At 35.2% G+C, this 72,089-nt stretch overlaps 2 protein-coding genes across 2 annotated transcripts; one reads left to right on the top strand and one right to left on the bottom strand.

Annotated features, from left to right (window-relative positions):
* Positions 1-38,270: 38,270 nt before the first annotated feature.
* LOC104896654 (putative lipid phosphate phosphatase 3, chloroplastic) lies at positions 38,271-62,553 on the bottom strand. Its single transcript, XM_010683426.4, has 8 exons — positions 61,912-62,553; positions 49,659-49,880; positions 41,536-41,623; positions 41,341-41,450; positions 41,112-41,202; positions 40,637-40,825; positions 39,237-39,296; positions 38,271-38,567 (listed from the first exon to the last, which is right to left on the bottom strand). Exons 2-8 carry the CDS (start codon positions 49,872-49,874, stop codon positions 38,437-38,439), a joined length of 885 nt encoding a protein of 294 aa, XP_010681728.2. The 5' UTR covers positions 49,875-49,880; positions 61,912-62,553; the 3' UTR covers positions 38,271-38,436.
* Positions 62,554-67,658: 5,105 nt separating this feature from the next.
* LOC125498682 (uncharacterized) lies at positions 67,659-69,206 on the top strand. The gene is made up of 2 exons (XM_048646937.1): positions 67,659-68,670; positions 68,773-69,206. Exons 1-2 carry the CDS (start codon positions 67,659-67,661, stop codon positions 69,204-69,206), a joined length of 1,446 nt encoding a protein of 481 aa, XP_048502894.1.
* The last annotated feature ends 2,883 nt before the right edge of the window (positions 69,207-72,089 follow it).

Below are 72,089 nucleotides of genomic sequence, written 5' to 3'. Positions count from 1 at the left end.
ATAATTGAGGTTTTTAAGCATACTGTGAGGAATAGTGATTCAATAAATTACAAATTATGGGAAAAGTTATATGCAGCCCTTAGGGTTGCATATAAGAAGTTAAAAATGAAAAAAATGCATTAATTGATCTTTTAAGCAGTTGATGCATAATTTTTTCATAAATTCACAACTTCGTTCTTTTTATTTTAGGTAGTGTATTTATTTCATATATGCAGCTCTAAGGGCTGCATATAGCATAATCCATGAATTATAAATTGATATTATCTGATGATTTTAGTTTATCTCCGTAATTATTTATCATCACAACTAATTGTGAGGGCCAAAAAAATGAAAAAAAATGAATATTCTCTAAATTTCTTAATTCTTTTATGGTTTGTTAATGCATGTTATTTGAAATTCTAAATTGATAGTGAGAAACTCTTTCAACCTTTGCTTTATAATTGTATGAAAATTACTTTAGTCATCAATTTATATTTTCAATTGTAAGTCTCCTATTTTTACCTAATTTTATGTATTTTTTTTTATTAATATAGAACTTTACTTATTACCCACTTGCTAGTTTCATATGCACGCGATGAGTGCGAAGACATATTAACATTAATATCGACAGTAAAAGGCTAAATGCACTTATACTATTTTATTGTAGTTTAATTTGATCATTCACAACTTTTTTTCAATGTGATAAATGAATGTGTACCATAATGTACTATAAGTTGATATTATTGGATGATATATGCTAATATCTTTGATATATGTGTAATTCAATGCGTAACATTACATTGAGAAATTGGATGGTATAAGCCTATTTCTTTGATATATTTGAGTTATTAACATATAAATAATATTGAGATGGATTATCCCAACTAATAGAAACGACCGCTATGAGCCTTTAGTTAAAAAAATGATAAATTATCCTGATCGACACATAAGACAATTATAAAAGGCAAAAAATAAAAAGATGAGACTCTCTCCTTTTTTTTGGTATGTTTATGTTAATGTATTATGTTCTTTGAAATTGTGATAGCAATTGAAATATTAGTTAGAAAGAAACTTTGTAAGTTATTACTTTTAAATTGTTTGGACTTACTTTAGTTAGATTAGTTTAATTTTCAATCAAAAATATCTCTTTTTAAGCATATTTTTTTGGGAAATATTTTATGTGTATATAACATCTTATTCTAAGTTAGGCAATCTTAAGTTTCCTTATTAGTTATTACACATAAATATAGATCAAGAAGGAATTGAATAATTAGCATTTTTTGATAAATGAAGGGTTGAAAAATAATCTTACAGGAGGACACCGTAACTCGCCCCTTGGCTTATTGATGTATTTAATCTTCTAAAAGACTAAATTACAAGTGCGGAAGCTAACAGAAATAAAGGATTGTGCTTAGTTGATTTTCGATAAAGAATTTAATCACCACGAATATCAAACTAAGGGTTGGATAGGCTTTTATGTCAATTCCATAAAGAATTTAATCACCAAGAATAACATAAAAGGTTCGAATTGTTTGATTAGCATAAAGGCAAAGCCACCAACTAAACAAAACAAAACTGGATAGTACTTAGTTTATTCAATGATAAAGGCTAAGCCACCACAAGGAATAAATCTAAGGGTTTTGAATGCGTAAAGGCTAAGCCACCAGCACTCAAGAGGATTTGGGTAAACACTCAAACTCACAAAATTATTATATTCACCATCTAAATATGAACTACATAGACTCTATTTATACTAGTTTAATTATGCTAATCCTAGTAGGAAAGAAATAACCTAATGCTACTAGGAAAACATAATAAACTATAACCCTAATAGGCTTAGGACAAGTCCCTAAGTCCTAGACTCTCTAGACTCTTTGAATCATGTAAAATCCATCGTTTTAAGAACGTAGGCAAAACCATGATTCCTAATACAAGTAGAACTAGGAAAGCAATAAAGATATGAGTTCTAACATAACTAGAACTCTACACACTTCTATTTGAAATCATGCCTCAAGAGTATCCAAGAACAAGTATCCACATCATCTCATGCATCATACTCCCCTTCTTGAAAAAATTCGTCCACGGATTTTGCCATTCCCGGAGATTTGATCCATTAATTTGCCTGTAAACTGCCCAGAACTTTGATGCAAGTAAAAGTGAAGAATACCAGGCAAAACAACTCGAAATCACGTAAAATTCTTCCAGGACCTAGATCTATGTGTCTGCAACACTCGACCAAAATTTCATTGAAAAATTCAAAGCCAATTGTTTGCAGTTTTAAATCTCGCAACACTGTGCCAGATTAACCCGGTTTTTGACCAATTCGAAAGATCAGTCTCGAACATATACCAAATCAACTTCAAACCTTACGAAATTTTAGGATAGCAAAGTAGACAAATAGTAGTCCAATTTAGGATCAAGAATCACCCAAAAATTCGTTTGGAGGTGGGAGAACGAAGCTCTCAAATTTACCCCAAAAAACTGGCTGTTACGGAAGGTTTTTTTCTTGGATGTTTTTGTGGATCTTGGATGATTTTCTTTCACCACTTGACAATGAATAATGATGTCCTTCGATGAAACTTTGTGAAAAATCAAAAATCTTGGAAAAAAGATTTGATCTTTAAGACTTTCTTGAAGATCTAATACTCCCCCTTAAAGGAAAAAATTTCGAGCAATAGTATGAACTGGATGAAAGCTCGAAAGGCCTTCTTCAATGGATGTCACCAAAGCTCTTGATACCATATGATGTATTTAATCTACTAAAATAGATCAAATACAAGTGCGGAAGCTAACAGAAATAAAGGATTGTACTTAGTTGATTTTCGATAAAGAATTTAATCACCACGAATATCAAACTAAGGGTTGGATAGGCTTTTATGTCAATTCCATAAAGAATTTAATCACCAAGAATAACATAAAAGGTTCGAATTGTTTGATTAGCATAAAGGCAAAGCCACCAACTAAACAAAACAAAACTGGATAGTACTTAGTTTATTCAATGATAAAGGCTAAGCCACCACAAGGAATAAATCTAAGGGTTTTGAATGCGTAAAGGCTAAGCCACCAGCACTCAAGAGGATTTGGGTAAACACTCAAACTCACAAAATTATTATATTCACCATCTAAATATGAACTACATAGACTCTATTTATACTAGTTTAATTATGCTAATCCTAGTAGGAAAAAATAACCTAATGCTACTAGGAAAACATAATAAACTATAACCCTAATAGGCTTAGGACAAGTCCCTAAGTCCTAGACTCTCTAGACTCTTTGAATCATGTAAAATCCATCGTTTTAAGAACGTAGGCAAAACCATGATTCCTAATACAAGTAGAACTAGGAAAGCAATAAAGATATGAGTTCTAACATAACTAGAACTCTACACACTTCTATTTGAAATCATGCCTCAAGAGTATCCAAGAACAAGTATCCACATCATCTCATGCATCATACTCCCCTTCTTGAAAAAATTCGTCCACGGATTTTGCCATTCCCGGAGATTTGATCCATTAATTTGCCTGTAAACTGCCCAGAACTTTGATGCAAGTAAAAGTGAAGAATACCAGGCAAAACAACTCGAAATCACGTAAAATTCTTCCAGGACCTAGATCTATGTGTCTGCAACACTCGACCAAAATTTCATTGAAAAATTCAAAGCCAATTGTTTGCAGTTTTAAATCTCGCAACACTGTGCCAGATTAACCCGGTTTTTGACCAATTCGAAAGATCAGTCTCGAACATATACCAAATCAACTTCAAACCTTACGAAATTTTAGGATAGCAAAGTAGACAAATAGTAGTCCAATTTAGGATCAAGAATCACCCAAAAATTCGTTTGGAGGGGGAGAACGAAGCTCTCAAATTTACCCCAAAAAACTGGCTGTTACGGAAGGTTTTTTTCTTGGATGTTTTTGTGGATCTTGGATGATTTTCTTTCACCACTTGACAATGAATAATGATGTCCTTCGATGAAACTTTGTGAAAAATCAAAAATCTTGGAAAAAAGATTTGATCTTTAAGACTTTCTTGAAGATCTAATACTCCCCCTTAAAGGAAAAAATTTCGAGCAATAGTATGAACTGGATGAAAGCTCGAAAGGCCTTCTTCAATGGATGTCACCAAAGCTCTTGATACCATATGATGTATTTAATCTACTAAAATAGATCAAATACAAGTGCGGAAGCTAACAGAAATAAAGGATTGTACTTAGTTGATTTTCGATAAAGAATTTAATCACCACGAATATCAAACTAAGGGTTGGATAGGCTTTTATGTCAATTCCATAAAGAATTTAATCACCAAGAATAACATAAAAGGTTCGAATTGTTTGATTAGCATAAAGGCAAAGCCACCAACTAAACAAAACAAAACTGGATAGTACTTAGTTTATTCAATGATAAAGGCTAAGCCACCACAAGGAATAAATCTAAGGGTTTTGAATGCGTAAAGGCTAAGCCACCAGCACTCAAGAGGATTTGGGTAAACACTCAAACTCACAAAATTATTATTATTCACCATCTAAATATGAACTACATAGACTCTATTTATACTAGTTTAATTATGCTAATCCTAGTAGGAAAGAAATAACCTAATGCTACTAGGAAAACATAATAAACTATAACCCTAATAGGCTTAGGACAAGTCCCTAAGTCCTAGACTCTCTAGACTCTTTGAATCATGTAAAATCCATCGTTTTAAGAACGTAGGCAAAACCATGATTCCTAATACAAGTAGAACTAGGAAAGCAATAAAGATATGAGTTCTAACATAACTAGAACTCTACACACTTCTATTTGAAATCATGCCTCAAGAGTATCCAAGAACAAGTATCCACATCATCTCATGCATCATACTCCCCTTCTTGAAAAAATTCGTCCACGGATTTTGCCATTCCCGGAGATTTGATCCATTAATTTGCCTGTAAACTGCCCAGAACTTTGATGCAAGTAAAAGTGAAGAATACCAGGCAAAACAACTCGAAATCACGTAAAATTCTTCCAGGACCTAGATCTATGTGTCTGCAACACTCGACCAAAATTTCATTGAAAAATTCAAAGCCAATTGTTTGCAGTTTTAAATCTCGCAACACTGTGCCAGATTAACCCGGTTTTTGACCAATTCGAAAGATCAGTCTCGAACATATACCAAATCAACTTCAAACCTTACGAAATTTTAGGATAGCAAAGTAGACAAATAGTAGTCCAATTTAGGATCAAGAATCACCCAAAAATTCGTTTGGAGGTGGGAGAACGAAGCTCTCAAATTTACCCCAAAAAACTGGCTGTTACGGAAGGTTTTTTTCTTGGATGTTTTTGTGGATCTTGGATGATTTTCTTCACCACTTGACAATGAATAATGATGTCCTTCGATGAAACTTTGTGAAAAATCAAAAATCTTGGAAAAAAGATTTGATCTTTAAGACTTTCTTGAAGATCTAATACTCCCCCTTAAAGGAAAAAATTTCGAGCAATAGTATGAACTGGATGAAAGCTCGAAAGGCCTTCTTCAATGGATGTCACCAAAGCTCTTGATACCATATGATGTATTTAATCTACTAAAATAGATCAAATACAAGTGCGGAAGCTAACAGAAATAAAGGATTGTACTTAGTTGATTTTCGATAAAGAATTTAATCACCACGAATATCAAACTAAGGGTTGGATAGGCTTTTATGTCAATTCCATAAAGAATTTAATCACCAAGAATAACATAAAAGGTTCGAATTGTTTGATTAGCATAAAGGCAAAGCCACCAACTAAACAAAACAAAACTGGATAGTACTTAGTTTATTCAATGATAAAGGCTAAGCCACCACAAGGAATAAATCTAAGGGTTTTGAATGCGTAAAGGCTAAGCCACCAGCACTCAAGAGGATTTGGGTAAACACTCAAACTCACAAAATTATTATTATTCACCATCTAAATATGAACTACATAGACTCTATTTATACTAGTTTAATTATGCTAATCCTAGTAGGAAAGAAATAACCTAATGCTACTAGGAAAACATAATAAACTATAACCCTAATAGGCTTAGGACAAGTCCCTAAGTCCTAGACTCTCTAGACTCTTTGAATCATGTAAAATCCATCGTTTTAAGAACGTAGGCAAAACCATGATTCCTAATACAAGTAGAACTAGGAAAGCAATAAAGATATGAGTTCTAACATAACTAGAACTCTACACACTTCTATTTGAAATCATGCCTCAAGAGTATCCAAGAACAAGTATCCACATCATCTCATGCATCATACTCCCCTTCTTGAAAAAATTCGTCCACGGATTTTGCCATTCCCGGAGATTTGATCCATTAATTTGCCTGTAAACTGCCCAGAACTTTGATGCAAGTAAAAGTGAAGAATACCAGGCAAAACAACTCGAAATCACGTAAAATTCTTCCAGGACCTAGATCTATGTGTCTGCAACACTCGACCAAAATTTCATTGAAAAATTCAAAGCCAATTGTTTGCAGTTTTAAATCTCGCAACACTGTGCCAGATTAACCCGGTTTTTGACCAATTCGAAAGATCAGTCTCGAACATATACCAAATCAACTTCAAACCTTACGAAATTTTAGGATAGCAAAGTAGACAAATAGTAGTCCAATTTAGGATCAAGAATCACCCAAAAATTCGTTTGGAGGTGGGAGAACGAAGCTCTCAAATTTACCCCAAAAAACTGGCTGTTACGGAAGGTTTTTTTCTTGGATGTTTTTGTGGATCTTGGATGATTTTCTTTCACCACTTGACAATGAATAATGATGTCCTTCGATGAAACTTTGTGAAAAATCAAAAATCTTGGAAAAAAGATTTGATCTTTAAGACTTTCTTGAAGATCTAATACTCCCCCTTAAAGGAAAAAATTTCGAGCAATAGTATGAACTGGATGAAAGCTCGAAAGGCCTTCTTCAATGGATGTCACCAAAGCTCTTGATACCATATGATGTATTTAATCTACTAAAATAGATCAAATACAAGTGCGGAAGCTAACAGAAATAAAGGATTGTACTTAGTTGATTTTCGATAAAGAATTTAATCACCACGAATATCAAACTAAGGGTTGGATAGGCTTTTATGTCAATTCCATAAAGAATTTAATCACCAAGAATAACATAAAAGGTTCGAATTGTTTGATTAGCATAAAGGCAAAGCCACCAACTAAACAAAACAAAACTGGATAGTACTTAGTTTATTCAATGATAAAGGCTAAGCACACAAGGAATAAATCTAAGGGTTTTGAATGCGTAAAGGCTAAGCCAACCAAGCACTCAAGAGGATTTGGGTAAACACTCAAACTCACAAAATTATTATTATTCACCATCTAAATATGAACTACATAGACTCTATTTATACTAGTTTAATTATGCTAATCCTAGTAGGAAAGAAATAACCTAATGCTACTAGGAAAACATAATAAACTATAACCCTAATAGGCTTAGGACAAGTCCCTAAGTCCTAGACTCTCTAGACTCTTTGAATCATGTAAAATCCATCGTTTTAAGAACGTAGGCAAAACCATGATTCCTAATACAAGTAGAACTAGGAAAGCAATAAAGATATGAGTTCTAACATAACTAGAACTCTACACACTTCTATTTGAAATCATGCCTCAAGAGTATCCAAGAACAAGTATCCACATCATCTCATGCATCATACTCCCCTTCTTGAAAAAATTCGTCCACGGATTTTGCCATTCCCGGAGATTTGATCCATTAATTTGCCTGTAAACTGCCCAGAACTTTGATGCAAGTAAAAGTGAAGAATACCAGGCAAAACAACTCGAAATCACGTAAAATTCTTCCAGGACCTAGATCTATGTGTCTGCAACACTCGACCAAAATTTCATTGAAAAATTCAAAGCCAATTGTTTGCAGTTTTAAATCTCGCAACACTGTGCCAGATTAACCCGGTTTTTGACCAATTCGAAAGATCAGTCTCGAACATATACCAAATCAACTTCAAACCTTACGAAATTTTAGGATAGCAAAGTAGACAAATAGTAGTCCAATTTAGGATCAAGAATCACCCAAAAATTCGTTTGGAGGTGGGAGAACGAAGCTCTCAAATTTACCCCAAAAAACTGGCTGTTACGGAAGGTTTTTTTCTTGGATGTTTTTGTGGATCTTGGATGATTTTCTTTCACCACTTGACAATGAATAATGATGTCCTTCGATGAAACTTTGTGAAAAATCAAAAATCTTGGAAAAAAGATTTGATCTTTAAGACTTTCTTGAAGATCTAATACTCCCCTTAAAGGAAAAAATTTCGAGCAATAGTATGAACTGGATGAAAGCTCGAAAGGCCTTCTTCAATGGATGTCACCAAAGCTCTTGATACCATATGATGTATTTAATCTACTAAAATAGATCAAATACAAGTGCGGAAGCTAACAGAAATAAAGGATTGTACTTAGTTGATTTTCGATAAAGAATTTAATCACCACGAATATCAAACTAAGGGTTGGATAGGCTTTTATGTCAATTCCATAAAGAATTTAATCACCAAGAATAACATAAAAGGTTCGAATTGTTTGATTAGCATAAAGGCAAAGCCACCAACTAAACAAAACAAAACTGGATAGTACTTAGTTTATTCAATGATAAAGGCTAAGCCACCACAAGGAATAAATCTAAGGGTTTTGAATGCGTAAAGGCTAAGCCACCAGCACTCAAGAGGATTTGGGTAAACACTCAAACTCACAAAATTATTATTATTCACCATCTAAATATGAACTACATAGACTCTATTTATACTAGTTTAATTATGCTAATCCTAGTAGGAAAGAAATAACCTAATGCTACTAGGAAAACATAATAAACTATAACCCTAATAGGCTTAGGACAAGTCCCTAAGTCCTAGACTCTCTAGACTCTTTGAATCATGTAAAATCCATCGTTTTAAGAACGTAGGCAAAACCATGATTCCTAATACAAGTAGAACTAGGAAAGCAATAAAGATATGAGTTCTAACATAACTAGAACTCTACACACTTCTATTTGAAATCATGCCTCAAGAGTATCCAAGAACAAGTATCCACATCATCTCATGCATCATACTCCCCTTCTTGAAAAAATTCGTCCACGGATTTTGCCATTCCCGGAGATTTGATCCATTAATTTGCCTGTAAACTGCCCAGAACTTTGATGCAAGTAAAAGTGAAGAATACCAGGCAAAACAACTCGAAATCACGTAAAATTCTTCCAGGACCTAGATCTATGTGTCTGCAACACTCGACCAAAATTTCATTGAAAAATTCAAAGCCAATTGTTTGCAGTTTTAAATCTCGCAACACTGTGCCAGATTAACCCGGTTTTTGACCAATTCGAAAGATCAGTCTCGAACATATACCAAATCAACTTCAAACCTTACGAAATTTTAGGATAGCAAAGTAGACAAATAGTAGTCCAATTTAGGATCAAGAATCACCCAAAAATTCGTTTGGAGGTGGGAGAACGAAGCTCTCAAATTTACCCCAAAAAACTGGCTGTTACGGAAGGTTTTTTTCTTGGATGTTTTTGTGGATCTTGGATGATTTTTTTCACCACTTGACAATGAATAATGATGTCCTTCGATGAAACTTTGTGAAAAATCAAAAATCTTGGAAAAAAGATTTGATCTTTAAGACTTTCTTGAAGATCTAATACTCCCCCTTAAAGGAAAAAATTTCGAGCAATAGTATGAACTGGATGAAAGCTCGAAAGGCCTTCTTCAATGGATGTCACCAAAGCTCTTGATACCATATGATGTATTTAATCTACTAAAATAGATCAAATACAAGTGCGGAAGCTAACAGAAATAAAGGATTGTACTTAGTTGATTTTCGATAAAGAATTTAATCACCACGAATATCAAACTAAGGGTTGGATAGGCTTTTATGTCAATTCCATAAAGAATTTAATCACCAAGAATAACATAAAAGGTTCGAATTGTTTGATTAGCATAAAGGCAAAGCCACCAACTAAACAAAACAAAACTGGATAGTACTTAGTTTATTCAATGATAAAGGCTAAGCCACCACAAGGAATAAATCTAAGGGTTTTGAATGCGTAAAGGCTAAGCCACCAGCACTCAAGAGGATTTGGGTAAACACTCAAACTCACAAAATTATTATTATTCACCATCTAAATATGAACTACATAGACTCTATTTATACTAGTTTAATTATGCTAATCCTAGTAGGAAAGAAATAACCTAATGCTACTAGGAAAACATAATAAACTATAACCCTAATAGGCTTAGGACAAGTCCCTAAGTCCTAGACTCTCTAGACTCTTTGAATCATGTAAAATCCATCGTTTTAAGAACGTAGGCAAAACCATGATTCCTAATACAAGTAGAACTAGGAAAGCAATAAAGATATGAGTTCTAACATAACTAGAACTCTACACACTTCTATTTGAAATCATGCCTCAAGAGTATCCAAGAACAAGTATCCACATCATCTCATGCATCATACTCCCCTTCTTGAAAAAATTCGTCCACGGATTTTGCCATTCCCGGAGATTTGATCCATTAATTTGCCTGTAAACTGCCCAGAACTTTGATGCAAGTAAAAGTGAAGAATACCAGGCAAAACAACTCGAAATCACGTAAAATTCTTCCAGGACCTAGATCTATGTGTCTGCAACACTCGACCAAAATTTCATTGAAAAATTCAAAGCCAATTGTTTGCAGTTTTAAATCTCGCAACACTGTGCCAGATTAACCCGGTTTTTGACCAATTCGAAAGATCAGTCTCGAACATATACCAAATCAACTTCAAACCTTACGAAATTTTAGGATAGCAAAGTAGACAAATAGTAGTCCAATTTAGGATCAAGAATCACCCAAAAATTCGTTTGGAGGTGGGAGAACGAAGCTCTCAAATTTACCCCAAAAAACTGGCTGTTACGGAAGGTTTTTTTTTGGATGTTTTTGTGGATCTTGGATGATTTTCTTTCACCACTTGACAATGAATAATGATGTCCTTCGATGAAACTTTGTGAAAAATCAAAAATCTTGGAAAAAAGATTTGATCTTTAAGACTTTCTTGAAGATCTAATACTCCCCCTTAAAGGAAAAAATTTCGAGCAATAGTATGAACTGGATGAAAGCTCGAAAGGCCTTCTTCAATGGATGTCACCAAAGCTCTTGATACCATATGATGTATTTAATCTACTAAAATAGATCAAATACAAGTGCGGAAGCTAACAGAAATAAAGGATTGTACTTAGTTGATTTTCGATAAAGAATTTAATCACCACGAATATCAAACTAAGGGTTGGATAGGCTTTTATGTCAATTCCATAAAGAATTTAATCACCAAGAATAACATAAAAGGTTCGAATTGTTTGATTAGCATAAAGGCAAAGCCACCAACTAAACAAACAAAACTGGATAGTACTTAGTTTATTCAATGATAAAGGCTAAGCCACCACAAGGAATAAATCTAAGGGTTTTGAATGCGTAAAGGCTAAGCCACCAGCACTCAAGAGGATTTGGGTAAACACTCAAACTCACAAAATTATTATTATTCACCATCTAAATATGAACTACATAGACTCTATTTATACTAGTTTAATTATGCTAATCCTAGTAGGAAAGAAATAACCTAATGCTACTAGGAAAACATAATAAACTATAACCCTAATAGGCTTAGGACAAGTCCCTAAGTCCTAGACTCTCTAGACTCTTTGAATCATGTAAAATCCATCGTTTTAAGAACGTAGGCAAAACCATGATTCCTAATACAAGTAGAACTAGGAAAGCAATAAAGATATGAGTTCTAACATAACTAGAACTCTACACACTTCTATTTGAAATCATGCCTCAAGAGTATCCAAGAACAAGTATCCACATCATCTCATGCATCATACTCCCCTTCTTGAAAAAATTCGTCCACGTATTTTTGCCATTCCCGGAGATTTGATCCATTAATTTGCCTGTAAACTGCCCAGAACTTTGATGCAAGTAAAAGTGAAGAATACCAGGCAAAACAACTCGAAATCACGTAAAATTCTTCCAGGACCTAGATCTATGTGTCTGCAACACTCGACCAAAATTTCATTGAAAAATTCAAAGCCAATTGTTTGCAGTTTTAAATCTCGCAACACTGTGCCAGATTAACCCGGTTTTTGACCAATTCGAAAGATCAGTCTCGAACATATACCAAATCAACTTCAAACCTTACGAAATTTTAGGATAGCAAAGTAGACAAATAGTAGTCCAATTTAGGATCAAGAATCACCCAAAAATTCGTTTGGAGGTGGGAGAACGAAGCTCTCAAATTTACCCCAAAAAACTGGCTGTTACGGAAGGTTTTTTTCTTGGATGTTTTTGTGGATCTTGGATGATTTTTTTCACCACTTGACAATGAATAATGATGTCCTTCGATGAAACTTTGTGAAAAATCAAAAATCTTGGAAAAAAGATTTGATCTTTAAGACTTTCTTGAAGATCTAATACTCCCCCTTAAAGGAAAAAATTTCGAGCAATAGTATGAACTGGATGAAAGCTCGAAAGGCCTTCTTCAATGGATGTCACCAAAGCTCTTGATACCATATGATGTATTTAATCTACTAAAATAGATCAAATACAAGTGCGGAAGCTAACAGAAATAAAGGATTGTACTTAGTTGATTTTCGATAAAGAATTTAATCACCACGAATATCAAACTAAGGGTTGGATAGGCTTTTAGTCAATTCTATAAAGAATTTAATCACCAAGAATAACATAAAAGGTTCGAATTGTTTGATTAGCATAAAGGCAAAGCCACCAACTAAACAAAAAAAACTGGATAGTACTTAGTTTATTCAATGATAAAGGCTAAGCCACCACAAGGAATAAATCTAAGGGTTTTGAATGCGTAAAGGCTAAGCCACCAGCACTCAAGAGGATTTGGGTAAACACTCAAACTCACAAAATTATTATTATTCACCATCTAAATATGAACTACATAGACTCTATTTATACTAGTTTAATTATGCTAATCCTAGTAGGAAAGAAATAACCTAATGCTACTAGGAAAACATAATAAACTATAACCCTAATAGGCTTAGGACAAGTCCCTAAGTCCTAGACTCTCTAGACTCTTTGAATCATGTAAAATCCATCGTTTTAAGAACGTAGGCAAAACCATGATTCCTAATACAAGTAGAACTAGGAAAGCAATAAAGATATGAGTTCTAACATAACTAGAACTCTACACACTTCTATTTGAAATCATGCCTCAAGAGTATCCAAGAACAAGTATCCACATCATCTCATGCATCATATCCCCTTCTTGAAAAAATTCGTCCACGGATTTTGCCATTCCCGGAGATTTGATCCATTAATTTGCCTGTAAACTGCCCAGAACTTTGATGCAAGTAAAAGTGAAGAATACCAGGCAAAACAACTCGAAATCACGTAAAATTCTTCCAGGACCTAGATCTATGTGTCTGCAACACTCGACCAAAATTTCATTGAAAAATTCAAAGCCAATTGTTTGCAGTTTTAAATCTCGCAACACTGTGCCAGATTAACCCGGTTTTTGACCAATTCGAAAGATCAGTCTCGAACATATACCAAATCAACTTCAAACCTTACGAAATTTTAGGATAGCAAAGTAGACAAATAGTAGTCCAATTTAGGATCAAGAATCACCCAAAAATTCGTTTGGAGGTGGGAGAACGAAGCTCTCAAATTTACCCCAAAAAACTGGCTGTTACGGAAGGTTTTTTTCTTGGATGTTTTTGTGGATCTTGGATGATTTTTTTCACCACTTGACAATGAATAATGATGTCCTTCGATGAAACTTTGTGAAAAATCAAAAATCTTGGAAAAAAGATTTGATCTTTAAGACTTTCTTGAAGATCTAATACTCCCCCTTAAAGGAAAAAATTTCGAGCAATAGTATGAACTGGATGAAAGCTCGAAAGGCCTTCTTCAATGGATGTCACCAAAGCTCTTGATACCATATGATGTATTTAATCTACTAAAATAGATCAAATACAAGTGCGGAAGCTAACAGAAATAAAGGATTGTACTTAGTTGATTTTCGATAAAGAATTTAATCACCACGAATATCAAACTAAGGGTTGGATAGGCTTTTATGTCAATTCCATAAAGAATTTAATCACCAAGAATAACATAAAAGGTTCGAATTGTTTGATTAGCATAAAGGCAAAGCACCAACTAAACAAAAACAAAACTGGATAGTACTTAGTTTATTCAATGATAAAGGCTAAGCCACCACAAGGAATAAATCTAAGGGTTTTGAATGCGTAAAGGCTAAGCCACCAGCACTCAAGAGGATTTGGGTAAACACTCAAACTCACAAAATTATTATTATTCACCATCTAAATATGAACTACATAGACTCTATTTATACTAGTTTAATTATGCTAATCCTAGTAGGAAAGAAATAACCTAATGCTACTAGGAAAACATAAACTATAACCCTAATAGGCTTAGGACAAGTCCCTAAGTCCTAGACTCTCTAGACTCTTTGAATCATGTAAAATCCATCGTTTTAAGAACGTAGGCAAAACCATGATTCCTAATACAAGTAGAACTAGGAAAGCAATAAAGATATGAGTTCTAACATAACTAGAACTCTACACACTTCTATTTGAAATCATGCCTCAAGAGTATCCAAGAACAAGTATCCACATCATCTCATGCATCATACTCCCCTTCTTGAAAAAATTCGTCCACGGATTTTGCCATTCCCGGAGATTTGATCCATTAATTTGCCTGTAAACTGCCCAGAACTTTGATGCAAGTAAAAGTGAAGAATACCAGGCAAAACAACTCGAAATCACGTAAAATTCTTCCAGGACCTAGATCTATGTGTCTGCAACACACTCGACAAAATTTCATTGAAAAATTCAAAGCCAATTGTTTGCAGTTTTAAATCTCGCAACACTGTGCCAGATTAACCCGGTTTTTGACCAATTCGAAAGATCAGTCTCGAACATATACCAAATCAACTTCAAACCTTACGAAATTTTAGGATAGCAAAGTAGACAAATAGTAGTCCAATTTAGGATCAAGAATCACCCAAAAATTCGTTTGGAGGTGGGAGAACGAAGCTCTCAAATTTACCCCAAAAAACTGGCTGTTACGGAAGGTTTTTTTCTTGGATGTTTTTGTGGATCTTGGATGAATTTTCTTTCACCACTTGACAATGAATAATGATGTCCTTCGATGAAACTTGTGAAAATACAAAAATCTTGGAAAAAAGATTTGATCTTTAAGACTTTCTTGAAGATCTAATACTCCCCCTTAAAGGAAAAAATTCGAGCAATAGTATGAACTGGATGAAAGCTCGAAAGGCCTTCTTCAATGGATGTCACCAAAGCTCTTGATACCATATGATGTATTTAATCTACTAAAATAGATCAAATACAAGTGCGGAAGCTAACAGAAATAAAGGATTGTACTTAGTTGATTTTCGATAAAGAATTTAATCACCACGAATATCAAACTAAGGGTTGGATAGGCTTTTATGTCAATTCCATAAAGAATTTAATCACCAAGAATAACATAAAAGGTTCGAATTGTTTGATTAGCATAAAGGCAAAGCCACCAACTAAACAAAACAAAACTGGATAGTACTTAGTTTATTCAATGATAAAGGCTAAGCCACCACAAGGAATAAATCTAAGGGTTTTGAATGCGTAAAGGCTAAGCCACCAGCACTCAAGAGGATTTGGGTAAACACTCAAACTCACAAAATTATTATTATTCACCATCTAAATATGAACTACATAGACTCTATTTATACTAGTTTAATTATGCTAATCCTAGTAGGAAAGAAATAACCTAATGCTACTAGGAAAACATAATAAACTATAACCCTAATAGGCTTAGGACAAGTCCCTAAGTCCTAGACTCTCTAGACTCTTTGAATCATGTAAAATCCATCGTTTTAAGAACGTAGGCAAAACCATGATTCCTAATACAAGTAGAACTAGGAAAGCAATAAAGATATGAGTTCTAACATAACTAGAACTCTACACACTTCTATTTGAATCATGCCTCAAGAGTATCCAAGAACAAGTATCCACATCATCTCATGCATCATACTCCCCTTCTTGAAAAAATTCGTCCACGGATTTTGCCATTTTCGGAGATTTGATCCATTAATTTGCCTGTAAACTGCCCAGAACTTTGATGCAAGTAAAAGTGAAGAATACCAGGCAAAACAACTCGAAATCACGTAAAATTCTTCCAGGACCTAGATCTATGTGTCTGCAACACTCGACCAAAATTTCATTGAAAAATTCAAAGCCAATTGTTTGCAGTTTTAAATCTCGCAACACTGTGCCAGATTAACCCGGTTTTTGACCAATTCGAAAGATCAGTCTCGAACATATACCAAATCAACTTCAAACCTTACGAAATTTTAGGATAGCAAAGTAGACAAATAGTAGTCCAATTTAGGATCAAGAATCACCCAAAAATTCGTTTGGAGGTGGGAGAACGAAGCTCTCAAATTTACCCCAAAAAACTGGCTGTTACGGAAGGTTTTTTTCTTGGATGTTTTTGTGGATCTTGGATGATTTTTTTCACCACTTGACAATGAATAATGATGTCCTTCGATGAAACTTTGTGAAAAATCAAAAATCTTGGAAAAAAGATTTGATCTTTAAGACTTTCTTGAAGATCTAATACTCCCCCTTAAAGGAAAAAATTTCGAGCAATAGTATGAACTGGATGAAAGCTCGAAAGGCCTTCTTCAATGGATGTCACCAAAGCTCTTGATACCATATGATGTATTTAATCTACTAAAATAGATCAAATACAAGTGCGGAAGCTAACAGAAATAAAGGATTGTACTTAGTTGATTTTCGATAAAGAATTTAATCACCACGAATATCAAACTAAGGGTTGGATAGGCTTTTATGTCAATTCCATAAAGAATTTAATCACCAAGAATAACATAAAAGGTTCGAATTGTTTGATTAGCATAAAGGCAAAGCCACCAACTAAACAAAACAAAACTGGATAGTACTTAGTTTATTCAATGATAAAGGCTAAGCCACCACAAGGAATAAATCTAAGGGTTTTGAATGCGTAAAGGCTAAGCCACCAGCACTCAAGAGGATTTGGGTAAACACTCAAACTCACAAAATTATTATTATTCACCATCTAAATATGAACTACATAGACTCTATTTATACTAGTTTAATTATGCTAATCCTAGTAGGAAAGAAATAACCTAATGCTACTAGGAAAACATAATAAACTATAACCCTAATAGGCTTAGGACAAGTCCCTAAGTCCTAGACTCTCTAGACTCTTTGAATCATGTAAAATCCATCGTTTTAAGAACGTAGGCAAAACCATGATTCCTAATACAAGTAGAACTAGGAAAGCAATAAAGATATGAGTTCTAACATAACTAGAACTCTACACACTTCTATTTGAAATCATGCCTCAAGAGTATCCAGAAAAGATCACATCATCTCATGCATCATACTCCCCTTCTTGAAAAAATTCGTCCACGGATTTTGCCATTCCCGGAGATTTGATCCATTAATTTGCCTGTAAATGCCCAGAACTTTGATGCAAGTAAAAGTGAAGAATACCAGGCAAAACAACTCGAAATCACGTAAAATTCTTCCAGGACCTAGATCTATGTGTCTGCAACACTCGACCAAAATTTCATTGAAAAATTCAAAGCCAATTGTTTGCAGTTTTAAATCTCGCAACACTGTGCCAGATTAACCCGGTTTTTGACCAATTCGAAAGATCAGTCTCGAACATATACCAAATCAACTTCAAACCTTACGAAATTTTAGGATAGCAAAGTAGACAAATAGTAGTCCAATTTAGGATCAAGAATCACCCAAAAATTCGTTTGGAGGTGGGAGAACGAAGCTCTCAAATTTACCCCAAAAAACTGGCTGTTACGGGAGGTTTTTTTTCTTGGATGTTTTTGTGGATCTTGGATGATTTTCTTTCACCACTTGACAATGAATATGATGTCCTTCGATGAAACTTTGTGAAAAATCAAAAATCTTGGAAAAAAGATTTGATCTTTAAGACTTTCTTGAAGATCTAATACTCCCCCTTAAAGGAAAAAATTTCAGCAATAGTATGAACTGGATGAAAGCTCGAAAGGCCTTCTTCAATGGATGTCACCAAAGCTCTTGATACCATATGATGTATTTAATCTACTAAAATAGATCAAATACAAGTGCGGAAGCTAACAGAAATAAAGGATTGTACTTAGTTGATTTTCGATAAAGAATTTAATCACCACGAATATCAAACTAAGGGTTGGATAGGCTTTTATGTCAATTCCATAAAGAATTTAATCACCAAGAATAACATAAAAGGTTCGAATTGTTTGATTAGCATAAAGGCAAAGCCACCAACTAAACAAAACAAAACTGGATAGTACTTAGTTTATTCAATGATAAAGGCTAAGCCACCACAAGGAATAAATCTAAGGGTTTTGAATGCGTAAAGGCTAAGCCACCAGCACTCAAGAGGATTTGGGTAAACACTCAAACTCACAAAATTATTATTATTCACCATCTAAATATGAACTACATAGACTCTATTTATACTAGTTTAATTATGCTAATCCTAGTAGGAAAGAAATAACCTAATGCTACTAGGAAACATAATAAACTATAACCCTAATAGGCTTAGGACAAGTCCCTAAGTCCTAGACTCTCTAGACTCTTTGAATCATGTAAAATCCATCGTTTTAAGAACGTAGGCAAAACCATGATTCCTAATACAAGTAGAACTAGGAAAGCAATAAAGATATGAGTTCTAACATAACTAGAACTCTACACACTTCTATTTGAAATCATGCCTCAAGAGTATCCAAGAACAAGTATCCACATCATCTCATGCATCATACTCCCCTTCTTGAAAAAATTCGTCCACGGATTTTGCCATTCCCGGAGATTTGATCCATTAATTTGCCTGTAAACTGCCCAGAACTTTGATCAAGTAAAAGTGAAGAATACCAGGCAAAACAACTCGAAATCACGTAAAATTCTTCCAGGACCTAGATCTATTGTGTCTGCAACACTCGACCAAATTTCATTGAAAAATTCAAAGCCAATTGTTTGCAGTTTTAAATCTCGCAACACTGTGCCAGATTAACCCGTTTTTGACCAATTCGAAAGATCAGTCTCGAACATATACCAAATCAACTTCAAACCTTACGAAACTTTAGGATAGCAAAGTAGACAAATAGTAGTCCAATTTAGGATCAAGAATCACCCAAAATTCGTTTGGAGGTGGGAGAACGAAGCTCTCAAATTTACCCCAAAAAACTGGCTGTTACGGAAGGTTTTTTTTTGGATGTTTTTGTGGATCTTGGATGATTTTTGTTCCACCACTTGACAATGAATAATGATGTCCTTCGATGAAACTTTGTGAAAAATCAAAAATCTTGGAAAAAAGATTTGATCTTTAAGACTTTCTTGAAGATCTAATACTCCCCCTTAAAGGAAAAAATTTCGAGCAATAGTATGAACTGGATGAAAGCTCGAAAGGCCTTCTTCAATGGATGTCACCAAAGCTCTTGATACCATATGATGTATTTAATCTACTAAAATAGATCAAATACAAGTGCGGAAGCTAACAGAAATAAAGGATTGTACTTAGTTGATTTTCGATAAAGAATTTAATCACACACGAATATCAAACTAAGGGTTGGATAGGCTTTTATGTCAATTCCATAAAGAATTTAATCACCAAGAATAACATAAAAGGTTCGAATTGTTTGATTAGCATAAAGGCAAAGCCACCAACTAAACAAAACAAAACTGGATAGTACTTAGTTTATTCAATGATAAAGGCTAAGCCACCACAAGGAATAAATCTAAGGGTTTTGAATGCGTAAAGGCTAAGCCACCAGCACTCAAGAGGATTTGGGTAAACACTCAAACTCACAAAATTATTATTATTCACCATCTAAATATGAACTACATAGACTCTATTTATACTAGTTTAATTATGCTAATCCTAGTAGGAAAGAAATAACCTAATGCTACTAGGAAACCTAAATTAAACATAAAACTCCTAATAGGCTTAGGACAAGTCCCTAAGTCCTAGACTCTCTAGACTCTTTGAATCATGTAAAATCCATCGTTTTAAGAACGTAGGCAAAACCATGATTCCTAATACAAGTAGAACTAGGAAAGCAATAAAGATATGAGTTCTAACATAACTAGAACTCTACACACTTCTATTTGAAATCATGCCTCAAGAGTATCCAAGAACAAGTATCCACATCATCTCATGCATCATACTCCCTTCTTGAAAAAATTCGTCCACGGATTTTGCCATTCCCGGAGATTTGATCCATTAATTTGCCTGTAAACTGCCCAGAACTTTGATGCAAGTAAAAGTGAAGAATACCAGGCAAAACAACTCGAAATCACGTAAAATTCTTCCAGGACCTAGATCTATGTGTCTGCAACACTCGACCAAAATTTCATTGAAAAATTAAAGCCAATTGTTTGCAGTTTTAAATCTCGCAACACTGTGCCAGATTAACCCGGTTTTTGACCAATTCGAAAGATCAGTCTCGAACATATACCAAATCAACTTCAAACCTTACGAAATTTTAGGATAGCAAAGTAGACAAATAGTAGTCCAATTTAGGATCAAGAATCACCCAAAAATTCGTTTGGAGGTGGGGAGAACGAAGCTCTCAAATTTACCCAAAAAACTGGCTGTTACGGAAGGTTTTTTTCTTGGATGTTTTTGTGGATCTTGGATGATTTGTTTCACCACTTGACAATGAATAATGATGTCCTTCGATGAAACTTTGTGAAAAATCAAAAATCTTGGAAAAAAGATTTGATCTTTAAGACTTTCTTGAAGATCTAATACTCCCCCTTAAAGGAAAAAATTTCGAGCAATAGTATGAACTGGATGAAAGCTCGAAGGCCTTCTTCAATGGATGTCACCAAAGCTCTTGATACCATATGATGTATTTAATCTACTAAAATAGATCAAATACAAGTGCGGAAGCTAACAGAAATAAAGGATTGTACTTAGTTGATTTTCGATAAAGAATTTAATCACCACGAATATCAAACTAAGGGTTGGATAGGCTTTTATGTCAATTCCATAAAGAATTTAATCACCAAGAATAACATAAAAGGTTCGAATTGTTTGATTAGCATAAAGGCTAAGCCCCAACTAAACAAAACAAAACTGGATAGTACTTAGTTTATTCAATGATAAAGGCTAAGCCACCACAAGGAATAAATCTAAGGGTTTTGAATGCGTAAAGGCTAAGCCACCAGCACTCAAGAGGATTTGGGTAAACACTCAAACTCACAAAATTATTATTATTCACCATCTAAATATGAACTACATAGACTCTATTTATACTAGTTTAATTATGCTAATCCTAGTAGGAAAGAAATAACCTAATGCTACTAGGAAAACATAATAAACTATAACCCTAATAGGCTTAGGACAAGTCCCTAAGTCCTAGACTCTCTAGACTCTTTGAATCATGTAAAATCCATCGTTTAAGAACGTAGGCAAAACCATGATTCCTAATACAAGTAGAACTAGGAAAGCAATAAAGATATGAGTTCTAACATAACTAGAACTCTACACACTTCTATTTGAAATCATGCCTCAAGAGTATCCAAGAACAAGTATCCACATCATCTCATGCATCATACTCCCCTTCTTGAAAAAATTCGTCCACGGATTTTGCCATTCCCGGAGATTTGATCCATTAATTTGCCTGTAAACTGCCCAGAACTTTGATGCAAGTAAAAGTGAAGAATACCAGGCAAAACAACTCGAAATCACGTAAAATTCTTCCAGGACCTAGATCTATGTGTCTGCAACACTCGACCAAAATTTCATTGAAAAATTCAAAGCCAATTGTTTGCAGTTTTTAAATCTCGCAACACTGTGCCAGATTAACCCGGTTTTTGACCAATTCGAAAGATCAGTCTCGAACATATACCAAATCAACTTCAAACCTTACGAAATTTTAGGATAGCAAAGTAGACAAATAGTAGTCCAATTTAGGATCAAGAATCACCCAAAAATTCGTTTGGAGGTGGGAGAACGAAGCTCTCAAATTTACCCCAAAAAACTGGCTGTTACGGAAGGTTTTTTTCTTGGATGTTTTTGTGGATCTTGGATGATTTTCTTTCACCACTTGACAATGAATAATGATGTCCTTCGATGAAACTTTGTGAAAAATCAAAAATCTTGGAAAAAAGATTTGATCTTTAAGACTTTCTTGAAGATCTAATACTCCCCCTTAAAGGAAAAAATTTCGAGCAATAGTATGAACTGGATGAAAGCTCGAAAGGCCTTCTTCAATGGATGTCACCAAAGCTCTTGATAACCATATGATGTATTTAATCTACTAAAATAGATCAAATACAAGTGCGGAAGCTAACAGAAATAAAGGATTGTACTTAGTTGATTTTCGATAAAGAATTTAATCACCACGAATATCAAACTAAGGGTTGGATAGGCTTTTATGTCAATTCCATAAAGAATTTAATCACCAAGAATAACATAAAAGGTTCGAATTGTTTGATTAGCATAAAGGCAAAGCCACCAACTAAACAAAACAAAACTGGATAGTACTTAGTTTATTCAATGATAAAGGCTAAGCCACCACAAGGAATAAATCTAAGGGTTTTGAATGCGTAAAGGCTAAGCCACCAGCACTCAAGAGGATTTGGGTAAACACTCAAACTCACAAAATTATTATTATTCACCATCTAAATATGAACTACATAGACTCTATTTATACTAGTTTAATTATGCTAATCCTAGTAGGAAAGAAATAACCTAATGCTACTAGGAAAACATAATAAACTATAACCCTAATAGGCTTAGGACAAGTCCCTAAGTCCTAGACTCTCTAGACTCTTTGAATCATGTAAAATCCATCGTTTTAAGAACGTAGGCAAAACCATGATTCCTAATACAAGTAGAACTAGGAAAGCAATAAAGATATGAGTTCTAACATAACTAGAACTCTACACACTTCTATTTGAAATCATGCCTCAAGAGTATCCAAGAACAAGTATCCACATCATCTCATGCATCATACTCCCCTTCTTGAAAAAATTCGTCCACGGATTTTGCCCATTCCCGAGATTTGATCCATTAATTTGCCTGTAAACTGCCCAGAACTTTGATGCAAGTAAAAGTGAAGAATACCAGGCAAAACAATCGAAATCACGTAAAATTCTTCCAGGACCTAGATCTATGTGTCTGCAACACTCGACCAAAATTTCATTGAAAAATTCAAAGCCAATTGTTTGCAGTTTTAAATCTCGCAACACTGTGCCAGATTAACCCGGTTTTTGACCAATTCGAAAGATCAGTCTCGAACATATACCAAATCAACTTCAAACCTTACGAAATTTTAGGATAGCAAAGTAGACAAATAGTAGTCCAATTTAGGATCAAGAATCACCCAAAAATTCGTTTGGAGGTGGGAGAACGAAGCTCTCAAATTTACCCCAAAAAACTGGCTGTTACGGAAGGTTTTTTTCTTGGATGTTTTTGTGGATCTTGGATGATTTTCTTTCACCACTTGACAATGAATAATGATGTCCTTCGATGAAACTTTGTGAAAAATCAAAAATCTTGGAAAAAAGATTTGATCTTTAAGACTTTCTTGAAGATCTAATACTCCCCCTTAAAGGAAAAAATTTCGAGCAATAGTATGAACTGGATGAAAGCTCGAAAGGCCTTCTTCAATGGATGTCACCAAAGCTCTTGATACCATATGATGTATTTAATCTACTAAAATAGATCAAATACAAGTGCGGAAGCTAACAGAAATAAAGGATTGTACTTAGTTGATTTTCGATAAAGAATTTAATCACCACGAATATCAAACTAAGGGTTGGATAGGCTTTTATGTCAATTCCATAAAGAATTTAATCACCAAGAATAACATAAAAAGGTTCGAATTGTTTGATTAGCATAAAGGCAAAGCCACCAACTAAACAAAACAAAACTGGATAGTACTTAGTTTATTCAATGATAAAGGCTAAGCCACCACAAGGAATAAATCTAAGGGTTTTGAATGCGTAAAGGCTAAGCCACCAGCACTCAAGAGGATTTGGGTAAACACTCAAACTCACAAATTATTTTATTCACCATCTAAATATGAACTACATAGACTCTATTTATACTAGTTTAATTATGCTAATCCTAGTAGGAAAGAAATAACCTAATGCTACTAGGAAAACATAATAAACTATAACCCTAATAGGCTTAGGACAAGTCCCTAAGTCCTAGACTCTCTAGACTCTTTGAATCATGTAAAATCCATCGTTTTAAGAACGTAGGCAAAACCATGATTCCTAATACAAGTAGAACTAGGAAAGCAATAAAGATATGAGTTCTAACATAACTAGAACTCTACACACTTCTATTTGAAATCATGCCTCAAGAGTATCCAAGAACAAGTATCCACATCATCTCATGCATCATACTCCCTTCTTAAAAAATTCGTCCACGGATTTTGCCATTCCCGGAGATTTGATCCATTAATTTGCCTGTAAACTGCCCAGAACTTTGATGCAAGTAAAAGTGAAGAATACCAGGCAAAACAACTCGAAATCACGTAAAATTCTTCCAGGACCTAGATCTATGTGTCTGCAACACTCGACCAAAATTTCATTGAAAAATTCAAAGCCAATTGTTTGCAGTTTTAAATCTCGCAACACTGTGCCAGATTAACCCGGTTTTTGACCAATTCGAAAGATCAGTCTCGAACATATACCAAATCAACTTCAAACCTTACGAAATTTTAGGATAGCAAAGTAGACAAATAGTAGTCCAATTTAGGATCAAGAATCACCCAAAAATTCGTTTGGAGGTGGGAGAACGAAGCTCTCAAATTTACCCCAAAAAACTGGCTGTTACGGAAGGTTTTTTTCTTGGATGTTTTTGTGGATCTTGGATGATTTTCTTTCACCACTTGACAATGAATAATGATGTCCTTCGATGAAACTTTGTGAAAAATCAAAAATCTTGGAAAAAAGATTTGATCTTTAAGACTTTCTTGAAGATCTAATACTCCCCCTTAAAGGAAAAAATTTCGAGCAATAGTATGAACTGGATGAAAGCTCGAAAGGCCTTCTTCAATGGATGTCACCAAAGCTCTTGATACCATATGATGTATTTAATCTACTAAAATAGATCAAATACAAGTGCGGAAGCTAACAGAAATAAAGGATTGTACTTAGTTGATTTTCGATAAAGAATTTAATCACCACGAATATCAAACTAAGGGTTGGATAGGCTTTTATGTCAATTCCATAAAGAATTTAATCACCAAGAATAACATAAAAGGTTCGAATTGTTTGATTAGCATAAAGGCAAAGCCACCAACTAAACAAAACAAAACTGGATAGTACTTAGTTTATTCAATGATAAAGGCTAAGCCACCACAAGGAATAAATCTAAGGGTTTTGAATGCGTAAAGGCTAAGCCACCAGCACTCAAGAGGATTTGGGTAAACACTCAAACTCACAAAATTATTATTATTCACCATCTAAATATGAACTACATAGACTCTATTTATACTAGTTTAATTATGCTAATCCTAGTAGGAAAGAAATAACCTAATGCTACTAGGAAAACATAATAAACTATAACCCTAATAGGCTTAGGACAAGTCCCTAAGTCCTAGACTCTCTAGACTCTTTGAATCATGTAAAATCCATCGTTTTAAGAACGTAGGCAAAACCATGATTCCTAATACAAGTAGAACTAGGAAAGCAATAAAGATATGAGTTCTAACATAACTAGAACTCTACACACTTCTATTTGAAATCATGCCTCAAGAGTATCCAAGAACAAGTATCCACATCATCTCATGCATCATACTCCCCTTCTTGAAAAAATTCGTCCACGGATTTTGCCATTCCCGGAGATTTGATCCATTAATTTGCCTGTAAACTGCCCAGAACTTTGATGCAAGTAAAAGTGAAGAATACCAGGCAAAACAACTCGAAATCACGTAAAATTCTTCCAGGACCTAGATCTATGTGTCTGCAACACTCGACCAAAATTTCATTGAAAAATTCAAAGCCAATTGTTTGCAGTTTTAAATCTCGCAACACTGTGCCAGATTAACCCGGTTTTTGACCAATTCGAAAGATCAGTCTCGAACATATACCAAATCAACTTCAAACCTTACGAAATTTTAGGATAGCAAAGTAGACAAATAGTAGTCCAATTTAGGATCAAGAATCACCCAAAAATTCGTTTGGAGGTGGGAGAACGAAGCTCTCAAATTTACCCCAAAAAACTGGCTGTTACGGAAGGTTTTTTTCTTGGATGTTTTTGTGGATCTTGGATGATTTTGTTTCACCACTTGACAATGAATAATGATGTCCTTCGATGAAACTTTGTGAAAAATCAAAAATCTTGGAAAAAAGATTTGATCTTTAAGACTTTCTTGAAGATCTAATACTCCCCCTTAAAGGAAAAAATTTCGAGCAATAGTATGAACTGGATGAAAGCTCGAAAGGCCTTCTTCAATGGATGTCACCAAAGCTCTTGATACCATATGTATTTAATCTACTAAAATAGATCAAATACAAGTGCGGAAGCTAACAGAAATAAAGGATTGTACTTAGTTGATTTTCGATAAAGAATTTAATCACCACGAATATCAAACTAAGGGTTGGATAGGCTTTTATGTCAATTCCATAAAGAATTTAATCACCAAGAATAACATAAAAGGTTCGAATTGTTTGATTAGCATAAAGGCAAAGCCACCAACTAAACAAAACAAAACTGGATAGTACTTAGTTTATTCAATGATAAAGGCTAAGCCACCACAAGGAATAAATCTAAGGGTTTTGAATGCGTAAAGGCTAAGCCACCAGCACTCAAGAGGATTTGGGTAAACACTCAAACTCACAAAATTATTATTATTCACCATCTAAATATGAACTACATAGACTCTATTTATACTAGTTTAATTATGCTAATCCTAGTAGGAAAGAAATAACCTAATGCTACTAGGAAAACTAATAAACTATAACCCTAATAGGCTTAGGACAAGTCCCTAAGTCCTAGACTCTCTAGACTCTTTGAATCATGTAAAATCCATCGTTTTAAGAACGTAGGCAAAACCATGATTCCTAATACAAGTAGAACTAGGAAAGCAATAAAGATATGAGTTCTAACATAACTAGAACTCTACACACTTCTATTTGAAATCATGCCTCAAGAGTATCCAAGAACAAGTATCCACATCATCTCATGCATCATACTCCCCTTCTTGAAAAAATTCGTCCACGGATTTTGCCATTCCCGGAGATTTGATCCATTAATTTGCCTGTAAACTGCCCAGAACTTTGATGCAAGTAAAAGTGAAGAATACCAGGCAAAACAACTCGAAATCACGTAAAATTCTTCCAGGACCTAGATCTATGTGTCTGCAACACTCGACCAAAATTTCATTGAAAAATTCAAAGCCAATTGTTTGCAGTTTTAAATCTCGCAACACTGTGCCAGATTAACCCGGTTTTTGACCAATTCGAAAGATCAGTCTCGAACATATACCAAATCAACTTCAAACCTTACGAAATTTTAGGATAGCAAAGTAGACAAATAGTAGTCCAATTTAGGATCAAGAATCACCCAAAAATTCGTTTGGAGGTGGGAGAACGAAGCTCTCAAATTTACCCCAAAAAACTGGCTGTTACGGAAGGTTTTTTTCTTGGATGTTTTTGTGGATCTTGGATGATTTTCTTTCACCACTTGACAATGAATAATGATGTCCTTCGATGAAACTTTGTGAAAAATCAAAAATCTTGGAAAAAAGATTTGATCTTTAAGACTTTCTTGAAGATCTAATACTCCCCTTAAAGGAAAAAATTTCGAGCAATAGTATGAACTGGATGAAAGCTCGAAAGGCCTTCTTCAATGGATGTCACCAAAGCTCTTGATACCATATGATGTATTTAATCTACTAAAATAGATCAAATACAAGTGCGGAAGCTAACAGAAATAAAGGATTGTACTTAGTTGATTTTCGATAAAGAATTTAATCCCACGAATATCAAACTAAGGGTTGGATAGGTTTTATGTCAATTCCATAAAGAATTTAATCACCAAGAATAACATAAAAGGTTCGAATTGTTTGATTAGCATAAAGGCAAAGCCACCAACTAAACAAAACAAAACTGGATAGTACTTAGTTTATTCAATGATAAAGGCTAAGCCACCACAAGGAATAAATCTAAGGGTTTTGAATGCGTAAAGGCTAAGCCACCAGCACTCAAGAGGATTTGGGTAAACACTCAAACTCACAAAATTATTATTATTCACCATCTAAATATGAACTACATAGACTCTATTTATACTAGTTTAATTATGCTAATCCTAGTAGGAAAGAAATAACCTAATGCTACTAGGAAAACATAATAAACTATAACCCTAATAGGCTTAGGACAAGTCCCTAAGTCCTAGACTCTCTAGACTCTTTGAATCATGTAAAATCCATCGTTTTAAGAACGTAGGCAAAACCATGATTCCTAATACAAGTAGAACTAGGAAAGCAATAAAGATATGAGTTCTAACATAACTAGAACTCTACACACTTCTATTTGAAATCATGCCTCAAGAGTATCCAAGAACAAGTATCCACATCATCTCATGCATCATACTCCCCTTCTTGAAAAAATTCGTCCACGGATTTTGCCATTCCCGGAGATTTGATCCATTAATTTGCCTGTAAACTGCCCAGAACTTTGATGCAAGTAAAAGTGAAGAATACCAGGCAAAACAACTCGAAATCACGTAAAATTCTTCCAGGACCTAGATCTATGTGTCTGCAACACTCGACCAAAATTTCATTGAAAAATTCAAAGCCAATTGTTTGCAGTTTTAAATCTCGCAACACTGTGCCAGATTAACCCGGTTTTTGACCAATTCGAAAGATCAGTCTCGAACATATACCAAATCAACTTCAAACCTTACGAAATTTTAGGATAGCAAAGTAGACAAATAGTAGTCCAATTTAGGATCAAGAATCACCCAAAAATTCGTTTGGAGGTGGGAGAACGAAGCTCTCAAATTTACCCCAAAAAACTGGCTGTTACGGAAGGTTTTTTTCTTGGATGTTTTTGTGGATCTTGGATGATTTTTTTCACCACTTGACAATGAATAATGATGTCCTTCGATGAAACTTTGTGAAAAATCAAAAATCTTGGAAAAAAGATTTGATCTTTAAGACTTTCTTGAAGATCTAATACTCCCCCTTAAAGGAAAAAATTTCGAGCAATAGTATGAACTGGATGAAAGCTCGAAAGGCCTTCTTCAATGGATGTCACCAAAGCTCTTGATACCATATGATGTATTTAATCTACTAAAATAGATCAAATACAAGTGCGGAAGCTAACAGAAATAAAGGATTGTACTTAGTTGATTTTCGATAAAGAATTTAATCACCACGAATATCAAACTAAGGGTTGGATAGGCTTTTATGTCAATTCCATAAAGAATTTAATCACCAAGAATAACATAAAAGGTTCGAATTGTTTGATTAGCATAAAGGCAAAGCCACCAACTAAACAAAACAAAACTGGATAGTACTTAGTTTATTCAATGATAAAGGCTAAGCCACCACAAGGAATAAATCTAAGGGTTTTGAATGCGTAAAGGCTAAGCCACCAGCACTCAAGAGGATTTGGGTAAACACTCAAACTCACAAAATTATTATTATTCACCATCTAAATATGAACTACATAGACTCTATTTATACTAGTTTAATTATGCTAATCCTAGTAGGAAAGAAATAACCTAATGCTACTAGGAAAACATAATAAACTATAACCCTAATAGGCTTAGGACAAGTCCCTAAGTCCTAGACTCTCTAGACTCTTTGAATCATGTAAAATCCATCGTTTTAAGAACGTAGGCAAAACCATGATTCCTAATACAAGTAGAACTAGGAAAGCAATAAAGATATGAGTTCTAACATAACTAGAACTCTACACACTTCTATTTGAAATCATGCCTCAAGAGTATCCAAGAACAAGTATCCACATCATCTCATGCATCATACTCCCCTTCTTAAAAAATTCGTCCACGGATTTTGCCATTCCCGGAGATTTGATCCATTAATTTGCCTGTAAACTGCCCAGAACTTTGATGCAAGTAAAAGTGAAGAATACCAGGCAAAACAACTCGAAATCACGTAAAATTCTTCCAGGACCTAGATCTATGTGTCTGCAACACTCGACCAAAATTTCATTGAAAAATTCAAAGCCAATTGTTTGCAGTTTTAAATCTCGCAACACTGTGCCAGATTAACCCGGTTTTTGACCAATTCGAAAGATCAGTCTCGAACATATACCAAATCAACTTCAAACCTTACGAAATTTTAGGATAGCAAAGTAGACAAATAGTAGTCCAATTTAGGATCAAGAATCACCCAAAAATTCGTTTGGAGGTGGGAGAACGAAGCTCTCAAATTTACCCCAAAAAACTGGCTGTTACGGAAGGTTTTTTTCTTGGATGTTTTTGTGGATCTTGGATGATTTTTTTCACCACTTGACAATGAATAATGATGTCCTTCGATGAAACTTTGTGAAAAATCAAAAATCTTGGAAAAAAGATTTGATCTTTAAGACTTTCTTGAAGATCTAATACTCCCCCTTAAAGGAAAAAATTTCGAGCAATAGTATGAACTGGATGAAAGCTCGAAAGGCCTTCTTCAATGGATGTCACCAAAGCTCTTGATACCATATGATGTATTTAATCTACTAAAATAGATCAAATACAAGTGCGGAAGCTAACAGAAATAAAGGATTGTACTTAGTTGATTTTCGATAAAGAATTTAATCACCACGAATATCAAACTAAGGGTTGGATAGGCTTTTATGTCAATTCCATAAAGAATTTAATCACCAAGAATAACATAAAAGGTTCGAATTGTTTGATTAGCATAAAGGCAAAGCCACCAACTAAACAAAACAAAACTGGATAGTACTTAGTTTATTCAATGATAAAGGCTAAGCCACCACAAGGAATAAATCTAAGGGTTTTGAATGCGTAAAGGCTAAGCCACCAGCACTCAAGAGGATTTGGGTAAACACTCAAACTCACAAAATTATTATTATTCACCATCTAAATATGAACTACATAGACTCTATTTATACTAGTTTAATTATGCTAATCCTAGTAGGAAAGAAATAACCTAATGCTACTAGGAAAACATAATAAACTATAACCCTAATAGGCTTAGGACAAGTCCCTAAGTCCTAGACTCTCTAGACTCTTTGAATCATGTAAAATCCATCGTTTTAAGAACGTAGGCAAAACCATGATTCCTAATACAAGTAGAACTAGGAAAGCAATAAAGATATGAGTTCTAACATAACTAGAACTCTACACACTTCTATTTGAAATCATGCCTCAAGAGTATCCAAGAACAAGTATCCACATCATCTCATGCATCATACTCCCCTTCTTGAAAAAATTCGTCCACGGATTTTGCCATTCCCGGAGATTTGATCCATTAATTTGCCTGTAAACTGCCCAGAACTTTGATGCAAGTAAAAGTGAAGAATACCAGGCAAAACAACTCGAAATCACGTAAAATTCTTCCAGGACCTAGATCTATGTGTCTGCAACACTCGACCAAAATTTCATTGAAAAATTCAAAGCCAATTGTTTGCAGTTTTAAATCTCGCAACACTGTGCCAGATTAACCCGGTTTTTGACCAATTCGAAAGATCAGTCTCGAACATATACCAAATCAACTTCAAACCTTACGAAATTTTAGGATAGCAAAGTAGACAAATAGTAGTCCAATTTAGGATCAAGAATCACCCAAAAATTCGTTTGGAGGTGGGAGAACGAAGCTCTCAAATTTACCCCAAAAAACTGGCTGTTACGGAAGGTTTTTTTCTTGGATGTTTTTGTGGATCTTGGATGATTTTGTTTCACCACTTGACAATGAATAATGATGTCCTTCGATGAAACTTTGTGAAAAATCAAAAATCTTGGAAAAAAGATTTGATCTTTAAGACTTTCTTGAAGATCTAATACTCCCCCTTAAAGGAAAAAATTTCGAGCAATAGTATGAACTGGATGAAAGCTCGAAAGGCCTTCTTCAATGGATGTCACCAAAGCTCTTGATACCATATGATGTATTTAATCTACTAAAATAGATCAAATACAAGTGCGGAAGCTAACAGAAATAAAGGATTGTACTTAGTTGATTTTCGATAAAGAATTTAATCACCACGAATATCAAACTAAGGGTTGGATAGGCTTTTATGTCAATTCCATAAAGAATTTAATCACCAAGAATAACATAAAAGGTTCGAATTGTTTGATTAGCATAAAGGCAAAGCCACCACTAAACAAAACAAAACTGGATAGTACTTAGTTTATTCAATGATAAAGGCTAAGCCACCACAAGGAATAAATCTAAGGGTTTTGAATGCGTAAAGGCTAAGCCACCAGCACTCAAGAGGATTTGGGTAAACACTCAAACTCACAAAATTATTATTATTCACCATTAAATATGAACTACATAGACTCTATTTATACTAGTTTAATTATGCTAATCCTAGTAGGAAAGAAATAACCTAATGCTACTAGGAAAACATAATAAACTATAACCCTAATAGGCTTAGGACAAGTCCCTAAGTCCTAGACTCTCTAGACTCTTTGAATCATGTAAAATCCATCGTTTTAAGAACGTAGGCAAAACCATGATTCCTAATACAAGTAGAACTAGGAAAGCAATAAAGATATGAGTTCTAACATAACTAGAACTCTACACACTTCTATTTGAAATCATGCCTCAAGAGTATCCAAGAACAAGTATCCACATCATCTCATGCATCATACTCCCCTTCTTGAAAAAATTCGTCCACGGATTTTGCCATTCCCGGAGATTTGATCCATTAATTTGCCTGTAAACTGCCCAGAACTTTGATGCAAGTAAAAGTGAAGAATACCAGGCAAAACAACTCGAAATCACGTAAAATTCTTCCAGGACCTAGATCTATGTGTCTGCAACACTCGACCAAAATTTCATTGAAAAATTCAAAGCCAATTGTTTGCAGTTTTAAATCTCGCAACACTGTGCCAGATTAACCCGGTTTTTGACCAATTCGAAAGATCAGTCTCGAACATATACCAAATCAACTTCAAACCTTACGAAATTTTAGGATAGCAAAGTAGACAAATAGTAGTCCAATTTAGGATCAAGAATCACCCAAAAATTCGTTTGGAGGTGGGAGAACGAAGCTCTCAAATTTACCCCAAAAAACTGGCTGTTACGGAAGGTTTTTTTCTTGGATGTTTTTGTGGATCTTGGATGATTTTCTTTCACCACTTGACAATGAATAATGATGTCCTTCGATGAAACTTTGTGAAAAATCAAAAATCTTGGAAAAAAGATTTGATCTTTAAGACTTTCTTGAAGATCTAATACTCCCCCTTAAAGGAAAAAATTTCGAGCAATAGTATGAACTGGATGAAAGCTCGAAAGGCCTTCTTCAATGGATGTCACCAAAGCTCTTGATACCATATGATGTATTTAATCTACTAAAATAGATCAAATACAAGTGCGGAAGCTAACAGAAATAAAGGATTGTACTTAGTTGATTTTCGATAAAGAATTTAATCACCACGAATATCAAACTAAGGGTTGGATAGGCTTTTATGTCAATTCCATAAAGAATTTAATCACCAAGAATAACATAAAAGGTTCGAATTGTTTGATTAGCATAAAGGCAAAGCCACCAACTAAACAAAACAAAACTGGATAGTACTTAGTTTATTCAATGATAAAGGCTAAGCCACCACAAGGAATAAATCTAAGGGTTTTGAATGCGTAAAGGCTAAGCCACCAGCACTCAAGAGGATTTGGGTAAACACTCAAACTCACAAAATTATTATTATTCACCATCTAAATATGAACTACATAGACTCTATTTATACTAGTTTAATTATGCTAATCCTAGTAGGAAAGAAATAACCTAATGCTACTAGGAAAACATAATAAACTATAACCCTAATAGGCTTAGGACAAGTCCCTAAGTCCTAGACTCTCTAGACTCTTTGAATCATGTAAAATCCATCGTTTTAAGAACGTAGGCAAAACCATGATTCCTAATACAAGTAGAACTAGGAAAGCAATAAAGATATGAGTTCTAACATAACTAGAACTCTACACACTTCTATTTGAAATCATGCCTCAAGAGTATCCAAGAACAAGTATCCACATCATCTCATGCATCATACTCCCCTTCTTGAAAAAATTCGTCCACGGATTTTGCCATTCCCCGGAGATTTGATCCATTAAATTTTGCCTGTAAACTGCCCAGAACTTTGATGCAAGTAAAAGTGAAGAATACCAGGCAAAACAACTCGAAATCACGTAAAATTCTTCCAGGACCTAGATCTATGTGTCTGCAACACTCGACCAAAATTTCATTGAAAAATTCAAAGCCAATTGTTTGCAGTTTTAAATCTCGCAACACTGTGCCAGATTAACCCGGTTTTTGACCAATTCGAAAGATCAGTCTCGAACATATACAAATCAACTTCAAACCTTACGAAATTTTAGGATAGCAAAGTAGACAAATAGTAGTCCAATTTAGGATCAAGAATCACCCAAAAATTCGTTTGGAGGTGGGAGAACGAAGCTCTCAAATTTACCCCAAAAAACTGGCTGTTACGGAAGGTTTTTTTCTTGGATGTTTTTGTGGATCTTGGATGATTTTCTTTCACCACTTGACAATGAATAATGATGTCCTTCGATGAAACTTTGTGAAAAATCAAAAATCTTGGAAAAAAGATTTGATCTTTAAGACTTTCTTGAAGATCTAATACTCCCCCTTAAAGGAAAAAATTTCGAGCAATAGTATGAACTGGATGAAAGCTCGAAAGGCCTTCTTCAATGGATGTCACCAAAGCTCTTGATACCATATGATGTATTTAATCTCTAAATAGATCAAATACAAGTGCGGAAGCTAACAGAATAAAGGATGTACTTAGTTGATTTTCGATAAAGAATTTAATCACCACGAATATCAAACTAAGGGTTGGATAGGCTTTTATGTCAATTCCATAAAGAATTTAATCACCAAGAATAACATAAAAGGTTCGAATTGTTTGATTAGCATAAAGGCAAAGCCACCAACTAAACAAAACAAAACTGGATAGTACTTAGTTTATTCAATGATAAAGGCTAAGCCACCACAAGGAATAAATCTAAGGGTTTTGAATGCGTAAAGGCTAAGCCACCAGCACTCAAGAGGATTTGGGTAAACACTCAAACTCACAAAATTATTATTATTCACCATCTAAATATGAACTACATAGACTCTATTTATACTAGTTTAATTATGCTAATCCTAGTAGGAAAGAAATAACCTAATGCTACTAGGAAAACATAATAAACTATAACCCTAATAGGCTTAGGACAAGTCCCTAAGTCCTAGACTCTCTAGACTCTTTGAATCATGTAAAATCCATCGTTTTAAGAACGTAGGCAAAACCATGATTCCTAATACAAGTAGAACTAGGAAAGCAATAAAGATATGAGTTCTAACATAACTAGAACTCTACACACTTCTATTTGAATCATGCCTCAAGAGTATCCAAGAACAAGTATCCACATCATCTCATGCATCATACTCCCCTTCTTGAAAAAATTCGTCCACGGATTTTGCCATTCCCGGAGATTTGATCCATTAATTTGCCTGTAAACTGCCCAGAACTTTGATGCAAGTAAAAGTGAAGAATACCAGGCAAAACAACTCGAAATCACGTAAAATTCTTCCAGGACCTAGATCTATGTGTCTGCAACACTCGACCAAAATTTCATTGAAAAATTCAAAGCCAATTGTTTGCAGTTTTAAATCTCGCAACACTGTGCCAGATTAACCCGGTTTTTGACCAATTCGAAAGATCAGTCTCGAACATATACCAAATCAACTTCAAACCTTACGAAATTTTAGGATAGCAAAGTAGACAAATAGTAGTCCAATTTAGGATCAAGAATCACCCAAAATTCGTTTGGAGTGGGAGAACGAAGCTCTCAAATTTACCCCAAAAAACTGGCTGTTACGGAAGGTTTTTTTCTTGGATGTTTTTGTGGATCTTGGATGATTTTCTTTCACCACTTGACAATGAATAATGATGTCCTTCGATGAAACTTTGTGAAAAATCAAAAATCTTGGAAAAAAGATTTGATCTTTAAGACTTTCTTGAAGATCTAATACTCCCCTTAAAGGAAAAAATTTCGAGCAATAGTATGAACTGGATGAAAGCTCGAAAGGCCTTCTTCAATGGATGTCACCAAAGCTCTTGATACCATATGATGTATTTAATCTACTAAAATAGATCAAATACAAGTGCGGAAGCTAACAGAAATAAAGGATTGTACTTAGTTGATTTTCGATAAAGAATTTAATCACCACGAATATCAAACTAAGGGTTGGATAGGCTTTTATGTCAATTCCATAAAGAATTTAATCACCAAGAATAACATAAAAGGTTCGAATTGTTTGATTAGCATAAAGGCAAAGCCACCAACTAAACAAAACAAAACTGGATAGTACTTAGTTTATTCAATGATAAAGGCTAAGCCACCACAAGGAATAAATCTAAGGGTTTTGAATGCGTAAAGGCTAAGCCACCAGCACTCAAGAGGATTTGGGTAAACACTCAAACTCACAAAATTATTATTATTCACCATCTAAATATGAACTACATAGACTCTATTTATACTAGTTTAATTATGCTAATCCTAGTAGGAAAGAAATAACCTAATGCTACTAGGAAACATAATAAACTATAACCCTAATAGGCTTAGGACAAGTCCCTAAGTCCTAGACTCTCTAGACTCTTTGAATCATGTAAAATCCATCGTTTTAAGAACGTAGGCAAAACCATGATTCCTAATACAAGTAGAACTAGGAAAGCAATAAAGATATGAGTTCTAACATAACTAGAACTCTACACACTTTTATTTGACATCATGCCTCAAGAGTATCCAAGAACAAGTATCCACATCATCTCATGCATCACTTATATAAAAGAGATATTTGTAAATGAGCAAAGAATTAGAAAAAATTATCTGTATTATTTTTTGTAAGATTAAAGATATATAAGTCTTTTTAAGGGGGGACACCATAGCTTCCTCCTTAGCTTATATAATAGAAATATATAGAATATAGATATAAATAGATCTAAACTACTAATTTAGACCGAATAATTATCTCAAATAGCAAATTGAATAGTTACCTTCTATAGCAACTAAAGCAATTGTGTGTGCCTCATATCCATTACTCCCTCCTTTTTCTTTGCTGAATTTCCCTTAAATGACTCTTTCTTTTTAATTTCTAAATTGATTAAACTGTCCTTATTTGGAGTACTTGACTTACAAAAGAGTAATAATATTCTTATGGGTTGACTTTTTCCACCAAAAAAAATACTTCTTTTCTCTTTTCCTCCCTTATTTTATATTAGATGGGGAAAATGTATCGTTCAAAAAGTTTAAAAGTGACATTGCCTAAAACTTTGTACAAAACAAAATGCTGTAACTAAAAAATCGGAGAATTACCTATTTACAGCCTATGCCCTATAGGACTTAGCTTGGAGGTGTCAAGGAGTTTAACCGAGACCAAGCCTAAGCAAGCTCGGCTAGGGTAGGAAAAGGGCAAAGCTCAGCTCGAAGCTCGTCGGGCTTGAAAATCTTGGCTCGCACTCAAAAAATTTGAATATGAGCTCGGTTCGACTCAAGTTCGAGCTAGTCCATATACCTTGACTTAGTATTTGGAGTAGTATTTTTTTAGAACAAAAACTTTGTGTCATTCTCCCACCAATGTGCGACTTTATGAATTATCCTTTTACATTATATAAACAAAGGTTAACATGTTGTTCCTTTTGTAAAGGACATAGGTTTAATCTTTTTTTTCTCAACCAATGTGGGACAAGATCAAACCATATGTATAACTAGGTTACTAGCATATTATGGATAAAAAAAAAGCTATTTTACATAAATCAATGTGGGACACTTAATATTTTACATAAAAATCGTTATTTTAAGAGCTTTTTAGCCGAATGAAGGCTTGCTCGGGCTTGATTCATTAGCAGACCGAGCTGAACTCGATCTTGACTCGAGCCCCCCTCGATCCGAGCTTCGACGGAGCCGAGCTCGATAGGTTACGAGCATGTTTGACTTATTAATACCCCTAATAGGACGAACTTCACCTCGAATAACATGGGCACTTGTAATTAAGTTGTAAGTCAATCAGTAGTCTATACCATAACGTGCGGAATCTGAATATGTATGTTAACAATTATACACATTTTAGCATTCCATAAAGAAGCTAAAAGAAGTATCTGCAAAGTCAAGAACATCAATGCAGTACAAGAGAGAATAAAACCACAGGAGGATTAAAAGAGAGAATTTACAAATAACTGTCAAAATAGTCTGCTACCCAAAAAGAATGTCATTCAATTGTGACTACGTGATCCTGCAATTGACGTGAAACTAAAGCCAAATTCATTCCATTTGTAGCATAGCCTGTTTGTGTTCGGCTATCTTCTTCTACTGCTCTAAAGTATGAATGAGGTCCCCAACCTAATTGGTCAACAATTCCATAGAGATGCCGTAAATAAAATTGAGATAACATAAAGCAAAATTGTATGTTTATGAACATAATTAAAGAGATTGGTAACATTTTTCAGTAAGTCTTGATCAAAGTTAGACATGTGCCCGTAGTGACTATTTTTTTCTTTTTCCTATCTTCTAATCCCCTTTTCTACCCTATAGATACTCTTATATACTATTTTCTAGCATAATAACACTTATTATTATACCGTCACAATTTATTACATTAATTTATCATAATAAAATATCTCATATATTACCTCGAAAAAAAAAAATTAAAACCTCATATATAACATTTAACCTTTTTTCATATACTATCTTGTACGATCTTTATTTGCTTTTCTTTTATATCTATCTGTTTTTAAATATAGTTATTTTTTTGTAAATCACATGTGCTAATTGGTATCATAAATCTACGCATATATGTTTTTTTCTTAATATTTTTATCATAGCCATACATCATATCTAATCCAGTTCAAAGTGCTTTGAGTAATTATTTCACTTTAAATAAGGTAACTAGTAACTTGTTTCATGTCGAAGTTATAGCAATCATGCAACTATATTAGAGTATATAATATGTTAAAACTTTTTCAATAAGATGTATTACTAAGTCAACCAGAGAAAAATGAAAAGGCTTACACTGAGTGCGGTGTGGTGCGGGAAAGAACTGGAGATAGCAAAAGAAAGAGATAACAAGGCCTACAAATTAAAAAAGGGAAGAGATTTAAGAGTTTACTGAAATTATGTGATTATTATGGCAGAAATGAGAAATGAATTAATCTAGTGCACTCCAACATAAGAACGACTCATCATATATAGGTTTTTTTGTGTGTTTAGCGACCCTTAAGGATAGATAGTGACGTAAACAAGATTCGATCCTAGGCCGTAGTTCATAAGTATCACTCTCGTATGCGCTTCCAAAACTAAACTAGTTCACATTAGAGGTGATAATGAGCCTGACAAGCTCGCGAGCAGCTCAAGCTCGGCTCGGTCAAAGCTCGATTCGTTGAAGCTCGGCTCGAGCTCGGGCTCGGCTCGAGACTTAAACGAGCCGAGCCGAGCTGGGCAAAGCTCGGCTCGTAAAGCTCGTGAGCAGCTCGTTTATTATTTTATATTAAAAAAAATATTTATATTAAAAAAATATTTTATATTAAAAAATTTAATACTAATTTATATTTTAATTTAGATTACAAATTATATATTTTAATTTGTGATCCAACTTCACCTCTACTCCACTAGGCACTAAAGTCCCACATTGGTTAAGAAAACAAGGATCAACCTTATTTTCTTTATAAATAGCTACTACTCCTTACTTCAACTTAAAGTTTAATTTTGTATCTCCTTGGTTGGAAAACAAAAACTATACTTTATTTTCTTCATAGAGGAAATGAAGTATTATTTAAATAGTTGATTTTTTAATACTTAAAATATTTGATAATTTTTTCTTTAGCAAAACATGGAGTCCCACATTGAAATTTTAACAATGCTAGGAGGATTCCAAGTTATAAAAGCATATGTAAACAAAACAAGGGTATAATGAGTTTTTTTTCTTAACAAAACATGGAGTCCCACATTGAAATTTTAGCAATGCTAAGAGGGATTCAAGTTATATAAGCATATGTAGAATGAGTTTGTTATCTTAAACAAAACATGGAGTTCCACATTGAAATGGGGATAGTGAGTTTGTATTTCTTAACAAACCATGGAGTCCCACATTGAAATCTTAGAAATGCTAAGAGGGCAATCAAGTTATAAAAGCATATGATGGGTGAGTGAACAAGCTCACCTACTTCGAGCCAAGCCGAGCTCGCGAGCCGAGCCTAAACGAGCTCGCGAGCCGAGCTCGAACCCCAAATTTCCATCACGAGCCGAGCTCGAGCTCGGATCTCCCAAGCTCGGCGAGCTTACGAGCCGAGCCGAGCCTGGAAAATTTTAAACGAGCTCGAGCTGAGCCCAGTGCTATTCGGGCTCGGCTCGCTCGATAAGCACCCCTAGTTCACATCTACTGAATGACTAATAAGAGTATAGTAAAAACAAACCGATCAAAGCTCCTGCAAAAACGTCTTGCCAATGGTGCCAGTAATCATCAACTCGAGAAACACCAACAAGGGCAGCCATTAGGAACGGAAAAAACACAATACATAATTTGCCTGCATGCCCCTTTTGATCAAATGCTTCGATTTTTCCTGACAGATAAAACGCTAGAAATCCAAGTCCTGCAAAAGACCCTGTAAATCCAAATAATTTTCATGTAAGACAAAGAAAAGGAGTTTTTTTCCTTTTTTGTCAGATCAAAAACAAAATTTGCGGTTGCTCAACTACAGACAAAAATAAATATCTAAAGCAACAGAGTCATCGCAGAAAAACTAATCAAACACCTCCCAAACCGCAATATGAAATCCGTTAGTTTGCGAAAATAATCTAGAGATAATAGCGGTATCATATGTTGATGTCAATCAAACAACAGAACCAAATAAAAGTATGAAGTAACTAAGTAGTAGCGGGAATAATTACATGATGTGTGACCACTTGGAAAACTCTTGTGCCCTTCCTTTATGACACTAGCATCACCATTGCATATAACATTACCAAGGTGATTATAAATCTGTGGGATAAGAGCACAACAGAGATTAAACTTCATATAGTCAAGTTGTTTTTATTTTCAGATGAAAGTATTCTAAGATGTTGCATGAAGTAATCCTCTTAAACAAAATAACAAGCATAAAACAGTAACTGATCTTACATCCTGGCCATCAGGAAAGCAACGCCAAAAGAAGTTTGGCCTAGGCCGACCAACTGCATCTTTTATAGCATCTGTAATGACCCCAGTAATGAGCACTGCATATAACAGACCTGCATATTGTCAAATAATTTGTATGTTAAACTTCTCTTCAACAAAAAAAATTATTGATAGTAGTACATAAAATCTTGACATTACCTAAAATGGCATGGTGTAAATCGTGTACATCTCTTCTCCTAATGTATCGGATAGTGAAAACGATGATAGGCAGCAAAACTGCATAGATCTGTCAAATAAATGAAATATTTGGTCAAGCCATTGGAACTTAACAACCTAAAATTTTGTTGCAAGTTTATTTGCTATCAATTCAGAGAAAAAAAACGCAGTCGCGGTCGCGTTGTCGCGGGAACGGCTTGTGACGAAAAATTAAACGTTTCACGGCCGATACGACATGAATTTTTTTAAAAAAATCACATATGTTCTAACCTTATCTACTTTGTTTTAGTTTACAAAGCATTATTACAACATAATATAATTAAATCTTTACATTAGCTATATAATTAAATTATAAAATATTTTTGGCTAATATTTAAAAGAAACTGATGTAACAGGAACGCGGTGAGTTCGCGTTACGGAACGGACAACGTGGCGAGAAGTATGTGATTTTTATTATGGCATTCTGTAACGGAATTTCGCAGAACGGCAAATTCAAAATCCGTTAAAGAACGACCGTTCTGTAACGAAACGGGAGAGTTTTAATTTCATGGCTATCATGACACGATATAGTTTACTTGTCCTCTTTTGGTATTCCCTTTCCAATGCACAATCTTCAACAAGTAATTTGGACCATCAATATCTTTAAATATGAATTACTTAACAGATTGATTGTACATATTCTGAATCTAATATGATGTGGGCCCTCCACTATCGCTAATCCTTTCATATTTTTTTTTTGATAAATTTGCTCATTTTTATTTATTCGAAGGATGAGGGAGAGAAAGCCTCGACTAAGACTATGGTATTCCTCCGTTAGGAGAAAACTTTCATAGTGTCTAGCACACCATAGTAGAAGGAGAAACTCTCTCCATCATCAGAGCATACAAAACCAGCTACCCAACTTAATAGCTGTTGCCATACAAAGCACACATAGATAACATTACATTCTACAGAACCTTGAAAGCAAAAGACCAATGATTAGAGACAAGGTGAAGACATTTGAGCATTCCCCTTATATCCATGCAACAAAATCATCCAATCTTGGGATGCCTAGCTTGGCCAAGGAATCAGCCACAAAGTTGGATTCACGACCTTTATGAATTATGGATATGTTCATCCATTTTTTCAACGAGTTCCGAATGAAATTGAGTTGGAAGCCAGGTTCCAAGGCCCCCCTTTGTTGCCATTGCACCATGAGACTACGTTAAGAGAATCTGACTCGATGATAACTTCATGCCTTCGGAACTCATCTTTAGAAAGGATGATGTTGATTGCACGATGTATTGCCCATACTTCAGCACTATTAATTTCCATGTGAGGAATCGGACATGAGAAGAGACACATGAAAACTCCTAGATGATTTCGTAGCACCCCACCCACTGCTGAGCGAGACAAATTCATGGAAGTGGACGCATCCACGTTCCATTTAATGGCGCAGCTAGGAGGGGGCGTCCATTGAGCACTGCTGGGATTGGGCAGGTGCGTTGTCTTGAGGCACTTTGATCCACCCCACCTTAGGCAGGGAGGGTGGCGAAACACCTCCTCCGGGGAGTAGGGGAAGGGGTCTGACCACCCTTTTATCCACCAACATGCCGTGCAAAAGAACTAGGTGTTGAAGTTGTTCAGGAGTGGATGATTTTTGGGAGAAGACTCGCGCGTTCCGTTCTTTCCACAAGGTCCATAGTATGATAAAGAAGCTTGCAAGCCAGACTTTTTTGAAGAACGGTTCGCGATAGGGGGAGTGCCATGAGATCATTGCATCCGAGAGTGAAAAAGGATAAACCCAACAAGAACCCCAAATGTCTATCCACCATTGCCATAGTCGCCATGAAAAACTACAATGAAGAAGGAGGTGAGAATGGTCTTCTATTGCATTGTTGCAAAACACACATCCTGCATCGCTACTAGGGATTATACCCAGGGAAGCCAATTTGGATTTTGTGTTGATTTTCCCTAGTAGAGCTGCCCATACAAATACTTCAATTCTATAGGGAACCAATCCCCTCCAAACCCCTTTAATCGCCGTGGCAGGATTAAAATTTGAGTTCTTTCCCAGAGCTTGTGAGAAAGATTTAACGGTGAATTGCCCCGACTTATGCAAAGTCTAGTTGAGCTCGTCACTTGATTCTAATGCAGGACATACCCCATTAAGAAGCTGCTGTAATTTCTCCTCTTCCACTTTATCTTGAGGTCTAAGCTCTCTAGTCCATTCGAAACTCCATTGCCAATGGAATCCATCCCAATATCCCATGGACCCTATTGATGCTAGATTGTTGGCTGCAATTCTATATAGCCTTGGGAATATTACCTTTAGTGGAGAGGAGCCCACCCAAAGGTCGTGCCAGAAAAATGTGTTCAACCCATCACCAAGCTGCTTTCTCACGGATTATTTTGCAAGGGTCCACGCATATGGATGCTTCATTACTGCTGCGCAAATACCCTGCCAAGGCCCACCCACTTTTGGGATTTTTAGGTCATGAAGAGATAAGGAGGGGGGTATCTGTATTTTTCCCTGATGATCAATCCCCACATGGATTGCTTCTCATTTAGGAGGCGCCATATCCATTTGAAAAGGAGTGCTATGTTTTTATTTAGCAGACATCCTACTCCAAGGCCTCCCATATTAGTGGGTAACTCAACTACATCCCATCGAACAAGTGGAAGTGCACTCCGCTCGCTGCCACCACTCCATAAAAAATTCCGTTGGATGGCTTGTATCTTTGCTATTATTCCTTTAGGCACTGGAAATAAGGACATGTAGCACATGGGTAGATTAGACAAGGAAGCTTTTATTAAAGTCAGCCTCCCTCCAATTGAGAGATGTTTCCCCTTCCAAGATGCCATCTTTGCCTTCATACGATCAAGGATCACGTTCCATGGTGAATGCAGTTTTGTGGAGCCCCCAATCGGAAGCCCAAGCTATGTTATTGAAAACTTCCCCACCTTGCATAAGAGATGAGCAGCAGCCATTTGGGTCCAAGATTCCTCAAGATTAATTCCAGTGATGCTACTTTTGTGAAAATTGATCTGCAACCCTGAACACAGTTGAAATAAAATTAGAAGCTTTTTAATATTCAATAGATAATCCAGCCTAGGAGGCGAGAAGACAAGCGTATCATCGGCATACTGAAGATGCGTGATACGGTGGCCTCCTCGGCAAACTTCCACTCCTCTCTACAGGTTCATATGAGTGGCTTTTTGAAATAAGAGATTCAAGGGTTCGACCGCTAGGTCAAATAGGAATGGGGAGAGAGGGTCTCCCTGCCGGAGCCCTCTTTGCAACTTGAAAGGAGATGTCGGGCACCCATTTATGAGAATGGATGCCGACGCTGAGGTGACACAAGAGATAATCCACTCACGCTATTTTTGCGGAAAGCCCATACTCTTAAGCACCCATTCCAAATAAGGCCACGACACACGGTCGAAGGCTTTGTGAAAATCTAATTTGAATAATACCGCCTTTGTGTTTCTTTTTTTACATGAATCAACAAGTTCCCCTGCCACCAAGGCACCGTCTAAAATCTGCCTCCCCTTTATGAATGAGGATTGGAGAGGTCCGATAAGATCATTCATAACCATTTGCAATCTCTTAGCAAGAAGCTTTGCGATAATTTTATATAGGCACCCCACCATGCTAATGGGCCTATACTCCTTGAAGGTTTGAGGATTTTCAGTTTTTGGTATTAGTGCAATAAAAGCACTATTGCATCCCTTAGGTAATTTAGAGGATTGCCAGAAAGTTTGTACAATATCATAGATGTCGTTTTTAATAATGTCCCAAGCTCCCTTAATAAACTTAAAATTGAACCCATCGGGCCCTGGGGCCTTGTTACTGTCACACGAGTCCACTACTTCTCTAATTTCTTCCCAGCTAAAGGGAAGGATTAATGACTCCCTTTGTTCATGAGATAGTGTTTGGAAGTTGAGTTCTTCAAAAGTTGGCCTATTCGAACAATCCTCGGAGAAGATATCCTTGAAATATTCAACAACCTCTTTTCTTATGCGCTGGGGATCCTTAATGAGTTCATCACCAATCAAGAGAGAAGATATTGAGTTTTTCCTCTTTCAGACCGAAGCCATCATATGAAAGAATTTCGAGTTTCTATCCCCTTCTTTTAGCCACTGTATTCGCGAGTTCTGGGCCCAGTACATTTCACGCCTTTTGAGCCAATTCCATAGTTGCAGTTGGGAGGATGCCCTTTTTTTGCACTTCTTTAATTTCCAAGTCTCGCAGGTTTGCTATTTTGTCACATTCCTCAATTTCCGATTCTAATTTGGAGATATTTCCATCTATGTGCCCAAAGACTGTGGAGTTCCAGTTCTTGAGGCTTTGTTTCACAGCTTTCAGTTTCAAGGGCGGGGAAATACCCTGATTTTTGACCCACGCTTCTTTGATTATGTTAAGACATTCCGGGTGTTCCAGCCAGCAGTTTTGGAAGCGGAATGGCCTGGGACCCTAGTCTTTTGCATTTGTAGAGATCAGTAAAGGGCAATGGTCCGAGATTCCTCTGGACAAAAGTGAGATCTTCAAAGATGGAAATACATTGATCCACTCAGGGCTAATTAGTAACCTATCCAGCTTGCTCTTTGATTTTCCCCTAAACCATGTAAACCAACCATTGCTTGCTTCGATCTCCATTAGTTGCGCCTTTTGGATAAACTCCCTGAATTTTTCTCCCCCGTTGTTGACAAGAGTTGGCTGCCTCTTTCAGATTTTTGCATTGTTTCATTGAAGTCACCAAGGATAAGACATGGCAATCCTAATTCCTGACCAAAAAGGTAAATTGCATTCCAGACTTGGATCCTTTCTTCCAAATCACACGAATTATATATGTTAATTAAGGAGCAATTGAAGACAGAATTTCCCATCCTTCCGGTGATTGCTAACCAGTTCCTTTCAATTCTACATGAGTCCATGATAAAAAATTTGGAGTTCCACATGCTAAGAATTCCACCAGAATTTCCCGTTGAGGGTTGGCATCTCTATTCGACATCCGGGTTATTCCATATTGTTTTAATGAGTTTGGGGTTTATTTCTTCACACTTCGTTTCCTGAACAAAAATAATTTGAGCATCATTTGTTCTAATGAGTTTACGCAGGGAACTGCGTTTGGGCCTAGCGCCAAGCCCCTTTACATTCTAGGATAAAGCATTCATGGAGAACACCTGGAGATGTGAAAAAAAAAGAAATTTTTGCACACTAAGTGCAATGAGCAGACCAATCTTTAGCCTGATGTACAAGAATATCATCTATCTTCTTCTGTAATTCCACCTTTGGGCCTGGGTAGAGGAGACCCACTTTTTCCGCAAACTTCATCACATCGTTAGAGGATAGCTCGATATGGTGAGGGCTGGACTTTTGATTAGAGTCCTGACTGGGCTGAAGGGATTTCACCCTGTTTGTGTACTGCCGGGAAATTTTCCTTTGGTTCTTTCTTTTCCTACGGTTTTCATAGAAGGTTTTTGTGGATGGAGGAATTGCTTCTTCAAACCCTGGTGGAAAGAGTGGGCCTGACAGGGATGATGAGTTTGACGAGGAGAGGCCACTGGGCTTCTGTAGAGGTCCACACATATTTTTATCATGGAAGTTCGATAGAGAAAGAGGTATGGGCTGGGATGTCATTGTAGGGCTGGGTAAAGAGGGATTTGTTATATGAGGACATTTGGGCTTTTTTTGTTGGGGAGAGGACTGATCCACAAGAACCTGGGCCAATGGTGGAGAAGTGGGTTCCACGTGGTTGGATAGTAACTGGGAGGGACTTTTTTTTTTTGATAGGGGATGACTGATGTGTTAAAAGGTCAGTTATTTCGGCGGCAGCATTGATAGGTTCACATTTTTCGAGATTCATGCAGAGAGAATTTAAGGACAAGGGAGATTTGGGGACATCATCATTACTGCAATTATTGGGAGATGAAGGGCTATTTTGATTGGGAGACTCGCCATCAACCTCGATATGACCGTTGATTGGTTGAGCATTCTGGGCAGTCCCCACAACTGTTGGACTTCCAAATAATCTGGATTCTGAGATGCAGATTGTGGATTGGAATTCTTCAAGTGCCAGTAAAATTTTGCAGTTTATCATGAACAGACAGTCTGTGATTACTGTTATTTTTGCGCAATCAAAATTCTTATAATCAAGCGCAAGAACTCTCCCGAAAATGCAGCCGATGTTGTAAAGATTATCATAGCCCCACGCACCCAATGGGACTCCATATACATACAGACATGTCTCCCTCCAGATCGGAGCATGTTTGTTATTGACATCCCTGACATCTAAGAACCAATTTAAAAGCCACTTGCTTTCAATAATTGCAATTTTATCCTCCATTGTTTCAAATGAGATCAGATGTAGCATACCTCCAAGGGGTTTGATATTTAGACAACTAACCCCTCTAATAATATTAACTGAAGTAAATCATTTGAGGATAAGGAGGAGGAGGAAGTACCAATGACACTCCGGGAGAAAAGTTCAGCATTATCATCGCACAGGGACCCTTTGAGAATCGCTGCATGCACCTCATCATCTCTATCAAAGACTAGCGAGTCCCGGGTGAGTTCAACATTTTCACTAAGTGCTCTTGAGCTCATAATGCGCTTTCGAGACGGTTCAAATTGACAAAAGTCAGGTATGGGGTCAGGTTGAATAGAGGGGAATTGATGGTTAGTTCGGGTTTTAGGTTTTTTAGTTGAATGGGGTTTTGGGGTGGGGGATGGAACATTAGTGCATGCTTCCTTATAGGAACGGTGATCTCGATTAGCTGGTTTTGAAGGGTAGGTAGTCCGACGAGACTGGTAGTTTAAAGGGTCATGGGTTGATGGGTTTGGGGAACGGAAAGGCTTTTGTATGGGAGGAGGGTTATCAGCTTTTGCAGGGAAGACTTTCAGGCGAGCACCCCCTAGTCTTCGCCCATTTTCATTCTGGATTGCTTTTAGGCAGGATTGACTCGAAAGGAATTGCACAAAAGCATACTTGTGATTTCGGTTTTGGCGGAGCTTTGGAGGAATATGGATATGGGAAATGGGACCGTATAATTCGAAGGTTTTGAGAATATCAGAGGGGTTGATGGTGGTGGGGATGAAGTCAACAAAACATGTTCGGAGTGCAGGCTGGGGTTTTCTCATGGATGATCGTTTTCTGGTAACTGTGTTCCATTGATAGGGATTACGAGGTTGGAGGGGGTTTCTCTCACTAGGATTCTCTCCCATCTCTCTATCTTGGCCTTACCGACTTCCCAAGTACCGCAACAATTAACAATAATTCGCTAACCCTTTCATATCCATGTGAAGTCTTCACTAATCTCTGTGTCTCAACAATTCCAACTTTTACCATATCTACCAACAAAACTACATTTCCCTCTTATGTATTCTTAATATGCGTGCGAATGCCTAAGAGGACGTTTAATTATGTTTAGACGGAGGCAATATCTATGTATGCACTAGCCTTTATATGCACGCGATGCGTGCGTTAATTTTAAAATTTGTTATTCTATTATATACTGTATTCGTACTTGATTTATGATTAAACTTAAATGTGAAAAATTCAACAGTTAGATGAATTTAGATATATTAATTCGCTAATGTAAAAAAATAAAAAAGGTTGTGAGTGATTGTTAACATTAATTTTTGTGAATGAATATTGAACAGAAAGAACAAAAATAATGAGTTGGTTTAACAGAATTAAAGAGTATCAAAGGTAGTGAATGTTCAGACTTTTCATGTGCACGTTATCTATGCCATCTTTTTATAAGGTATAAATTTTTTCCATTTAATTTTGATTGAAGTATTTGACGCATATACCATTTTAAACTTGTTTTAAATGGCAAGTTGGAATGAGAATTTTTAAATGATTTGCTTTTGTAATTTTTTTCATTCCATTAATTAGATCATTAAGGGTATTTTAGTCACTTCAAAAAAAGACACTACACCTCCTCCCTTGGCTTATATAATAGAGATAAGCACTACAAAACGTGGTTAAAGTTTATAAACTTTGTGTTTTCAGAAACAAATGGGGTAAACATAAAGATGGGACGTAGTACTGTATTAGTTAACAGGAAATTGAATGAATAAATGTGTACAATAAGTGAATGGAGAAAGAGAGACTTACAGGAACTGCCCATACAGGAACTGTATTGGGTTGTAAAGGATACTTAAGATCTGTCATCATATCCTTGCCAACAAAACGATAAAATGGATCTATAATGTTCAAAATACCGATGATGAACAATAAAAGTATCAGTGTAAGCCAATCATGAAGGTGCGTTCTTGCTACTCTGGCTCCATGAGATTGAATTGTATAAGATCGTACTTCAATCATTGTCATTCTGTCCTGTTAAAGATCAAAAATAGCCACCTATAATTGTTGACACTATTCTGATATTCTAATATCTGCTAAGATGTAGTAGGCTAGTAGCATTTTTAACTTATAACACAAACAAAATTTCTGGCAATAAGTCAATAACTAATAAATTGGAAATGTTTGCTCCAGGACCAAATTCAGATTTTAGGTAATGACTAGATGTTTATAGTGCTCTATATTACTCATACAGTTAACAGTCATAGATTTATCTAAGAATAATTTCATGTACCCTTTGTATAGCCCATGTTACAATTTAGCACTCAACTTTTTCTTTCTTTCAAAATATACTATTCCCATGTTACAATTTAGCACTTAACTTTTTCTTTCTTCCAAAATATACTATTTACGTTGTTGTAGACTTAATACTACTAGTACAAAAACAGAGAAGCTAAGATAGTTTATCTTTGCCCTTCATGAATCACCATTTCACCACCATTCAACAATAAATTGACCATTATGGTAGTCCATATTACCATTTCACCCTTCTTCTTTCAGGGAAATTACTAATTCACCCTTGGTTAATATAGTAATAATGATAAATAAATGGGTTATGCTATATGGGCATATAAGACATAAAAACATTGCTTAAAACGAAAATTAGTTGTCGATTTATGATAAAAGTTTACATTAAACTATATGATAAATGATCAATTAATACTTTTTTTTTTTCATTTTAAACTTTTTATATGCAATCCTTAATATTGCATTTAGCTTTTCCCTAAATAAAAATAAAAGTTTAACAACTTTTACGGCAAAGAAAAAGAAATTATAAGACAGTAATTAACATTATGTTCATCTATATACGAGCTATCTAGTAATGAATAACATTTTCCCCTCAAAAAAAGTAATGAATAACATTTTCCTTGATCTAATTTAACACTAACTCCAGGCCGAAGGACTTCAAAATCCAAACTTGACCACCCTTTGGTAAGTCAAAAAAAAAAATTCGAATATTCTATCCATGACGTGATGACAATACGACATGCCACAAAATGAATACAAAAAATGATGTGTATAAATATAGTTACTCAATTTTTAATACTTGCATAATGTGGATTGAGCTCGTAGTTTAAAAAACATTTGAATAAATAATTAGATTAATTTAAATACCAGTAAGAAGTAAGGCTTGTGTTTGAAAAGTATGTGGAAGTAAGAAAATAAAGTACGTAGGTATGCAAAAATTAAAGTGTATGAGAAATTAAAATTGAAAAATAGTCCTTTGATTTGGGGAATTAAGGAATATTTATAGTTAAAGTGAAGGTGTGCTTCACGCGCCAGCTGCAGAAGGATGTGTGACCCACAATCACGCGTGTCAGGTGTACATGGGTGCGCTTGACACGACATGCCCACAACGTACATGTGATACGCGTTTTTAAAAAGTCATTAAGATTTGAGTAATTTTAATTAATTTGTTTGGTTACTTTCTCTAATCTATATAAACATATTAAAAGACGTTCATATCAAAGGAATGATGTCACATGACACTTTACAATATATGTGTCATGTGACACTCTTCTCAAATTTCTTATACACATGTTTAAGATCTCATTTACAAATATTAACATTATGTTGATCGAAAACATGACCTTTAAAAGAAAATGTGAGAGTTTAACCATCAATTAACTACAGTTTCAATGTTTAATGTTTCAAAGCAAAGTGGGTGTGGAACCTATATGTTCCCTCTAGGGTTTATCCTTGGGAGGGTTTTTTCTCTCTAGGGTTTCTCCTTGGGAGGGTTTTTTTCTTAGCCTCCATCGCTAGGTTTTTCTTCTTTTTTGAAGGTTTTTTCTTCATTCTTTCTTTGTTTTTTCATCACTTTTCTTCTTGGTCTCAATTGTGAATCTTTGTAGGGGCTTCCAGTGGTGTTCATACCGGTGGTAAGCCCCAAAAACCTTTTTAATTGTTTCCAATAAGTATATCCCATCATTAAGATGGTATTTATTTATAGAGTTCCATTTCTTTCTTTGTTCGTCTAATGAAGAAGGAAGATCTAAGAATCACTATTCTCTGTAAGAATCTAGAAGACCACGGAAGTATTTTCACCCAAACGACTATGCATCAGCGGAAGTTAAGCCGAATCAGGGTGAACTCGCAGATTGTATTGCTTCAGATGAAGTTTTTTATTAAGGCTATTTTTTATCAAATCTGCGATGTATCTAGTTCTAAGGTGTTATATACCTATGTTGAAATTTTCGATTTTTCAAGAATTGATTGTTAATGTCGTTTGGCTACCCCTTATCAATGAAATTATTTTTCTTCCTGTCAAAAAAAAAATGTTTCAAAGCAAAGCATAATAAAGTCCCATAATTATCCTCCCTCCGTCCCAAAATATAGTTCCCATTTCATTTTGTATAGTCTCCAAGACTTACCTTTGACCTACGATATCTTCTATTTCTTATTTGTAAAAAATATAAAAAGTTGATATTACGAATTTATACATTGAGACGAAGCACACAATAAGACCCCTCATGAATATGTTTTTTTTTGTATATATTAGTAAGAATATTTGGTTAAAGTTTTTAAAATTTGACTTCCAAAATAGAAATGGGAACTATATTTTGGGACGGAGGGAGTATGTAACTACAAAGACATAGACAAGTTTCTTGATCTCTAACACTTTTGTTAAGGTAATAACATTCTCTTACTCCAATTTCATTAAAATTGTTGTTTTTATCCCAATTTCTTAAGAAGTTCTTCAAAGAATAGAATATATATCATGTCATAACGTCCATTTTTTTAATTCTGCACTAGACTGAAAATTATGAAAAAAATAATAAAACCAATTATGAAATTTATAAATAATAATTTAAATTAATAATTGTAAGCTAACCCGGGGTATAGTCCGGCTAAAATACTAGTTTGCTCTTTAAACTGTGTGCCCAATATTATTTGAGCTATGGCAAGTTTTTTTTCTTAATTTCGTGGTGTGGATATTAGAAGAGTTGATTAAAACTTCAAACCGGTGGCTCTTTCCATCGTACAGGTAAGATTAGTTGCACTAGCCTACTTCTCTATAGATGCAAATGGAAAATTTTCAAAAAACTAACTTTTATAACCAACTTTTTTCCAAAAAAATAACTTTTAAAAATTTTCTTTCAAAAAACTACTTGATATAACATATTCCTTTCCATATACATACTTTTATATTTAACACTATCAATAAATGACAATCACCTTAGTGTTGTTGTCGATGGAGTAACAAGAAAAAAAAGAGAGAAACGATAGGGGAGGAAAGAATAACAATTTATGATGACTTAATTATTAGTAATTAAACCTCATTTATGGTAAAATGGTAGTATATTGAAATAAATTTGTTATATAAAGTAGTTTTGTGAAAGAAATTATTCAAAAGATAGTTTTTTTTTTTTCAAAAAATTGATTATAAAAAATAGTTTTATGAAATCTTCCCATGTACTTATTGAAAGATAGAGGAATACTCCCTCCACCCACAATTGGTTTCAAAGTAGTACGAGGAAGTAATCAGCAAACGTTCCTACATCTTCCTTTCAAGCAACTCCTTCGCAACAAACTCCAAAATCCAAAACTTTGACTACCCTTTTCCAATATCTTTACTCTTTATTTTGATAATGGATTATCTTTATTTTATAAATTAATAATAGGAATAATTTACTCAAATAATACAACCTTTCACCGATTAATTTTTAATAAGTCTGCAACCTTTCTATTATTCTTGAATATTATGACGTTTTGGTGGTATTTCCTTTTAATAGGCTTTGCCGTATTTATAATCAATTTGTTTGGTACGCCACATTGCCTATCTCTTCCATTTTTACTTTCTCTTTCCTCCATGTCCGGACTTCTATGATAAAGAGTTAATGTTTTAGACAATTTTAAGTCATTTTATTTGACTCGCTAGAAGTAAATACAGTAGACAGATCACATTTAATTTAATCGTACATGCAGGGGGGCAATCCAATGGCGGGGACTTGAAGCAGCATGGTAGCCCTGAACGTGGTAGATATGTGCATTATATTTGTTGTGCTCTTTGGCAAGATGATTGACACGAGCCAGCATGATGTTATGAGGTGTGGTTTTATCGTTGAACACCAAAGAGTTTCGTTCACTCCACAACACCCACGCAAGAAAAGCTCCCTTGGCTCGAATTTTCACATCAATATTCTTCCAGTTCACTACAGAATCACTCATGGGCAGCAACTCAATATCTTGCAAAAACACCGCACAATCACTAGCAAGCCATAACTCTCGCACGAGAGGACACGTAAAAACCGCATGCTCTTGGGTTTTAGCTTGGCCACACCCTTGAGGACATCAATCATCTTCAATCATATGACGCCATTTGAGCAAACTACGAGCCAGAAGACTGTGAGTACACAACCGCCATAGAAAATGGCGTACTTTTGGACTTACTTCCATGCTCCAAATACTCAGCCATGCTTGGTGAAAGTTGTCAAGATTGCCACCTTTTCCAAACATGCATATCGTTTTCACCGAATAGCAAGCATCCTTGATAAAAGCCCAAGTTAACTCATCTCTCATAGGCATAAGGCTTAAGGGGGAGCTAAGAATGCACCGCACATCTCTTTCATTAAAAAGCTCGTCAATAAGCTGCACATCCCACTCCATCATATCAAAATTAATAAGCTTACTCACATAAGTATACGCATCATTCTTCTCGCTAGTGATGTAGTGCCCACTTTCATAGACCACGCAAGGATCATCCCAAATGTTAATTTGGATACCATTACCAACCTTCAAAACCAAACCCTCTTTGAGAAGGGCTTTTGAACTCCAAATGCTACTCCATGAATAACTAGTTGAACACCCAAGCGGAGCATCCAAAAAATCACAGTTAGAGTAATACTTTGCTTTCACCACTCTAGCAAAAGAGAATGAGGCTCACAAACTAGTCTCTACACTTACTTAGCGAAGAGAGCATCATTGAAAACATTTAAATCCTTAAAACCCATGCCCCCCAAACATTTTAGAGTGCACATCGAATCCCAATTTTTCCAATGAAGTTTCCGTTGAGAGTCAGAGGAATTTCACCAAAATCGGGCCATAGCTGAGTGAATCTTTGAATGATGGAACAAGGGAGTTTATAGACTCCCATAAGATAAGTGGGAATTACCTGAATCACATATTTTAACAGAAGTTCTTTTCCTGGTCTAGATAGAAGCTTTTCCTTCCAACCTTGGAGTTTCTTCCAAATTATATCCAAAATAGAATCAAATATGGACTTCTTCGACCTACCCTAAATAGAGGTGATACCAAGGTACTTCTCGTGCTTATCAACCTGTCGCATGTTCAAAAAAAAATTCAACTCTTCTCTATTTGCAATAATGACTCCTCTCCTGAAAGAAACCTCCGACGTTTCATAATTAATTTTCAAACATAGCTCATTATCAAAGTTACCCAACGCCCATCAAAGCCCATAGTGAGGAGCAACTTCCTCAGAAAACCCACTCAACTCTATCATTAGATTCACTCATGTCTAGCTTCATTGCAATAGTTCCCCGACTCTTGTTTCCATACTTTATAGAATGGAAAACGTCCATGGCAGAGGGCATTGTCAATAATCAGGCGACCAGGAACAAAGGTGCTTTGATTTTCAGTAATAAGACTTGGGAGAAAATCTTTCAATTTGATCACAATAGCTTTTGACACCAGCTTAGACAAAACATTACAAAGAGTAATAGGGCGAAAGTCAGCAGCTTTTGTAGGTGTTTTTATTTTTGGGATCAAAGCAATATTAGTATGATTTACACAGCTAGGAGAGAGAGAACCATGTAAAATACCACTGACTAATCTAGTAATATCATCACCAATAATGTGCCAGAAACGTTGGTAGATGATAACATGCATACCATCACGCCTAGGAGCCTTCCAGGGTTGCATTGGTAGAAGGGCAACATAGATTTCTTTTTTTGTGAAAGGCCTGAGCAACCTTTTGTTGCATTCATCACTAACAAAGGGTCAATAAAGTGCAGGACAACATCAAGGTGCTCTTTAGACAGAGCAGTGAAGGTGAAAATCGAAGAGAAATAAGTGTGAAAATACCTTTAATATCCTAAACATCCTCAAACCAGTTCCCGTGATCATCAAAAAGCCCCGTCACAAAGTCCATCTTCTTCCTCTGACTCGCTTTATGGTGAAAATATTTTGTGTTTTTATCCCCATCTCTAACCTCAGCAACTCGAGAGCGGAGATTCCAATAAACTTCATGCTTAGCGTAGAGGTCATCGAGCTTCTTTTCAAGATCAGTTTGAGTGTTGCACATAGTCTCTGAAATAGGTTGTTGTTGGGTCCACTGAAGATCTTTTTCAACTTTTTATTTGTTTCCCAAATTTTCTATAAATATCAGCACTCCAAACTTTTAAACTTTCAGCCATGTTTGTGATCTGGCCCACCATGGAGTCCCCTTCAAATTGGGCCCAAGCGGACCACACAGTACTCTCACACGCTTCCTCCAAAAGCCAACTGGTTTCAAAATTAAACCATCGCTGCCTTCTTGTGGGCCTAGAAAATGATTGGACCTAATAACTATTGCTGAATGGTTGGATGTATACGGATGGAATGTTCAGCCACGGTGTTCGGATAAAGAGCAAGCCAAGAGGGGGAGCTAATAAATCGGTCAAGCCTCTCATGTATGCATGTTGTCGGTGAGTTGCCCCGTTCCCAAGTGTACATGCCTTTGTACCCAAGATCACGAAGAGATAGGTCATCCAAAGTTTCACGAAAATTAGACATTTCCCGACGAACCCTATCCGCTCCTCCTTCCTTCTCATCATAGCACAAAATTTCATTAAAATCACCACCAAACAAAATATGCCAAGAAGTTTCATTACATAAGTGACGAATAAGGGACCAAGTTTGATGTTTTTCTTCCTCCTTTGGCCACCCATAAATACCAACAAACCTCCATTGTTTATCTCCATCATCAACATTGCCACAAATGTGGGGGCTAGAGAAAGAAAAAAGAGAAAACAGAACTTCCTCTTTCGAATATAAGCACAGACCACGTGATCTACCTCTACTAGCAACACCAAAAGCATGTTGGAAACCTAAACGCCCCTTCAAAGCTTGTACTTAAATTTTATTAATCATAGTCTCTTACAAAAACGCAACGTCGGGGGCGTAGAAAGAGCTCTACCTACGGAGCTGACGAACTCACCAAGGATTGGTCATCCCCCGGCAATTCCAACATAAGAGATTCATAATGATGGCAACCTCCGCCAAAAAATCAGGAGTAGCTACAAAAGACGAGCTCAACTTTTGACGCTTCTGAGCATCATCACCATCACTACACACCGCAATAGTCTCCATGCTTCGTTTGTTCACTAGTTCAGTTGGACCACCCCTTTGTCTTCCATAGGCCCACGAGTCATACGTTTCCACGCACCAGATTTCACACCTTTTTTCTCCTTAACACTCAAAAATATAAAGCTTTCATGATCTTGAGTGTTACTGTGCAAAGGAATAGCAACAAATTGGAATGGGGCCACATGTTGGGTCAAAGCTGCACATTCCTTGGACAAAGTTTCAGGGGGAGCCTTTGGGAGTGACACTTCATCAGTAGCTGGCTAGCTGCTGGAGGGGTAACAACATGTTGCTTATTTCCTTGCTCATTTGGAGCAGAGTATTCATTATCAAGTAGCTTTTAAGGACACTCAATACTCTCCTGTTTCGAGCAAGCTGAGGTATCAAAGAGGACTTTTTTACAATGCTTATATTTGCTTTCTTCTTCAAGCTCTTTGATCTACCTTTTCTTGGGGTGGTTTTAAGCCCAAACTCCAACCCAGCTTTTCACATTTATCTTCTTCATCAACAAACTGACAATCCTTCTCCAAATGTCCCATAATTCCACATGCTAGGCAACAAAATGGTAATAGTTCATAGGCAAAATCAATTTGTATTTCCTTCCCTTTCTTATCACGTTTCTTCTTATATCTTCTTAAAGGTTTGGTGGTGTCTAACATTACTTTAACACACCTATAATGGCCAAAGCCGAAGGCATCTTCTTCAATATCAATAATTTCTCCCAAGTTACAAAGTATAGCCCTAACTACGTCATCAAATCTCATATTAAAGGGGGAGGTTTTTTAATCAAATTCGGAAAGGCGAGTGTGTCAAATTTACCTGGTCCGGTTGTTCGTCGCCTTGAGCCTCTTTTAGCAAGATGAGCATATTGTCAAAACACCAAGGTCTTCCATAAAGGATCTTCATCATTTCCCTCCACTGAAAGAATTGGAAAGCAAAAAAAGGTTTGGCTTCAAAACCCTAATCACAAGTCCATGAATCGGAGCCCAAACCATGGTTATTGTCCTTTAAAACGCCTCAACATTAAAGGAACGTTCGGTTAAAAGTCGTCCCATGAGCAAGAGAGAAACTGTGTTTTCACCATTAGGGTTTATAATGTCAAGGGAGAGGATCTGGTCTTCCTCTTCATCTATACGAAGTTTTGACACACTATCTGCGATCTCCTCAGCCATGGTGGAGGAGGACAACCGCCGCAGTGGAGCAACACTAGAAGGTAGGGTTCTTTCACGGGGGGCTAAGGGAGAAGTTTAACTAACCGTTAAGAAATTATTTACCTAAAGGGACCTAGATAAGTGGAAATTTCAGTGGGAATTTTTATTTTCCATGAATCACCAAACAACATTTAGCAATTCCTAGGAAATACAAAAACATGAGAAAAAAAATTCAAAAAATTTTGAATTCCCCACCTTCAAACAAATAAGCAATAAAACACGCTAAATTTCTTACACTCATTTAAAAATTTCCCTATTTCCCCCCAAATTTCTTCCTAAAATCTCTTGTTACAAATTATAACATTTAGGAGTAAGTTACTCCTTCTGAAATTGGATGGTTTAACAGTTGAAGAAAGAGATTAGAGATGATAAATGAATATTTTAACTTTTATAATTTTCATTTCAACTAACCGAAGGTTAAGTTACGTTTTATAATCAAAATCTATATAATAAATATATTAAAAGGCGTGCAAAAGAAAGTCTATATGTCACGTGGCACTCTCTTCAAATTTCTAATGCAAATGTTTTTTGTTTATGTGTACTCCTCACTTTAAAAAAATGTATAAGTGCAAGATATCGAACACGTGAACTTTGAAATAAAAAGTAAGAGCTTAACCATCAACACACACTAGTATTAAACCGCATCAGAAATCAATTAAAAAATGAGAAGGAAAGCTGGAAGAAAAATCTGATGCGGTCCTCTTGTGGACCGCAAGATTAATAAAACTGATGCGGTTTTTTAAGAATCTGATGCGGTTCCTAGGACCGCATCAGATTTTCTTAAAAAAATGCGCGGCCCATTTCCCTCCCTTACAATCCCAGCCCACATAACTCTCCTCACTCAACCTTAATCTCTCTCCTCCTCACTCAACTCCAATCCCCCTCCTCCTCACTCACAGCGCCCTCACTCCTCTGCCTTATTCCTCTCTCGTTCTCTCTCCTCTCTCCTCTCTCGTTCTCAAACACCACCAACTTCGTTTCCTCGTTCTCAAACACCACCACCAACGCCAAGGAACGAAACCGCCAACGCCAAAGCATGAAACCGCCAACGCTATCAACCACGAAGGGAAACGACCGCGTCCTAGTCTTCAACGGCGCCCAGATCTAGTCTTCACCTCCTCGAAACGTCGACCACCACCCACTCATCACGATTTTTTTTTTTTGTTTTTTAGTTGATTTTATTAATTTTTGTGGTGATTAATCATGTAATTTCATATTATTCTAGATCTAGGTTTAATTTCGTTTAATTCTCATTTTTTCGTTTCTTATTTTTCTGTTAATTAGTTTATACTCTGTGATTTTAGATTTGATTAATTACTTTATTTTTTCATTTAATTTCGTTTGTATAAATTAAAACCACTAACTTCGTGTGTATAAGTTTCATTTAATTAGTTTCTTATTTTTCGTTTGTATAATTTCATTTACTTTATTTTAGATTTTCGTTGTTGTAATTACCATGTTTTTGTTGTTGTAATAGCCCATGTTTTTGTTGCTGTAATCGGAAGCTGCCGAACTTTTTTTATTTTTCGAAAAACACACAATCTGATGCGGTCATTCTTGAAAACCGCATCAGATTCTTACCATACTGATGCGGTTTTGGACTGTATAAGTTTTTTGTTAGCTGCTGCGGGTCATCTGATGCGGACCAAAATCGCATCCGTAAGCTGGATTTTGACGCATCAGATGGGGTTTTTTCCGCTAGTGACACTATGACTTTGTTGTTTAATGTTTCAAATAAAATATGATGAAGTCTTGTAATAATTATAATTAACTAAAAAGACTTTAACAAGTATATATATTTGTAACTTACAAGAGAATATTGATGTCGTATTCTCCTACTATAATTCCTTTTAAGGTATTGTTTTCAAACTCAAACCTTTTAATTTTATTTAACTATCATGTCATGACGTGAATTTTTCAATTTATTAATGGACAAAAAATAGAAAATGTAGCAAATAAATTATAAAATTTAAAAAATAATAACATATTTGTTTATTGTAACTGACCCGGGGGTATTGTCCGGGCTAAAAAAACTAGTCATTCTTTAAACAATGTGCCTAAGTGTTTGTTTGATTACAATAGGAATTATTTTCCCATATGAATTTAAAGTTTATAAGAATTTAATTCATTTATGAAAATCCTAGAAATTAGTCTAAATTGTTTAGTAGTCATAAGAAAAGTCATATTACATAGGAATTTATGTAGTTGTTTGGTTGATATGAGAAAACACGAGAAATAGAAATTACTAAGAATTAAAAATTTGGTTAGTTGTTTGGTTGACAAGAAAATAGCAAAATAAAGGAATTAGAAATTTTGAGTTTCCACAAAATGGAGGAAATTACTTACCTAGGTCCACCTAGGTGAGTAGAAATTCTCAACGTAATTTAATTCCCTCATTATCAATCAAACAATTTAACTAATTTCTCATCAATTTGATTAACTAATTAATTTCCTATGAATTGCAATTTCATGGGAATTTTGAATTTCGATGTAAACCAAACAACTACTATGTATGAATTGTGACTTTGTGAGTGACCAAGGGGGTAGTTAAATCAATTTCTACAATTTTGTGGGAATTTCAAATTCCTATAAATTTTCATTTCTCCCATTTTTCGAATTTAATATTAACCAAACAACTATTTGAATCATGAAATAAATTTCCATTATCTAGATAATTTCTTGTACCAAAAAACCACTTAACTTCAAACTTGCAAGTATTGCGAAACAAAATCATATAACATCACATTAAAATACAGCATAATCTTAGAAGAGTTGTCGACCTTTATATGAAAGGGCCCTCATTTTTTGGCCTTCAACGAAAAACCCCAAAATCCAGGCAACGAAACGCAACACTTTCTTTGTTTTATGAGCAAAGATTCAACATCGATCTAAGAATTTCAGTCTCCAAAATAGAATAATATTCTTTTTATATATATAATATTCTTATTGAACTGCAAGAAGCACATTGCTTCACGACCATGTCTACGACGCAATAAACTCTCCCAGAAGAAAAAAGAAGAATTTTATATTTTAATTAATAATATTCAAAGAGAAACAACTAGACAAGTGTGGTTGGTTTGATAGAAAACGTTTCTAATGGAAAATTGTTTTCATTCTAGATTAAAACTCAATTCTAGATGGATTTTCCTGTGTTTATATCCATTTTCTTCGTTTGTGTTCTGTGTCGTTCAATAGAGGTGGGGAAATTGTGGCTTCCCTTGTTACACTAGAAAAATAATTTTCCATTCATGGAAAATGAAGTTCAACCAATAGTTCTCTCTAAATTGATCCGTCCAGACCAAACAGAAAAAAAAGTAAGGAAAAGAGTTTTCCTAGAAAGCATTTCCTCTCAACCAAACATTTACTAGTGAGAACAAATTGTAATGTTGCCATAGAAAGTATGAGAAAAAAATAAAGAAGAAGAAGAGAACATAAAGTTTTTCAATGAAAATAAATAATTTACAGTGATATTAGGGAAGAAGGTTACTTACTTGTGGCCTGTTGCGGGGAAGAAGGAGAGAGAAAATGCAGCGAGTTGGTTAGCAGATTTGAAAAACGGCAATATGAGAACGAGTATTTCTTTGAACTTTTCCAAACGTTGTGATTGACAAAATGGTTATAGTCTTATAGATGATGATGTGGTGACTTGGTGAGTGTGAACAAAGACGGTCCAGGCGTGTAATATAGTCAACGGAAGAGAGCTGGTTTTTTTTTTTTTTTTGTGAGAGCTAGGAGGGAAGTATTAGGGTATCTTCTCTCCGACATAAAATAATTTGACTGAATTGAATTGAACTGATTGTAATTAAATTGAATTGAATTGAATTGAACTGAACTGAGTTGAACTGAATTAAATTATAACTAATAATAGTAATAATAATATAATATAATATTATTTAATTAATAATAAATTCATAATAATGATTTATTAATAATAATAAGTTATTAAATAAAATAATAATTAACTGATTATGAAAACTAGTTAATGTTCAATAATAATATTATTTTTCCTAGTAATTCAACTATCAAGTATTATTGTTGTTATTATTAATAGTATTATTGTTGTCATCTATTAAAAAGTTTGTACTTTGAACAATGACAAATATTATTGCAATGTGTAATCTTATGCTTAAATTATCATTTCAATATAATTAGCTGAATCATATAAAAAAAATATTAGCAAAACAATAACTAGCAATATTAAAATAATAATAATAATAATAATAAATAATAATAATAATATAATAATTGTAATCATGATGTGAATATTTATAATAGTAGTAATAAAGATAATGATAATAATAATAATTATCATTGTTTTATTATCAGAGAATTAAATGACTGGACTGAACTGAACTGAACTGAACTGAAATGAATGTAACTGAACTGAACTGAACTAATTGCAACTGAACAAAATTGAACTGAACTGACTGCAACTGAACTACACTGAATTGAAAATAAGCTGGGGAGAACATACCCTTATTATCATTATCATATCATCAATAATATATAAAGCATAATCCAAAAGCAAGCTAACGAGGTCACATCATGATTGAACGCCATTTGTCGCGCTCATTAAGTGTCATGTTATAGTTTTTTTAAAATATAAATAAAGTTCTAATTTGATTAAAATACAAATATAGAGTTGAGTTCACAATGAAAAACTTAAATATATTAAATCGATTAACACTTTTAATATATAGTTCGTAAAATTATGATTTGTGTACCATTGGAAAGTGTTCAAAAAGTATTTTAAAATAAGATTCATTTATACTAAAAAAAAGAAGAAAAGAAAAAAAGAAGAAAAGGAGAGTAAGACACTTGTGTTAGATAAATCTCATAGTTCAATTCACAGATGGAAAAAACATTATCAAAGTTTTGATGATCCTCATTTTGGATTCCAGTATATTCGAAGATTAGTTATATTTGAAAGGGAATAGATGTTCAGTGGCACAGTAACACACACAGTGAAGAAAGTCTTATGATGTTGATTTGCGGAAGTTGAAAACCTGAAAAAAAAAGGGGGGGTTTAAGTACTTGTTGAGCCAATTGCCATTTCAAATCTTCAAGCTTGCATTACCTATCTTAACCTTACATTCTTAGCTATCAACCATGATCCTTTGTAATTATTTTTTGCTTCATAAATTCGGATTGTGAGTTGGATTATATTTTTGCTTAATGACTTTGGATTGTGAGTTGGATTATGACATAGAACCAGCATCCTTAGTATTTATTGCTTGAACTACTTGCATTATTTTGCTGACTATAATATCTCACTTTGACTCGCTAAATATGTGGATGCTCCCCTTTTTGATAATGTCAAAAGGGGGAAGATGGGTATAATACTTAGACTATTGAATGAAATTATCTTGGTTACCATGTTGTTACTTGTGAAAGTATGTGAATGATATTATGTTACTTACCCTAATATGATTAATGGTGGATATTTTGAGGAGGAAATATTATTTGTTTGTCATCATCAAAAAGGGGGAATTTGTTCTGACTCTAAGTCAATGTTATTTTGATGATGATAAACACATGTTATTTTGATGATGATAAACAATTTGTGCCATAACTTATATGAGTGTAACGGTGATCTAAGAAAGCCATGAAGACTGGACGTTCGTGAAAAATTTTAAAACTTGAAGATATGGAAGCTTAGATTGTGTTATACTCTTAATTAAGCTTAGATTTTGTTATACTCTTAATTATGTAATGTAAAGTATTGGAACCTTGTGCTAAAATTAGAAATGTGAAATTAGAATGGTTTTTTTATTTTCTTAGAGTTAAGAAAATAGGTAAGCATATTAATTTCATATATCTATATAAAAAGGGAATCATAGTTTCGAAATTAAGATATTAAAGACAACATTTTTTAAAAAGGATTTTATAAAAATCGATTTAAAAAAGATTTGACAAAAAACCGATTTGCAAAAGGAAAAGGATTTTCTAAAAACTGATTTAAAGGAAAACGTTTGATAAAAGAATTTTGAAAACAAAAGGAGTTTGAATAAACATAAAAGAAAAACTGATTTGATCATCAAGTTTTAGATAAAGATTGTTTTGAGAAATAAACTTATCTTTTAAGAGTTAAAGATAAAGATGAAGTTATAGTATGATAAAGATTGTTTTCTTAAAGGAAAAAGTTTTATCCCTTAATCTTAGGAGTGAAAGATAATTATCACTTAGAGAGGGATTTTTGTTCAGAAAATAGACTATATAAGGGATAGAAAATAAATTTCATAACTCACGTTTTCAGAGAGAAAAATCAGAGATTTCAAAAGCTGACAACAGTTTCCTGAGGCACATAGTATAGCACTGTTCTAGTCAGGTTGAGTAACTATTCGAAGTTTGTAATTTTCCTCTAATTTGCTTGAATAAAAAGCACGCTTTTGAGGATCTTTTCTTTCTGTAATTTTTTTTTTTTGGTAATTAAGTAAGTGATATTAGCTAAGACAAACATCAACCATACAAACACAAGGGTATCTAGACAAGACTAGAACCCTTCAAACTGGACATGCCCAGCATATTACAGAGAAGCAATCCACTCTCTATCACTCGTTTTCATCTTGGCACTCATAATCTGAACTACTCTATTCTTTACCATGTACTTAATCTCCTGAGTAGCTTTACTTATAGACATGATCATCTTGTCCCAAAAAGCCATGTTCCTATTACGCCATATGTAGTACACAACAGCAACTATAGCAGCCCAATAAACCATCTTTCCATATTTCGAATTCTTCCATCTGATCTTCACCCATATGAAGGTTTGCATAATCCCTTTATTACTCTAGTACCCTCCCAGCCAGCTCATTATTTCTTGCATACATCTTTTACTAAATTGGCATTCAAAGAAAAGATGCTTCACAGTTTCAACCTCCTGATTACAAATCAAGCAGATATCATCATCATATAAATTCATCCTTCTCAGCCTTTGCTTAGTCTTCAGTCTATCTTGTATAGCCATCCATAATATAATTCTGTGCTTGGGCAAGGAATACCTGTTCCAGACAAATCTACTCCAGTTGACATTTCTTGCCTATCCCACCAGAGTAGTGGAAAAAACTCCATGTGCTACTTGTCAAGTGTTTGGGTTGAACAATCAACCCAAGCACTTGTGAAAATTTTAATATTAAAAATTCACAAGTGCTTCGGTTGATAAGTCCACCGGAGCACTTATCACAAGTGCTTCGGTTGACTAGTTAACCGGAGCACTTATCACAAGTGCTTCGGTTGACTAGTCAACCGAAGCACTTGTGAATAAGTGCTCCGGTGGTTCAACCCGAGTACTTGCACACGTTTTGTTGGCTCGCGCTACACTTATGTTAATTTTTTGAAGGACGCGCTAATTATAATTAACACGTTTATTTTCCCCTGAGATCAATCAATTTGGAACGAAATCAGGTCCTCCTCCCTCAAACTCCACTCTACTTCGCTCCTCACGAAATCAGTTCTTCCTCCCTCAAACTCCTCTCTACTTCTTCGCTCCTCACGAAATCAGTTCCTCCTCTGTACTTCGCTCATCAGAACCCTCAAGAAATCAGTTCAATTGCACTCGAAATTGGGAATTAAATCTTCTTTGTCGCCTTCTTCAATTGCAAAAGAAAAAACCCAGAAGCTGTTGGTGTCCCCGTCAATCAGTTCCTCACTCGAAATTGGGAAATCTTCTCCCCGTTAATCTCTCGCTGAAGTTGCTGCTGGTGTCCCCGTCAATTTTCTGCACTAAACTCCCGAGGTTTCTCTCTCTTCCTTGTTGTAATTTGAGTCATCAATTGGCTATTTTTTTGGTGGTTTTAGTGGTTGGGTTAGTGATTTGAACTATATATCTATCAGACTATCACTAGCCTTAATGATAAGATTCGTTTTACACAAATCACAATTATCTTAATGAAGTCCTTCATCACAATTAAAAACAATAATTTGCTTTCTTCCGTTGTTATTTTTTCACATCATTCAGTAAGCAGATAGAAAGAAATAGATCTCTATGCTTAAGATTTCAACAGCCTAATGAAACTGAACACAAATCAGAAAGTAACTGAGCCAAGGATGACTTCCCCTTTAAGGAATGATCGGAATACTAGTATTTTTTTAACCCCTCAAATGTAGTTCCCCCGGCTACCACCACCATGTGGAGCTTCCCCGAAGCAATAAGAGTAGCCTCCAGACCTAATAATATCAATTCGCAATTCACTGTTGACAGCAATTAAATCACAGTTACCATAAAAATACCAAGTTAGCACAGTAATTTTCAACATATTACTGTATAATATCAAGATTATAGTGATATCTCATCAGAAACTAGATCACATGATTATTTTCGGAGTGATACATGCAACAATTACAGTTTTCGTTTCTCTATAAATTTAGATCCCAATAGAATGCATAGAAAAGTAGCATAGTTGTATAAGGCTATAAGCTAAGTATAGCAATATCAAACTATATAATGTCTTCTTCAAAAATGCATCTGCCTTTAGCGATTTCATTCTTGAATGCCGGAAAATCACCAGTTTCCCTCCTGTTTGTTTATAATGTCTTCTAAAATTTTCAAAAAAATAATAAAAGAGGAGGAATTGTTTATAGAGTCTAGAGGCATACCTGAGTAGCTGTCTTGAACTGACATGTGCTTTCTTTTCCATCTCTTGTAGAGAAGAACTGATATTATGATTTTGGAAGTAACAAATGCAAGACAACTTATTACAATGTAGAAGGAGATTATTCTAATGTGTTCTTTGCATAAACTGATCAAAATATATAAAGAATGCATTAGAACTATATTACATGTCCATGGGGCCCTCTTCAATGTCTTAATGTCCTTTGTGCTCAATAATCTTCTTTAATTCTGACATTCTATTGCTTCAAACTATTGTCTATTTTATTTGTAAATCTGCGTGTTTACTTAGTAACTCGATTTGCTAAATTTTTCGCAAATTGTTTGAGTGAAATGAATTATTGATGGAATTTTTTGTGTTTGATGTTGTTGGATTGAGTTGATTATTGTGAGGTTTATGATGGAATAATCCAAGTTTATACACTAAGTATTGTTAATCATGAAATAAATAACAATTAAGTACTAACAACTCCCTATGAAAGAAGTTTATTCATGAAATAAGTTAATCAGGCACCAAGAAATTGGAATAAATATGACACAATATTTTTTTTTGAATTTGTATGTTTAATGCTTAAATGGTTGACAATGTGTTATTGTATGTGATTAATTAGTCGTAAGAGGTCTGTTTGGATGGCGAGAGATCGTTCGTGGATGTATGGTAACGTTGATTCGTCAGAATTTGTGGATGGGGTACTGGAATTTTGTGATTCTGCCTTAGAACATCAAGCTAGGACGAGAGAATTAGGATTTTATTGTCCTTGTGTCAAGTGTGGCAATGTGTTCAAAGTGAGCGATATTGATTTGCTTAGGGAGCATGTACTTCGTCATGGGTTTAGGCCGGAATACCATGTATGGATTTGGCATGGTGAGGAGGGAGTATATGAAGGGAATTATCGTGCAAATGATGTCCATGAACAAGAAGACGTGACTCATGCATTTGAGAAAATGGAGAATGATAATGAGCACGAGGATGATGAGGATGATGAGGATCATGTGGATGACATGATGACAGGTTTCGAGGATGAGTTAGGGAAACATTCTCGTGTTTTTAAGTCTTTGACAAAGGCAGCTCAAAAGCCACTGTATCCTGGCTGTAAAAAGTTCACCAAACTGTCTGCCGTGTTGATACTTTTCAACATCAAATCCAAGGGAAATTGGACCGACATTAGTTTCACTTCCCTGTTAGAAGTGTTAAGTGAGATGTTTTCCGATGGCAACGAACTTCCAAAGTCGACCTATTATGCTAGAAAGCTCATGTGGCCCTTTGGCTTAGAGTATAAGAAGATACATGCTTGTCTGAATGACTGCGTACTATATAGGAATGAATATGACAATTTGGATAAGTGCCCTCGGTGCGAGATGTCACGATATAAACGTGAAGGAGATGGAGAAAAGAAAGGGCCCCCAGCTAAGGTATTGTGGTATCTTCCAATAATTCCTAGATTCAAGCGCTTATTTTCCATAAAGAAAGATGCAAAAAATTTGAGATGGCATACATACGGAAGGAAGAAAGATGGTTTGTTGAAACATCCGACGGTTTCTCCTGAGTGGAAGAGTATTAATAGGTTGCATAAGCCATTTGGGGATGAAGATCGTAATTTGAGGCTTGGGCTATGTACAAATGGAATGAACCCGTTCGGAAGTTTGAGCTCTTTACATAGTACATGGCCAATACTTTTAGTTATATATAACTTGCCTCCTTGGTTGTGCATGAAACGCAAGTACATGATGTTATCACTTTTAGTCTCTGGTCCTAAAAAACCTGGAAATAACATAGATGTCTACCTTGCACCGCTTGTCGATGATTTGAGAAAGCTATGGGATGAAGGGGTTTCTGTTTTTGATGCTCATACTAATGAGATGTTCACATTGCGTGCAATGCTTTTCTGCACCATTAACGATTTCCCTGCGTACGACAACTTATCCGGATATAAGAATAAAGGAAAGAAAGCATGTCCAATATGTATCGATGACATGGAATCCACATGGATTCCTAAGTGCAAACATGTGTACATGCCCCATCGAAAGTTTCTACGACTGCACCACCCTTTTTGTAAGAAGAAGAATGCATTTGATGGGAAAGTTGAAGAGAGAGTAGCTCGTAGAGCGTTGACTGGTGAAGAGGTTTATGAGCAAGTTAAGGGTGTTGAAACGATCTTTGGTAAAACAATGCAATAGGAGACAGGGTTATGGAAAAAGGAGTCTGTCTTGTGGATACTTCCATACTGGAAAGATCTCCGGGTCAGGCATTGTCTCGATGTCATGCATATAGAAAAAAATATATGTGATGCCATTCTTGCGACACTTATGAATATTCCTGGTAAGACGAAGGATACCAAGGCCTCACGATTGTACTTAGAAAAGATAGGAGTTCGGCCAGATTTGTGGCCTCAGAATAGGGAAGGTAGGAAGAGGAAGAAATCTGAAGAAATAAATCTTAATGAAGGCAATAAGAGGAAGAAATCTAAAGAAGAAAGAATCCCGAACAAGGTTAAGGATAAAGAGAACCAAAATAAGGTCGATAATAGGAATGATTTGCCTCCAGCTTGCTATACGTTATCCAAGGAAGAGAAGCGGATTTTTTGCGAGTCTTTGTATGACATCAAAGCTACGTCAGGATACTCATCTAACATGAAAAGATTTGTATCCTTAAATGGCGAGTTGAAGTTAGGGCTCATGAAATCTCATGATTGTCATGTCATGATGCAAGTATTTTTACCGATTGCCCTTCGTGGAATACTACCAAAACATGTGCGGTATGCTATAACTGAATTATGCTCATTTTTCAACACTATATGTAGCAAAGTGCTTGATCCGACAAGACTTGATGCTCTTCAAGATGATGTTGTAGAGACTCTTTGCAAGTTTGAAATGTATTTTCCACCTGCATTTTTTGACATAATGGTTCATCTTATCGTTCATCTAGTTCGCAAAATCAAGTTGTGTGGTCTTGTGTTTTTGAGGTGGTGTTATTCTTTTGAAAGACGAATGGGTATTACAAGACAAAGTGAGGAACCCTGCACAACCTGAAGCTAATATCATTCAAGGCACCGTGGGCGACGAAGTTGGTAATTTTATAGCTGAGTATTTGGCTAGTGCACAACCTATTGTACTTCCTACATCTCGCCATGATGGAAGACTTGGAGGTCAGGGTGCGGTTGGCTCAAAATTAGTCATACCTCCTAGAGATAAGCGCTTACAAGCACACTTGTATGTGTTGCATCACATTGCAGAAGTACATCCTTATTTGGGTGAGCATATGGAGGTGCTACGGGCTGAATCCTTCTAAAGGGGATAGAGCATTGATGCAATTGCACAATAAGACATTTATTGATTGGTTTCATGATCGAGTAATATGTCAACAACAAGATGATGTATCTGAAACTATTAAGTGGTTAGCATTTGGTCCTCATGAAGTATTCAACAAATATGAGGGTTATGATGTAAATGGATATACATTTTGGACTGAAGGTCGAGATCAAAAGTCCTCATCAGTGCAAAATAGTGGTGTTTCTGTTTTGACATCATCAACATTTTATGCGAGCGCTAAGGATCAGAATCCGGTGGATGCCAAATTGTTATACTATGGGCGAATTCAAGAAATATGGGAGCTTAACTATTCTTGTTTCAAGGTTGGTCTGTTCGGTTGCAAGTGGTTAGGTAATAATCGGCGTTGCGTAAGAAATGACGACCCTTGTGGTTTCACTCTTGTAGACTTGGGTCATTTGCGTGAAAGTGACGAGCCATTTATACTTGCAATACATGCTAAGCAAGTATTTTATGTAACAGACCCTACTGATCCTAAGTGGTCTATTGTTGTACCGGGAAAAAGAAGTATCCTTGGCATTGGTGATGTTGATGATGAGGAAGAGTATGATGCTTTTGAGGACACCCCATCCTTCATCAATCCCAAAATCGATATAACTCCAGATGTCGACACAAATTATATGCGCATAGATCACACGAAAGGGATACTTGTCGACCCTTCAGAATGATGTACTTAGAAGGTATTATGTATACAAGTTCGTGAATATGTCTTCTATTACTTGATACGAGGCATATTATTGTGGTTCCTATTCTCAAATTATCTATTTTCTATCTTGGAATCTCTCTACGTTAGGTTGATGTTTTCATATGATATTTTATATAAGGAGTAATGTGGAAATTTAATATACTTTGAAAACTAACTAATGTAGCCTTCTCGATTTTGCAGCCTTGTTGAACAGCACAAGAAGTCTTTATTGGTTGAAAAAGGCTCGTCTGCTCCTTACTTTGTTTTTGCAGCACAAGGAGGTATTCTGAATCTCACAATAACCTATTATAAAGTCTTTATTGGTTGAAAAGGTTTATGTTCCAGTCATTATAATACCTGTGATTGCAGTAGTGTGATAGTGTCCCTTGTCTCGTAGTTGTAGCATGTCTACATTATTTATACCCTTTACAGGACTATGAAAGTTGATGTCTTTGTATAAGCTGATGTTTTTGCATTTCTTAGGTGTTCTGTTTTTCCAATTGACAGGCAGTTGTGGCTGCTGCAACATCTCTGGCCTTGGAGAGGTAGACCCTTGTACAACCTTAATATTTGCAATTGTTATTATCTTTTTACTAATTGTATTATCTTTTCACTTTTTACATTTGTGTCACTTCATTGTTGTGTTTCCGAGTTCTGACAGCTTGTCTTTATCTATTCAAATGCAGGGGCTTCTCTGATATCGAGATTCGCCCTAAGTCACAGCATAATCCTGGACACCAGTCTGATTTTGCTGAGGTTTTGATCTTTGTTTCTTCAGTTTTTGCATTTCGGTGATGATTTCGGAGGAATTTGGATTTTAGCAATTGCAAGTTTTTTAGTTGTCTCTCGTTTGTGAAATCTCTCGTTTCATATTGAGTTTTTCTAGTTGTTTGAAATGTTTGTGTCATGTGTCTTGATTTTTTAGTTTTATACAATTCAGTGTTCAATTGGGTTATTTTCTTTGTATTAGCTTAAGTATTAATTAATGGTAATGCGTTTCCTTCTTTTGTACTTGTGATAAAATGTTTCCTGATCCTGTTATACTTCAT

This window comes from Beta vulgaris, chromosome 6, assembly GCF_026745355.1.
Source record: "Beta vulgaris subsp. vulgaris cultivar EL10 chromosome 6, EL10.2, whole genome shotgun sequence".
NCBI lineage: Eukaryota > Viridiplantae > Streptophyta > Magnoliopsida > Caryophyllales > Amaranthaceae > Beta > Beta vulgaris.
The sequence above is the reverse complement of the archived record's forward strand: the minus strand, read 5'-3'. Positions and strand labels throughout refer to the sequence as shown.

Excerpts from the sequence above, each read along its gene's own strand:
- LOC104896654 (XM_010683426.4), bottom strand. The coding sequence starts at position 49,874 with ATGACAATGATTGAAGTACGATCTTATACAATTCAATCTCATGGAGCC. Across the intron at positions 41,624-49,658 it reads TTCCTGTATGGGCAGTTCCT|ATCTATGCAGTTTTGCTGCC; the intron begins GTAAGTCTCTCT and ends TTTATTTGACAG. Across the intron at positions 40,826-41,111 it reads TCCAAGTGGTCACACATCAT|GGTCTTTTGCAGGACTTGGA; the intron begins GTAATTATTCCC and ends TTGGATTTACAG.
- LOC125498682 (XM_048646937.1), top strand. The coding sequence starts at position 67,659 with ATGGCGAGAGATCGTTCGTGGATGTATGGTAACGTTGATTCGTCAGAA. Across the intron at positions 68,671-68,772 it reads TGGAATGAACCCGTTCGGAA|TCTCTGGTCCTAAAAAACCT; the intron begins GTTTGAGCTCTT and ends TATCACTTTTAG.